We start from the raw sequence: 62645 nt of genomic DNA on the forward strand, positions 1-62645 counted from the left end.
GTTGATAGTGGGGGATTCAGTGATGGTAATGCCATTGAATATCAAGGGGCGAAAGTTGGATTCTCTCTTGTTGGAGATGGTCATTGCCTGACACTTGTGTGGTGTGAATGTTCCTGGCCACTTGTCAGCCCAAGCCTGGATATTGTCCACATCTTGCCTGCATTTGGACATGGACTGCTTCAGTATCTCAGGAGTCACAAATGGTGCTGAACATTGCGCAATCATCATCGAACATCCTCACTTCTAGCGCTTCTCGCCGGATGTCACGCTGGGTGGGCCTTAATTGGCCCGCCCATGTAAAATGGTGGTGGGGCCCGCTTCTTCAGCGGGGATCGTCTCCCTGCCCGCTGGGGATTGTGTCGGGCCCGTCCGCCCAACAGGCAGAAAATTCTGCCCAAAAAATCGCCATTAGCACATTGCTGCTGTGGGATCTTGCTATGTGCAAACTGGCTCTCTGTGCTTCCTACATTAAAAGTACTTAATTGGCTGTAAAGCTCGTCGGGACATCCTGAGGTCACGAAAGACGCTACTTAGGATCTTTAATATCCATTGGAACCACTGGAATGGTCGTGGTGGGGTTTCAGTTTACACGTATCATCCAAAAGATGGAGTGAGAACACAGCTTTAAGAAAGAAACGGTTTCCAGCTGCTGTAAACGTGTGTGTGTGTTGAACAGGGCGAAGGAGAGTTCAGCAGTGAAAGGGTCAGTCGGCCTATAGTTTATGAGAGAAAGCAAAGGGTGAATTCAGTCAGCATCAAGCTGAGAAAACCTCCTGTCCCATTGTGCATTCAAGCCCCTGTCCTTCCCAACCCACTCTCCCAAGGCAACAGCCGAGAGCTTAAAATATCAAAGGTGCAGATGGTTGCTACGGCAACGCAGCAATGACGCATTTACCACGCTCCCCAATCCCCCCAAGGAGAATTCGCAATTTATAATCGGACGCTGCTGAGTATCTTTTCATCGCATTCCATTTGTTCGACTCCATTCACGGCCACATCAATATTAGCATACAGAAGGAATCAGTCAAGCGAGGCAAAAAAAAATTCCCTGCATCTGCACTTCTTAATCATTTCCATTAGATTAAAACCAAAGAGGTGTGCAGCAGTATTTTAAACACGCTGTTGAAAAATCATTATATAAATGCAGCAAATACCCAATTTCTTTCCGTCTGAACAATTTTAAAACGTATTATTGGCTTGGCATTTTTCTCTCTCTCAGCTTTTATGGCTGAGAGATTCCTGGATAATTAATCAATGGGATAATTAATGACCTTCCCGATAGTGTTTTACAGCCTACTACCAATGCACTAAAGCTGAAAGCCTTCGTTTTGTTGCTTCTAAACTGACAGAAATAAAATATACTGCATTTACTACCCCAGATGTTTGTAACCATTCATCACATTTACTGATTTTCTTCTTTAATTTACAATTCTTTTAAACTCTCCCCAAACTGTCCTTGGATAGGGTTCCCTGTGTTGCCAGCCAAGAGCTCCCCTCCCTCCCTGCTGTACTTCATCCGAGCGGCTATTTTTCACACGTGGCAATGCACAGGCTGTTTGCCCAGGGTGGGCGTGCATCACAGCTGAGCCCATCATTGCCTGACATCCGCACACTCTCCAAATGGGGGTCAATGGAGAGTGATCAGGGACTGACAGATTTTGCCCCTCTCGAACCTTGGAATGCAGAGGCCAATCGTACAGCCGCACTGAGAATGCGGCTACAACCGGGATCAGCTTTGACCAGGGAGCAAGACTCGGAATTGCATCCTTCAACCTCACAGCAGACCCTGATGGTCATTTTGACTTTGTTTCAATAGGGTAAATCGGGGTGACAGAGAATCGAGAAGTCATCGACTTGAAACGTTAACCCTGTTTCTCTCCATAGATGCTGCCTGACCTGCAGAGTATTTCCAGCATTTTCTATTTTTATTTCAGATTTCCAGCTTTTGTCTCTTTCCCCTTGTATATTACTCCAAGTAATTAAGAATGCTATCCTTTATTATGAGAGGAATTGAACATAAAAGTAAGGATGATGTGTGTCAGTTATACAGGGCATCGATGAGACCGCACCTCAAATACTGTGTGTAGTTCTGGTTTCCTTATTTAAGGAAAGATGTAAATGCATTAAAGGTGGTTCAAAGGAGGTTTACTAGATTGATACCTGGAATGAGCAGTTTGGCTTATGAGGAAAGGTTGGACAGACTGGAATTTAGAAGAGTGAAGGTGACTTGATTGAAGTGTACAAGGTCCTGAATGTCCTTGACAAGGTGGATGCCAAAAGGATATTTCCTCTTGTGGGTGAGTCCAAAACTAGGGGGGCACTGTTTTAAAATTAGGGGCTGCCCTTTTAGGACAGAGATGAGGAGAAATTTTTTCTGAGGGTTGTGCGACCTTGGAATTCTCTGCCTCAGAAGGCGGTGGAGGCGGGGTCATTGAATATTTTTAAGACGGGGTAGATAGACTCTTGTTAGACAAGGGAATCAAAGGTTATGGGACTTAGATGGGAATGTGGAAATCAAAACACAAGAGGATCAGCCATGATCTTATTGAATGGCGGAGCAGGTTTGAGGGGATGAATGGTCTACTCCTGTTCCTATTTTTTATGTTCTTATGTGCGGAGGAGCCCTGCAATTAGTTATGTTTTTCAAAAATTGAACATTGCTGTGATGAAGCAACTACAATTCTTAAAGAATTTTCTGGGGAAAAAATTGCATTTTAAGCTGAAAAAGGCCGGATGGAAAATGCTGCAATAAACTGCAGTCTTGTCAATTCCAAGAGAGCCAGTTCTGCTTACTCAAGCACTTTTGAACAGTTGAACATCTGAATTAACAGAGCGTCATTGAACTTGTGCAAGGAGTTTACAAAAATCTATGTACTTAATTAATTTTTTTTAATGACAGTAAATTGCTTATATGAATCATATGCCTTTTGCTTCATGAATAACAGCTTGCATGAACAAATGTATTAACATTTTACATCTTCAGTGTTTACATAGTTACATAGTATTTACAGCACAGAAACAGGCCATTTGGCCCAACTGGTTTGTGATGGTGTTTATGTTCCACATGATCTTCCTCTAAGCCTTCATCTAACCCCATTCTTTTCCCCCTGATTTGTTTATCTAGCATCTTTTTTATTCGTTCATGGGATGTGGGTGTCGAATGCTGAGCCAGCATTTAATGCCCATCCCTAAGGTGGCAGTGAGCCACGTTCTTGAACTGCTGCAGTCCATGTGGTGTAGGTACACCCACAGTGCTGCTCAGAAGAGAGTTCCAGTGACAGTGAAGGAATAACGATATATTTCCAAGTTAGGATGGTGTATGACTTGGAGGAGAACTTGCAGGTGGTGGTGTTCCCATGTGTCTGCTGCCCTTGTCCTTCTAGGTGGTAAAGGTTGCGGATTTGGAAGGTGCTTGTCAAAGGAGCCTTGGTGCGGTGCATCTTGTAGATGGCAGCACTGTGCATCTGTGGTGGAGGGAGTGAATGTCTAAGATGGTGGATGGAGTGTCAATCAAGCTGGCTGCTTTGTCTTGGATGGTGTTGAGCTGCTTGAGCGTTGCTGGAGCTGCGCTCATCCAGGCAAGTGGAGAGCATTCCATCACACTCTTGACTTGTGCCTTGGGGAGTCAGGAGGTGAATTACTCTTCTGCTTACATTTCAAGTGAATTTCCTATCATCAATTTCTCTTATGTATGGAGAGGAAATTCCATTGGATTACTGGTGCACTCCCCCCACCACCCCATTTGACTGCTCATGGCTGGGGCAGCAGGAGGCCAGTACAATTTATCTTCGCTCCAGAGGCTAACAAATCATAAATCCACCAAGATCCCTGCTTCTTAGTTTATCAGTTGCTGGCAATAAGCAGATGGCAGGCAGAGTGGTAATGGCTGGGTTGGGGAGCCATTCAAATTTAGGGGGTGAAAGAACAAAGAGCCAGAATTTCCATGTGGAGCCCTAAGAAATACTTCAGTTGCTTGTGATCCATATGGAAAATCTTTTTTGTGAAAGAAAATTACTTTTTAAAAATGCATGGTACCAAGGCATTGATGACTGACCAGCTAGTATCTGTTCAGTAGATCACTAAGAATTTTAAGCATCACCTTTCTCCGTCCACGTATCTGTTTTAATTGGGGTCGGATTAAAATCAGGAGTGCTGTTTATGCTCCCCATGAGCAGTAGTCCTAATTTAATTTTGCTCTCTTCACTTCCCTTTCCTACAACCACCTATCTAGCCGATTCTTAAATTGCAAAACATTGCTAAATATTTACAGCACAGACATTTGCCCCAACAGGCCCATATTTATGCTCCACACAAGCCTCCTCCGACCTTCTTCTCTAACCCCATCAAAACTCCTTCTAAAGTTAGCATTGCTTCAATCACTAAGTCCGGTAGTGTGATCCAAACACTCTCAATCTTTTGTGTAAAAACCATTCCTCAAACACTGGAACAGTATATTTCTACCTTCCTCGTCCCATCCCTTCATAATTTTAAACACTTCCATCAAACCACCTCAAATTCCTAACCCCTGGATTCAGCCCCAATTTATCAAGTCTTCCTTCATATCTGTATTTCTCATGCCAGGCAGAATCTTATTCTGTGCTCTACCCTCCCTATAGCCTTGATATCCTCACTATAAAGTGGAGCCCAAAATTTCACACTGCACTCCAACTGTGTTCTTACTATGGTTTTATGTAGATTAACTGTTACATCTTGATTCTAAAATCTCCTGGCATAAAATCTAGTATTTCATTTGTTTTTTTTATGGTTTTATCTATTTGAGGTGCTGCTGTTAATATCTTGAGAACCTGAATCAACAAATCCATTGGCTCTTCTATATCATTCAGCTTTCCCTCATTCAAAGCAAAACTATTTTTTTAAAATCAATCATACCACCTCACATTTGCTATCATTAAATTGTGTTTTCCGCTCCTTCGACCATTGCACCATTTTACTAATATCCCCTTCTACTTCCCAGGTCATCAGAATTATTTATTATGCCTCCTTTTTTTAATATCTTCTGTAAATTTGGACAGTATTCATTCTAGCCTAAATCAAATCATTGATGTACACCGTAAACTGGAGTAATCGCAAAACAGAACCATATGATACATTGCTACCCATTCCCAACACTCTGAGAAACTGCTCTTGACTCTGTTTTCTCCTAACCAGTGCCTTACCCTTCCTCTAATTCCACATTCTAAACCTGCTTCAGTAGTCTCATGTACATGGGAGGTTTTCTAAAAGGCCTTATGTATCACTTCTACTTCATCCCCTCCCTACCTTCTCTGCCACTTCTTCAAAAAACTCTACCACATTTGCCAAGTAGGATCTTCCTCACAGAAATCAAATTTAGTTGATTCTTGTTGTTTTCTCTTCATCTGGATATTTTGTAATTGGCGGCAGGGGAGGGAGGTGGAGGGAAGGTGGTCATGAAGCAAAATGTTGCAAAGGCATTGGTGCTTTTTGGTGTCATCTGTCTTGCCCAGTAAGGTGTTGCCACATAAGGTCACAAAGCAACATTTCACCTGTCATAAGAACACAGAAACAGGAGGCCTGTCCCACAATTCAATAAGATCATGGCCGGTCTGTATTTTATCTCCAGTCAGAGGGTGGCAAGTCAGTCATTGCTGCTCTGCGAAAGCAACCTTGAAAATTGTGCAGCAACATACAGCTGAACTGTGAAATGAGCAGAGGAAGGATCTGTAGTGACATAGAGTGTTTTTTTTATTCCTTCATGGGCGTCACTGGCTAGGCCAGCATTTTTATTGCTTGTCCCTAATTGCCCTTGCAAAGTTGGTGGTGAGCTGCCTCGAGCCGCTGCAGTCCATGTGGTGTAGGTACACCCACAGTGCTGTTAGAGAGGGAGTTCCAGGATTTTGACCCAGTGACAGTGAAGGAACGGCAGCATAGTGGAGTGGTTTAGGGAGGGAATTCCAGAGCTTAGAGCCCAGGCCACTGAAGGCAGGGCCATCAATGGTGGAACAATTGAAATCGGGGATGCTCAAGAGGTCAGAATTGGAGCAGCACAGAGATCTCTGATAATTGTAGGGCTGGCGCTTACAGAGAAAGGGAAGAATTAGGTCATTGGAGGATTTGGAACAAGGATAGGTATTTTAAAATTGAGGCATTGCTGGACTGGAAACCAATATATGACAGTGAGTGCAGCGGTGATACATGAACAGGAGTTGGTTTGAGTTAGAAGATGAGCAGATATCTTGGAAATGCAGACTGAATCTGGAGTTGGTGCTTTGCGTAACGCTTATAGAAAGCAGCGTGAGAATCCCAGAAGGAAGAGGGCACCCTGGGATGGCTTTATGGAAAAATGAAGCCCAGAACAAACTTGCACTTTGATACCATTTCTTTGAGTTTTGTGTGTAGCAAGAAGCTTCTACATGTCTAAACCCTTTGGCCTCCATTGAAAACAAAGTCAACTTTCCATAGTTTTGCATCTCTAGACAAATTTCACCTAAAACAGACAGTAAACAGAGGGACTCACTCCCAATTATTAAAATATTTTCTAACAAGCCCCTCTCTTGAACAAGGTTCAATAAAGGTCAGTGCATTAAACGCAGAGCTTCTTTTGTTTGTTTTGTAGATTTATTGCTTTATTCAGAAACCTGCCTGAACTCACCTGGTGCCCAGCACTAGCCTGGGTAACTGTGGTTCTACCTGCAGGTGCCACTCTCAGCGCTGCTCCTATGCCCTCCCCTAGGTGAGACAGCCTGCCCACTCTGCACTGCACATGTGGCTACCACATTCAGCTCCAGCCTGCCACTCGCACCAAGCCCTCCTCCAGCTGCTGCTGCTTTTTCGCTTACTTGTCTGATCCACATTCCCAATGGGAACACTGATTGCTCCCCCCTCCCCCCTCCCCCCTCCCCCCCACACTGTGGTTATCAATCAAAACAAACTGTTAGCCCACCCTTGGATCTCTCTATTGAAGGATATAGGAGATTCCACTCGATCTGATTGCAGAGCAAGTTGCAGCTTAAATTGACGCTTATGATTGAGGCAGAGGAATAATTACTGAATCAACTAATTATTTAACAATTGTTTCAGGATTTTGCACTCTGTCACCCTTCTGCCCCCGACAACAGAACTCTGGACCATCGCCTGTCCCACCCGCCCAAAAGGCCAACTGTAGGAGCATTACCCTGCTTCACTCCGGTGTCCATTCACCCGGTTTACAGCACAAAAGTTTAACGTGGAGGTGAAGCCAAAATGCGCCGTTTGAAAGCTGTATTAAACTGTGCTGGAGGTTAATTGTTGGAGGTTCCTGAGCTGGAGGTTTATGTGATGGAGGTTACTGTCCTCTTTTATTTGTACCTTCAGAAATTATGTTAACTTTCAGGTTCTTCATTCAACAAATTCTTCCCCCCCCCCCCCCCCAAAAAAAGTCCAAATTGAAAAAAAGTGCTTGACAAGGCAAGACAGAAACCTGTCCTTTGGATATTGTTGAAAACAATTATTTTATGAATTTGACCTCTGTTACCTCTGAGATGGTATTCACACAAGGAAAATAAAAGGATATTCTTACTCAGAAAGAATGAGAATAGGACATATCGACCGTAAATTGCAGCATACAAGTTGACATGGTGTATAAGACAACCCCACTTTTCCGGCTCCACAGAAAATCATGTTTTTGCACATACTTTGCATATAAGTTGAACCCTCCTTTCAGCAATAGCATGCTACACCTGATTAGCAGTCAGCCTCAATTTCAACCCACGAATGCTTGTTTTACTTACTGAGAACTTATAATTGGGCTTAAAGGATCAAACAGGTGATATGGGCTGTGTTGCCAAGGTGTGCAGGAGTTTAAGACATACCCACACTTTGTGTCGGAAGCAGCTGGCATTTAAAATGGTGACCACCACACTCTCACTGGCGTTTCACTTTTATACTTGTATAAGTTAACCCCGATTTTGAGGGGATTTTTTGAGGCTAGGAAGGTCGACTTATATGCCAACATCTACCGTAATTATGATTGAGTCACACTCTAGAATCTAGCTTGAGATAGTTCTAGACTTTCTACAGAACAACACTGGGGAATCTCAGGATAAATATTAGAGCTAAAGCATCACAGGATAGATCTCCTGATCAATAAGGTTCAGGGGCATTTGCTTAACCTTCCTCTATGTTTGATTGTTAGATCTGAACAGAACACTTACAGGACTGTGTCATGAGTGTGTATTCGTACTTGAATATTGTCAGTGGGAATTCTGCCCCTTTATTTAGATACCAGTAACACAACCCAGTGAAATATTTATCATTTTCACCCGTTTTCTATCCTTTCCCCTGACTATGCTGGGGTACGTTTCCACAGCCTCTGACACCATCTGATACCTTGCACAAGTTGCCAAGTGGGTGAGCATCCTGTGAACTATTCAATCACTTGTGGGAATCACCATCAAATCTAATTCTGTCCTTAATTGACACATGGGCTATTTAACGAAAAATGTATGTGCAGACCATCGGAGGTGTTGGGGGGCATGGTCAACTGGGTTCCCTGGTGCAGTGAATGATATTTTTCCTTCAACCAAGACCGTCAAAAGCAAGTTAATTGACCATTTGATTCATGTTCTAATTTTGAGATGTTGCTGTGCACAGAAGTGGCTGTCATCTTTGCACACATGCTATCAGTGACTGCACATGAAAAGCAATTCAGTGGTTGTGAAGTTCTTAAAAAGAATATAAAAAGGAAGACTGACATTTACATAATACCTTTAACAACCTAACAACCTCAGAACATCCTAAAACACATCACGGCCACTAGGCGGAATGGGCTCTTTCAATGCCTTAAATTTTTCTATGTTTTAAGAACTTTTTTGAAATGTAGCCAGTGTTGTAATGCAGGAAACACCAACTGCCCACAGCAAGCTCCCACAAACAGCGGTGTGATAACAACCAGACATCAGTTTTTGTGATAAAAAGCAAAATACTGTGGATGCTGGAAATTTGAAACAAAAACTGAAAATGCTGGAAAAGCTCAGCAGGTCTGATAGCATCACTGGAGAGAAGAACAGAGTTAATGTTTCGAGTCTGTATGACCCTTCTTCAGAGGGTCGCTTGGAAAAAGGGTCATACCGACTCGAAACGTTAACTCTATTTTCCTCTCCACAAATGCTATTAGACCTGTTGAGTTTTTCCAGCATTTTCTGTTTTTGTCTCAGTTTTTGTGATTCTGACTGATGGATAAATATTGGCCAGGACACCAGGGATAACACCCTGCCTCTCCTTTTTTGGTAGTTTAAGCTGTGGCTCAGTTGGTAGTAACCTTGCTTCTGAGTCAGGAGATTGTGGGTTCAATCCCACACCAGGACTGGAATACATAATCCAAACTGATATTCCCAGTGCAGTACTGAGGGTGCACTGTTCTGATGGAGGTGCTGTATCTTGGATGAGACATTAAATCAAAACCTCATCTGCTCTCTCAGATGGATGGAAAAGATCCCAAAGCACTGTTTGAAATTCTTGGGAGATCCTAATGATGTGCAAATTCTTTATTTCTTTGCAATTTTCAGCAAGGCAGACTAATCTGAGGTTAAATGTAACATACCATTGCCTCACCAGCTGAGATTACCCAACCCTGAAGAAGGCAATGGCTAAATCCTGGAACCTCTCTGCCCTGCCATGGGTCATTTCCATTCAAAGCAGAGCACCTACCCATTTAGCCTCCTGGTTCATCATAATTAATCATGTTGTGTAGTGCAGTTTAATCGTCTCCTGTTCACACAAAACAACAGCAGCCATATTGCCAGCATTTTATTTGAAAAACACATTCAGCAAACATGTTACAGAAAGGAGACATGGCAGTTCACATAGTAAAGGAAGACTATCTTCTACAATAAATGGTAAGTTTCATAAAAAATATTATCCTGTGTAATTCTAGCCTGTTGAAGCTGCATTGTCCCTTCATGCATTGGAATAAATAGATGTCATGATGCAAACATTTACACTACTGTGGTGAACACTTCGGTGTCCCATGGCCTGAACTCTATTGCACTGCATGTAATTCAGATAACTGGTCAGCCTGCAAGGTTCAATCTCGCTGGCATTCCAATTTCACATGCGCTTTAAGGAAAGCCTGTGCTCACTATTGTGTTGAACTATGTTATGTAAGTTAACTGGCTCTCAGTATTATGAGAAGTTGATACGTACTCTTAGTCTGAAATTATGTGTAAATTCTCCTTGCATGATTCCACAGGGCAAATGGTTATCGAACAGTCTGCTTGAATGAGTGAAAGATGGAAAACTGGGGTAACTTTTGTTAAGTTCCTACTGAGAATAGGAAGTAAATCAATAAATGTTCTGGAGTCAACTGGAAGTAGATAGGAAGTTTCCAAAATATCCATGAGTAAATCATATTTAGTTCTAGTATTCCAACTTTGCAATGGGAATTAAAAAATCTAGGTCATGAAGTTCTCCGCATACTAGAGATGACTTTTGGCAATCTAAGTACAGTTCCTTTTCTGAGCACAATGTTGCCTTTGATTCTACAGCCTCAGCTCTGAAAAGCCTGGGACTGTGTGTGTGGAGAGTGAATTCCTTTCATCTGAAAGATTGCTGTGTTTTGATGTATATGCTGAGGTTACACCATCAGGGCACAATTCCCAGTGTGAGAATATCTGGTGACAGTACTGCTATCAAGATGCCAAATGATTTACTGATCCATCCAGGAAAATTGGAAGGACATTTATGATGGTACATGCAATAATAATTCAACACAAGCACCAAAATATCAAGTACATGAGCACTGTGTGTAGATAAGATAAATATTTTGTGTAATGCAGTTATATATATAGGGATATTCTCAGAGCCCAATAATGGCATTGCTTAAGGTGCAGAGAATTCAGCAAAATTTACCTGTAAATCAACTTCTTGCAACAGAATACAGCATAATCAGATAAGCTTTGTGTATATTGGTACATGTTTGGTGGTTCTGTTGCTATATAGCTCACGAAGTTATGCTTAAATATAGGACAGTAAATGGTGCATTATCAAAAAAAAAGTATAATTAAGATGCTACATCTTTTAGCCTTTTCTCTATCCTAATTTAAATTGTAACTGATGATTTTTTTTAGTCAAGCAAACAGTGGCCTGTTTAAAGAGCTTTGATATGTACTGTGAGCTGTGCCCCAGTGCATTCTTCTGACTCCACAAATTCCTGAGCAGACAAGTGCTTAATTCTGGACATATACAGAGAGTTTTTTTTTAGTGTAGGAACGGCAGGAAGTCAAACCAAACTGGGGTGTCTAGTGCAAAATATCAGTGGATTAAATAGTAAAAGCTCTCTTACCACTATCTCTGCCCCTCACTAGGCACTTGTACCATGCTTTAGATCTGTGGGGTATTTGGTGCAGGGTTTGCATGTTGCTTGGCTTGTTCCCATCGGCCCAATATTGTGCTTCTATTGTCATTGTCCTTATCTGGGTAACTCCCAGTTACCACAATTAGATTTGAAGTGAAGAGTAGCTAACAATTTATTTAAATGAGGTTGAATATAGTTAGATAACTCTTAAAGCGGGATAGCATGACAACTGTGTAACTACTATTGAATGGCTACAGTTATTATACTCGTTTGTGGCTATTTATACCACAGGCCATAAAGTCTACTGACATTACAGTGAGTGTGCTTTTTACATATTTTAAGTTTAAAAAGTTAATACATTCAGTAAATTACATTATGATGAAGGGGCATGGGTGAATAGCCACAGAGACCCAGAATACATAAACTAACCATACCTACCAGGGTCATATATGCAACCACCATCCTATGGTAGAACTACATAATGCAAGGGGATACTTGGAAGAATGGATACTCAAAAGAACTCCTATATCAAGACCATTGAGAAGTGAGTCCAGTGTGACCAGCTAAAGTTCATTTGCTGTGACTGACTCACATACCTTTGCCCTTGATTAATTTATTTGTAATTTATATGCAGAATGTTTTAAGAAGTTTTATTGCCTTAACTGTAAATAACTAGAAAGTGCAATACATGAAGCAAATGAAATCTGATATTGGTGAGGTACAGATTTCTAGTAAGCTTATAGAGGACAGGATGTAGTGTTAGGATGCAACAGAGGATGGTGCAGCGTTGATGGTCTTCCTTAGATTTGTTCTAATAGGCTTACTCAGATAAGCAAAGACACCCATTTGACTGGAGTAGAGTCTACATGATGCTGCATTTTCCCTTTAATTTCTCTGTTCTCTTCTGCTGTTTGGATTTCTTCCCATCGATATTCAGGCTCATGGATCTACGCTTTTCCAAATTAAGCAGTTCCTGGAAAAGCTCCTTGACGTTGTGATTCATCTTGGCTGAGGTTTCCATGAAGGCACACTTCCATTCCTTGGCCAAGGCTTCACCTACCTTGCTGTCCACCTCCTTAACTGTTTCGTCACACTTGTTCCCCACCAACATGACTGGGATGTTCTCGATATTGCCTTTGATCTGAAGGATCTGTTGATAGATGGGTTTTAGCTCCTCTAGGGACTGTTGGCTGCAGATTGAGTAGACCAAGATGAAAGCGTGTCCTTTGGAAATGGAGAGGCGCTGCATGGCTGGGAATTGGTGGGACCCTGTGGTGTCAGTGATCTGAAGGGTGCAGACACTTTTATCACAGCTGATTACCTGCCTGTAGGTGTCTTCAATAGTGGGAATATAAGTCTCACGGAATGTTCCCTTGACAAAACGTAGCACCAGGGAGCTTTTTCCAACACCCCCAGCCCCAAACACCACCACATTATAATCATTACTCTGTTCAGGCATTTTCTCAGGGTCTTCTTACCTACAAATAAATAATAATAAAACAATAATCTAACAGATATTACCAATAACCAATTTTAATTAAAAATTTGGATCATCATACCATTTTCCAATGATATAGTTATCTGCTTTAATTTGATTACATTGTGTTAATAGCGGCCTCTGGGTTTTCTTTTATTATATAGAAAACCATGAACAAATAGTTAAGTTGCAGTAATGAGCAAAGGAGAGATATTAAGTTCTGTTTCTGACATGCAAGTCAGGAAAATCCACCTGTTAGCATTGATGCAACTCATTAATGTCCAAATCATCAGTGGAAACATACTCACTACTCAAATAACTTTCGAAAAGAAAAATGATTCTAGATGGAGTCAATTTTGTTCCATTTTGTTATGTGGGTCTTCTCACTGGAACAAAAGGTTAATTCTTAGTGGTCAGTCAGTCGGTAACCAGAGGATATAAATTTTAAGAACATCAACAAGAGAATGAAGGGAGTGGTTAGGTGCCAGCTCAGTGGTAGCATTCTCATCTCTGAGACAGAGGTTGTGGGTTCAAGCTCCACTTCAAAGATTTGAGCATAAAATATAGGCTGACACTCTTGGGCAGGACTGAGGGGGGTGCCAAAAGACTATTCTGAATAAGTGCAGTGGAGTTTTCCTCAGTGTCCTGCCAACATTAATCTCTTAACCCAACATAATTAAGACAGATTATCTGGTCATTATTGCAGTATTATTTGTGGGACCTTGCTACGTGCAAATTGGCTGATGCATTTGCTAGGTTATAACAGTGTCTATACTCCAAAAGTACTTCCTTGGTTGTAAAACGCTTTGGGATAACCTGAGGTCATAAAAGGTGCTACATGAATGCAAGATTTTTTATATAGAGAGTTTGTAGGCTATGATATCAGAAACTGTGGTGGAAGGAGAATCCATATTAACTTTTAGAAAAAAATTAACAAATATTTGAAAGATATTTTGATAGGGTATGTAGAAAAGGCAGTAGTCTCACATTTAAATATTTAGGGAGCAGGATTCACCACTCTCTGCACTCTGAACATTTACTTTTCTTGCAATTTATACAGAGCTCCATCAGGCATGCACAGATCATTTTTCTAGGCAGGACTATTAGAGTACCAGAGAGATTTGGAGCCAAACAATGTGAAAGTAGTTCTGCCTGTTCAAAACCCAAACTGCAGTTACCAGTTTCACATCAGTAGCTGCAGTATAAATGCATTGTAAGTTGTCAGACTTGTCCTGGATTTGTTTGCAGATTCAGTTCCCTGGCAGTGGGAAAGCTGATGTGTCATAACGACTACTGATTTTTCTCAGGCTTCCATCTCCTACCAATTTCTTAGTCTATATTTTCCCAGGTTGACTGTGTTACCATTGTATTCATGTTCCTTCCATTTCTAAACTCTCTGTAATATAGCCCCCTTCTGTCTTAGGTTTCTTTAAGAATTAGATTTACTAATAAATTAGAAGTTGCATTTCTTCCATGAGAGGGCCCTTGGTTGACTGTTGGTGTCCACCATGTTTTCTGTAGTTTTTGTTTTCTCTCAGTAACCAGTAGGATTGTTTTGTGTTACACATGTTGTTGCGTAGTCACTGTAGTTATACCTTATCATTATGGCCATACTTGGAAAAATTGTTTTTTTCATACAGTTAGCCCTCATAAAAAAATATTTTTTCTTCCTGCCTGTAGTGATTCTATCCCTAGTTCTTTAAAACAGTGACTACATTTCAAAAAAGTACTTTGTTGGCTGTAAAGTGCTTTGAGACATCCAGTGGTGGTGAAAAGTACTATATAAATGCAAGTCTTTCCTTCTTTCTAACTCCACCTCTCCAAGTAACTGTTTGCCAAGCTACTTAAAGTCAAGAACAAACCTCCTCTCTAAATTACAACCTCAGCAACTGACTCCATTCTAATCCTATCTCTTCTGTCTTTCAATCAGGACTTACACTGGAATTTGTTCTCACTACACAGATAGAAAAAAATGTTCTTTAACAAACTCTGTAAAAGATTCTATCATTTAGCGTAATAAGCTTTTGAGATGTCAATAGCTATTTCTGAATTAATAGCTTCGCCATGGAAAAACACTATGAAGTCCTGTGCCTCGCTTTAGATGTTCTAATTCCCTTAATCAAATAGACCATATACTAAGTATGAAGTTAATGTAAGCATTTCTCTGTTTCAGTTGTCCTCATTTAATCATTTGATCATTTTACCTTGGTTTTATCTTAGGTGTCTAGAATTTAATACCTTAAATTGAACAAAAATCTCACAATGAGCTTTATCATTCCATCAGGACACAGTTAGTTTTGACCACATTCTTAAATGATATTGTTAGTGCTTCTATGTAAAATGTTAACAGTTCCTTCTGTTCAATTTTCCAAAAGCCTTGCTGCTTAGGGAAATTACCTTGAACCTGATTCCTTGGTGTAAGCTGGTCTTTGTTTTCCAGCTGAATATATCTCACACATCTCTTACTCTTATCAGCTTACTCTTGTCATGGTCAACACATTAATACATCCTCAGGTATTCTTGACACACTTTTACAAGACTCAAATTAGGTATTACAAACATTTTTTCATGGATATCCTTAAATAAGACCTCAAATTTAACATGGTTGTCAATGCACTGCAATAAAGTTTCCCATTAGGAATAAAAATCTAGATTACAAATTCAAACAGTCATGCCAATACCTAAAGACACTAGCTCACATTGCAACATGACAGCTTGGAGCTTTAAGCTGTTGCTTTATCACTATTACAGTATTCATTGACAGTAACTTTGGAGAGGGAACATTCATATGTCAGTGATTAGACAGTGCTTTATGTGTGAATTGCTACAAAAAGGTTTTGTATGGTAGCATTCTAGCCAAGACACATGATGCAATTAGGAAGCACCAATGTTTTTTCAATCTGTGCTTCAATAAGCAGTCAGTGCATATTTAAAGATTGGAAGTTCGAGATGAAGAGTGCTCCAAATGGTGGTCTTCAAAAGAACCGTTGTTCAGTTGAACTGAAATTTTATCTTTCATTTGAGGATTTGCATTCCAATTACTTTCTAAGAAGTTATTTGAATGGCAATCTACAGTTGTAATCAAGAGAATGCAATTAATTCATTCATAAACTTTGAGAAAAGTATTTTTTGGTGTGCTGGCAATATAAGTTCTCACCTTTCCAGCATTTGTGGAAGAAAAATAATGAAGCCACTGTAATTCAACTCTTGAAAAGAAACTCAGTCTTGTTAGAAATAAAATTAATCACATCCAATGTAACAGGATACAGAACCCAGTGGAGTGAGATCTGTCTCAAAGAGACTTCATTTTGACAAATCAACTATCTATTGCTATCTCAGTTGACAAAAATAGATTCATGAATCAGACTAGAAACAATGCTATAAGACAACATGACCTTAAAACTAACTGAAGATGGCGCAAAGTTGATTGTCTTAGACAAGTTCCATTAACAACATTTAGAGAAGCATAGTATGCAAACAAAGGATTTTAAGGTTAAAAAAGCAGACCGAATCATGCCTTAGTGTCACATGCATTTATAGTCACATGCAGATATTTATCATACAATCTTAACATACTGATCCATGTTACTGTCCTGAAGTGCGTCCTCCTTAGAAAATACTTTGCCCCATAACTTCAGGGCCTCTCTCCAACCTTGTCCAATTTGAAATCAATAAGATGGTTTTCTGGAGAGATTTGTTCCAGAACTGGCCATCACACTGTCTCTCGCTATGGATGTGACCTGAAGTGGGGGAAAGGGGAAGGATAGACTCATGAAATGAAAGTCTTTCTTTCATTGTGGAATTGGACAATCTGAACCCAATTCCTAATGATCCATAGCTCAAATTCACCCACAAACGGGAAGTAAACAGACAACTTTGTTCAGCTGTAAAAGGCGGAGGAGATAGGAAAATCTTGTCGTAAAGAAGTGAAGCTCTAGGATTTTGAGGGGAGGGTGGAGTAGGAGGTATAGCAAGATTTTTTTATGTCAGTTGCTTTTGTTACGCTTGATGCCAGTGTGTTTGCTGCTACTAAAAGTCTAAAATGGAAGAATATTAAATTCCCCAGTACAGGCATAATACTAATAAGTACACACCTGCTGGCAACTCTTATTTTCATAAGCACGAACGTTCAAATCCTTGCCAAAAATAGGGTAAGAGGTTTTGCAGCACATGTTCCTGAAAATTTGGAAAAATTGACACAATGCACACACAAATGTACAACTTTCAAATACAGAACAAATTGTTTTTCCAAATGCTTTTACGTCTTGGGCACATTCTTACGTGGCACTGAGACAGTTATGTTCTAATTTTTGAACTTACTTGGACCTTCTCAGAAGATTGTTTCTGTGTATATATTAGTAGTAAGACATACAAAACGTTTTAACTTCTGTGACTAAACATTTTCACCACCTTGCGAGTGTTGTTGCTATAGGCCAAGGATTGCCAAGGATTGCAGGGAAACTATGCTGCAGTGTAAGAGGCGACGACTCTGAACTTTTAGGTCTAACCTACAGAGTTCAGATGGATTTAAAGTTATTGCCGACAAGAATTTCACTCTCCCTCACAATGCAGGGTACAAGCATGAACTCTACTTGTTCAGATCAAACACAAAGAAGTCCTCTGTTTTAACTGATGAATATATTAAGAAATCTTAGCCCATGATCTTTGTTCTGTTTTCGTTACCTTTAGTCTGTTGCTAATAATCTGGTAAATTCTCTTAGATCCCTGGAATAAAGAATGGATGTTAGGAACCCCCCACCACCCCCTTTACTTATACCCACCTCCTGTGCAAACAAAAATGCAGTCTATTTGATTAATTATAACTTATTTAAAAGCCACCTAATTAAGGAAGTTGTGGTTTCCCCATTTCACCTTCAGGCTGCTGTAAGTGCTTATTAATAAACTCGACCCTGTTGGTTTCATTCATCTCCTCCAAAATGAATCCTTCTGAACATTCAACTCATTCGATAAATGCATTGAGTGTAATTTGAACCGAGAGCGGTGGCCGTGGCTCAAATGGCTTGAAAAATGTTGACACCCACAGGCAGCATTTGATTTTTCAGCTTATCCAATTTCCAACTCTTTTGAAATCATCGAGGCACACCAGGCCATGTCCGACCTTAAGCTAAATGCTACCTCTCCTCTGGTAAGCAGAATGTATTCGGAGTTAAACTGATTGCCCTTTATGTATTGTGTAATAAATATTTTCCCATTTTTCAGATGGTTTTAAAATCTCACTGTAAAAAATCTACGATGCCCGTTCAACCCCTGGTTTCAATTCTTAAGCAATCGAAAACTGATTGAACTATAAGCTTTGAGATTCCCAGAACTACCTGAATTCACCTTTTTCAGCCCTTGAACCTGAAGACATCGATGACTTCTAGGCTTCCTTCTCACTTACACACACAAACACACACACACACACTATCCTTCGCACACTTGCACGCTATGCCTGGAACACACACGCGCGGTACTTACACATTTACACACTGTGATATGAACTCTCAACAATTGTCCAACGCTACCTCTTGTACGCTTACATACCCACAATTACACACAATTTTGCCATTTATTATGATTTACGCACAGGCAAAGACTGACAGTTCCACGCGCAGACTAATCTTTCCACACGTTTGCATTGATGGATTAAAACACTCATTTGCACAAACGTGTACATGTGGTTTAAGCGATGGAAGATTTACATTCCCCTCCCCCTTAACGTTTTATTCTCTCTCCGCACTTTAAACACCAACTCATAATGATCCACTTTCTTTTAATCCTACCTTTCCAGGCTCCTATTAGAAAAATTGCGGGCTCCCACCCTGGCGTCCCGCTCTGAGCAGCTTCCGTTCAGCAATCACACATTATTTCTTATGAATGCATTGCACACATTTTCGGAAATTCTGTGTCAGCAGCGCGACACATAGAAGGAGAAAGTGCATCTGCACTGCACATCAACAAGACGACAGTTACCTTTAGTGTATAGTGTGCCTGTGCAGCGCGACGTTGTCCAGATCCAGTCAGTGTGTTGTCTTGGCTTGTGTGTGTGTCTCTCTCTCTCTCCTTCACATTCTCGTTCGCTTCTTTCAGCACCACAAGAGCGCGGACAGCTCCCGGACTCAGCACATTCCACCACCTCCTGCAACTGAAGTAATTTATATATTTTTACACGTACATATATATATATATATATATATATATATAGACAAACGGTAATTCCTCACAATCAGAGCGCCGTGTATATTTATCCTCTCATGTGTCTGACCCTAGTTTGTAATGATTATAAACATAATTCTACAGTAAAACAGGAAACTGCTGATATTTACAGTTGCCTCATGAATGCAAGGCAATCAGTTCTCTCTCCACAACGCCAACCCCCAACCCCCCCCCCCTCCCCCACACACACACACCAGTCTCCATTCATCCATGAATTTTATCGCATTAGACACGGTTCGTTTCCTTCGTATGTGAAGATAGACCCAGCAGCATGCACAAACCACTTGCTTTTCTTCCCTCTCTCTCTCTCCCGTGCACCGGCCCACAGCATCGTGTCGTGAGCGAGGGGTCGTTGCAACTAACGGGAAGGAGAGGTAGGCAGGCCGAGAGAGATTTGAAGCTGTGACCGACTGCAGATTCTCTTTCATTTGATTGAGGGAGGTCCTGGGGGGAAGAGCTTTTCAGAACCTCGGTGGTAATGAAACATTTTGTCAGCTTCTGGGACCTTTCACCTGGGAACAAAGGTCCAGCTCTCCCCTGGAGGTTTTCGTTCTAAACTCAAAACACTTTCCCCATTCAATTTGATTCATCGTAGTAACTTCTCCAGCCTTTAAACTCCGAGCAGTGACTACCTTTATCCCCGATAACTCCCAAAGATGGGATCTCCTCACTCCAAAATAAAAAAACCACTCGGTAGCACTTCGTTCCAATTTGCCTATTTTTAAACCCCCACATGCACAATTTTCTTCAGCCAATTCAGTTTAAAAATGACATCGTTTGATGCCAGCGTATCGCTTCAAATTCCCCGGCCCATTATTTAAAACAAATTGAAGCTTCCTTCAACATTTTTAGCGACTCGCTCATGCGTTCGTATATCACCTCAGCCACAATGTCCAGGTTTACATGGCCCTACCTCAAATTAAATACAGCTTTTACCACTCAAGGAGCCTTCTTATGGCTCCACTAATCACATTCTCCAACTCTAAATAGAATTACCTCTTGCAGACCCAAAATCAAGTCCAGAAGTAAGTCGAATGATGGTCGTTTCTTGATGAAACACGTGCAGTGCAAGAGTTCATAAAGCCGTTCCGATATTATATGTAGAACGATCGTTACGTGGGGGTGTGTTCTAATGGCTGGGCTCAGGTCACTTGACAAACCACCACGAATAATACCTATGGGTGTAATTTTATTGTTATTTCATTACCAGCTGATTCATAAATTGCTTAAGCCAAGTGAAGGTTCTCAGTGAAGGTTACAAAATACCTTATTAAGAATTTGGATACAGCAAAAATATATGGAAACAAATCTTTCCTGTAATTGCTGTTTGATTATAACATTTTTTATTCATTCATGGGATGTGGGCGTCGCTGGCTGGGCCAGCATTAATTGTCCAAACCAATTGCCCTTGAGAAGGTGGTGGTGAAATGCCTTCTTGAACTGCTGCAGTCCATATGGTGTAGGTACACTCACAGTGCTGTTATGGAGGGAGTTCCAGGATTTTGACCCAGCCACAGTGAAGGAAAAGCAATATATTTCCAAGTCAGGATAGTGAGTGACTTGGAGAGGAACTTCCAGGTTGTGGTGTTCCTATGTGTCTGCTGCCCTTGTCCTTCTAGATATAATGGTTGTGAGTTTGGAAGGTGCTGTCTAAGGAGCCTTGGTGAATTCCTGCAGTACACCTTTGAGATGGTACACACTGCTGCTACTGTGCATCAGTGGTGGAGCGAGTGAATATTTGTAGATGGGGTGTCAAACAAGCGGGCTGCTTTGTCCTGGATGGTGTTGAGCTTCTTGACTGCATTCAACCAGGCAAGTGGAGAGTATTCCATCATACTCCTGACTTGTGCCTAGTAGGTGGTGGACAGGCTTTGGGGAATCAGGAGGTGAGTTACTTGCCACTGGATTCCTAGCCTCTGACCTACTCTCGTAGCCACATTGTACATTATATCCATAAAATAAACGTATATTATACATAGAAAAATGTGGTAGTGAGTGAAATAAAAATGGAAAATACAGGAAATACTCAGCAGGTGAGGCAGCAGCTGTGGAGAGAGAAACAGAGTTAACTTTTAGAATTTCTTCACTGTCAGAGATGCCATCTTTCAGATGAGATGTTAAGCCGAAGCCCTTGCAGCCCATTCTTGTTGTCATAAAAGATCCCATGACACTACGTGAAGAACAGAGGAGGTGTCCTGGCCAACATTTATCCTTCAAACAACATCATGAAAAAACAAATTACTTGGCCATTATCACGTTGCTGTTTGTGGGACTTTGCTGTTTTTGCAAATTAGCTGCTACTTTTCCTATTTTCCAACAGTGACCACACTTCACAAGTGTTTTTTTGGCTGAAAAGTGCTAAAGGTGAAAGGTGTTAAAGCAATGCAAATCTTTCTTTCTTTATTATGACTGAAGCTCTAGCTATAGTATTTCTATCCCAGTGTCAGAGGGCTTGGGTTCAAGTCAGGCCTCCCTCCAGACCACCCTGGTAAGTGGAGACTAGTAATAGACTGACATACAGTGGGAATGCACTTGATGGATGCAACTACAACCCCAGGCCACCTTGCAGAGGATAATCCAAAAATGAAAAACTATGAGGAAAGTATCATAAATTAATTTAGCCACCCCTCCCTAATTAGGAGGACTTGTGGGCTCAGTAAGTAGTGACCCTACCTCTGAGCCAGAAGCTCAGGGTTCAAGTCCAACTCGAGGACTTGCTGGCCATGGAAGGAACAGTCATGATGCATTTTAAATTGAAAATCTGTAAATCTGCAGTAGAACCCTGCCCCGAAGGCAGAACAATAGGCAGATGGATCTGAGATGTCCCGATGGGTAGAAATGCTATAAATTGCAACTTCCAATCCATGCATTGGTGTCAGTGCTGGCTCAGTTGATTGGCACTCTCACCTCTATGTCCAGAAGGTTGTGGGTTCAAGTCCCACTCCAGGATTTGAGATCAAAGCTGATACTCCCATGCAATACCGAGGGAGTGTTGTACTATTAGAGGTGCTGTCTTTCAGTTCAGGTGCTCAACTGAGGACCTGTTTAACTCTTAGGTCAATGTAAAAGATTCCATGGCACTATTTCAAAGAAGAGTCAGCCTCACTGTCCTACTTGATATCTATCCCTCAATCAAAATCAGGTAATCTGGGCATTTGCTGCATGCAAATTGGCTGCCATCTTTTCTACAATAGTGACTTTGCTTCAAAATGACTTCATTGGCTGTAAAATGCTTTGGGGTGTTGTGAAAAGTGCAAGACTTCCTTTCCACTTCTTCAATAATGTTTTCAAACTTTTATTCCAGATAGCTTTCACTTTCTTCCTTCCATTTTAAATTTTTTTCAGCTGATTTTCAACAGGGTTCCTTGTATGTTTTTAAATTTGTGGGTGTTCACAAATGATCTTCACAATGCACCACTGATTGCCCTTCCCTCGTTGCTCTGAAAAGGTTTCTTCTCTGTGAACCGCTGTAGTCGTGTGCTGATTGTGATAGACAAGGATTCCTGCGAGTTGACCCATCATGAAGGAATGGCAATATATGTCTAAGTCTGGGCAATATGTGACTTGGGAAGGGATGGGGAGGGGAATATGGAGGGGATGGCGTTCCCATGATGCCACTGCTCATCCTCATGTGGAGGCTGAAGTTATAGGATTCTTTGCATGGTTAGCTGTTATCCTTCCCTGCCCCTTTAAAGCCATTGTTCAGAGCTCCCTTTAGGGAATGATCTGATTCAAGGAGAGGGTTGTTGTTGGGGTTGTTGCTAGGCTGTCTAGACTGGCAGCTGCTGAGTTCCTCACTCTGTTATCTCACCATTTTCAGGTTATCTCAAGAACGGAGGAAAAACAGCAAGAAGTAGCTGTTTATGTTTGTTCAGTTGTTTTATAGAATGTGTGACATCTGGTGTGTGCGTGTGTAATGCTTGGAGTGTGATAGAAGCTCTCAAAACTCTTATATACATAGATTTATTCCCAGCCTCTTTGTTTCATTGGCTTCAAACGTGTTTCCTTTTGAGTTTATTAGAAAAGGCATTAGGGAATTAATTAAGCTGCTATAAGGCCCATTAAGATTAGCAGAGAATAGAGTAGTCCTTGACCATAACTTCAGGCAAATAGTAGAGATGCATTTAAGGGGAAGTTGGGTAAACACATGAGGGAGGAAAGAGTAGTAGGTTATGTTGATAGAGTTAGATGAAATAGGGTGAGAAGAGGCTGGTGCGGAGGTTAAGCACCAATCAGTTCAGCTGAACAGTCTGTTTCTATTCTGTAAATACTATGCAAATCAATGGAAAGAGTGAGTGCAATTTAAAAATCAGTCCTGCCAAACTTAAACAAAAGCAAAATACTGAGGATGCTGGAAATCTGAAACAAAAACATAAATGCTGGAAATACTCAGCAGGTCTGGCAGCATCTGTGACGAGACAAAAAGGGTTAACTTTCCTTGTCCACTCCCTTTGGTCAGGTACCATCATCCCTTTTCTTATTTAATCTCTCCTGCCTTCCACCCTATCACAGACCTAAACCTTTTGTGCTTTTTCCTCACATCCACACCCCTTTTACTTGCTCAAAACTTATTACATTTCTAACTTTTCCCAGTTCTGATGAAAGATCGCAGACCTCAAACATTCTCTCTCCACAGATGCTGCCAGACCAGCTGAGTATTTCCTGAATTTTCTGTTTTTATTGCCAAATTTATAGGTGGAGGGAGTAAAGTTTAGTCCAGACTTTGTTTCTCATAGTCACTTTATAATAAAAACCCCTGAGAGCCAATAAAACTTAAAATAGATACAATTACCCAAAGCATCTTCTATATTCTGGTATTTAGGATAAAGATGAACAAATATCAAATTACATTGTGACTCAACTTATGGGCAGAGGAAGAAATTTCTTGAGGACACAATCAGTGTTTGCATGCTAATATCCCACTGTGCGATTTTAAGACTATAGGTCAAAAGTGCTTGGGCCTGGGAGGGTAGAACATGGTTTACTCCTGGGTGGAGAGCCTAGAATTTGGAGCTGGACCCACTTTTGCTGGATCCCCATTGCTTCTTCCCAGATGAAGGGGAGTTCCAGTGGTTGTAGGTGGCTGTTTTGTAACTCATCTCATACCTCACAGAAAGCATCCGTAACAGCCTTCGGGGATAGAGTGCCAATGCACCACTCAGATATTCCTGCACACCTCAGCCAGTGGAGTGGAAACTGAAGGAACAACATAACTTATCCTCCACCCCTGCCCATTTATGCTAATGACACTTCCCTGGGATCTGGTCCAATCTCAATGCAGGAGCAGAGTTGCAGTCAAAAGAAAAATGAATAGAAAGAAGGCACTGTTATTTCCATTAAGCCTTTTCTGATTGAGGTTGACAATTTAGTGGCAATTAGAGCTCAAATGTGTGCAGTTATTACACTGTGGAATCATACCTATCAGAAACTTAATTAAGATGGTCAAACTCATTTCATTTAGAAGTATTAGAGATATGAGACTTTCAGTCCAGCAGTCTTCATTGGATTTTAACCCAAATCCCCAAGTTTAAAGAAGATTGCTGTAAACAGAGCAGCCCACACCAGGCAAGACAAAATGAAAAGAGGTATAAATGAAAGGCAGAGCATGAACAGTGTAAGCTGCAAACTGGCAGATAAGGTGAGTGAAGTGACACAAAATCTAGATCTGGAAGAAAAGTTCACGGCTGCACTCTTCCTCAGCCACCTTGGGCTGCAAATGACAATGATATACCAAAAGCACGAGATAGAATGGAAAGCACTTGCATTTATATAGGGTCCTTTATGTCCTTAAGACATCCCAAAGTGATGACTTTCTTTGAAGTGCAGCCCTAAATTATGCAGCAGCTAATTTGTGTACAGCAAGATCCCGCACAGAGCAAACGAGATTAATGATCTGTTTTTGGTGGTACAGTTTTTAAGGGGATGCAGGAACAGAGAGATCTAAGGATGTTCAAACGCAAGTCTCTGAATGTGCAAGATAAGTTGAAAAGGCTAGTAGAAAGATCTATGATTTAAAACCAGAGGCCTGTACTATAAAAGTAAGGAAGTTAGTCTAAACCTTTAAAAAACACTGGTTAAGTCCAAACTGAAATACTGTGGCCAATTCTGAGCACTACGCTTTAGGAAGGATGTCAAGACCTTGAGCAGGAAGCAGAAGAGAATGTTACCAGGGATAAGGGACTTCAGTTATGTGGAGAGGCCAGAGAAACTGGAGTTGATCTCCTTAGAGCAGAGAAGATTAAGATTTGATAGAAATATTCAAAACTTTGAAGGGTTTTGATAGAGTAAATAAGGAGGATTCATTCCTAATGAAAGGTCAGTTACCAGTGACTCAAATTTAAGATAATTGGTACAAGAACCAGAGGTGACATAAGGATTTTTTTTATCCAGTGAGTTGCCATAATCTGGAATGCGCTGCCTGAAAGGGGGTGAAATCAAATTCAATAATAACTTTCAAAAGAGAATGGGATAAAAACTGGAAGGGGAAAATTTTGACAGGGCTATGTGGAAAGAGCAGGATAAATTAGATGGCCCTTTCAAAGAGCCAGCACTGGGCCAATAGGCTGAATGGCTATATCATTCTTTTATTCCATAATTATTGGCCAGGACACTAGGAGAATTTCCTGCTCTTCTTCAAACAGAGTAATTTATATCTTGAAAAGGTAGACAGGACCTCAGTTTAATATTTAATCCAAAAAACTGCACTTCTAATAATGCAGCATTTCTTAGTATTTCATTGGGATGTCAGTATAGATTATATGCTCAAGATCTTAGGGAAACAGAACGAAGTTAGCACTTGAAAGCTGATAGATATCTGAATGGAGATTTGGTTCATTCCTAGCATATCCATCTAGAAACTACAATCTAGCAAACTACAGTCCCACCCATTATCGCATCAAACTTTATATTAAAAGATTTTATTATTTTTACCATCACTATGCTACCACCCCATCTGTTGAAAACTCTGTGCGAAGAATTCTCAGACATCCATTGAAAATTTGCATTTTCCTAGCTTGAACTTGTGACTCCCTGTCATGCTGTCACAATTTAATTTGAAACAATGTTCAGATTTACTTTATTAATATTGCTTACTATCCTACTTAGCTATCGGTCCCATCTTTCAAGGCTTAAAAATCCCAAGTTTCGCGGTTCTTTCTCAAATCTCTGTTCCAAGGCTGTGGATCAGTTTTGTGGATGCTGTCTGCAGAATCTCTTGGGTTGTGAGATATCACTCACGTTTTACAAACAACAAGTAATTAACAGCTCTCACCAAATAGGTAAACAAGCTGCATATATTTTGGCCAGCAGCATCATCATTGCTCTGAAGAAGAGTCACAAGGATTCAAAATGTTAACTCTGTGTTTGTCTCTCCACAGATGCTGTTAGACCTACTGAGTTTTTCCAATATTTTCTGTTTTTGTTTCAGATTTCCAGCCTCCACATTATTTCGCTTTTATCATCGTAGATTGTCTTGGCTTTTGATGTAGGAACAAAAGCCACATTTAATCCACATTACCATAAGTTTCAACAAGAAAAACTTACATTTATATAGCACCTTTCAAACCTAAGGATGCCCCAAAGTGCTTCACAGCCGATGAAGTACTTTTGTACTGTAGTCACTGCTGTAAGAAGACTATGGGTTTAGATGGTGGTGTAGTGGTAATGTCACTAGACTAGTAATCCAAAGGCCCAGACTAATGCTTTGGGGACATAGGTTCTTCCATGGCAGCTGGTGGAATCAGAATTCAATTAATAAAATCTGGAGTTAAAAGCTAGTCTCAGTCAATGGTCGTAAAAACACATCTGGTTCACTAACATCCATTTAGGGGTGGAAATCTGCCAACCTTACCAGGTCTGGTCTATATGTGACTCCAGACCCACAGCAATGTGGTTGACTCTTAACTGCCCTCTGAAATAGCCTAGCAAACCACTCAGTTCAAAAGCAACTAGGGATCTCCAACAAACACTGGCCTTGCCAGTGACACCCACATCCCATGAAAGAATAAAAAAAATGTAGGGGATGCAGCAGCCAATTTGTGTGCAAGGTCCCACAGACAACATGACAGGGAGTCACAAGTTCAAACTAGGAAATGCAAATTTTCGATGGATGTCTGAGAATTCGTCACACAAAGAATATTTAACAGATGGGTGGTGGAATAGAGATGGTAAAAATAACAATATCTTTTAAGAAAAAGTTTGATGCTATAATGGTTGGGACTGTAGATTGTAGTTGATTCTAGATTGATAATGACTGATAATCTGCTTTTAGAGTGTTATTGAGGGATAAATATTAATCAGGACACAGGGGGGGAAACTCCTCAGATTTTCATCAAAAAAGTGCCACGGGATCTTTCTTTGGTAGAGAAAACCTTGCGCTTCCTGAAACATAGAAACTAGGAGCAGGAGTAGGCTATTCGGCCCTTCAATCATGCTCCACCATTCATTATGATCATGGCTGATCATCCAACTCAATAGCCTGCTCCCGCTTTCTCTCCATATCCTTTGATCCCTTTCGCCCCAAGAGCTATATCTAACTCCTCCTTGAAAACATACAATGTTTTAGTCTCAACTTCTTTCTGTGATAGTGAATTCCACAGGCTCACCACTCTCTGGGTGAAGAAATTTCTCCTCATCTCAGTCCTAAATGGTCCACTCTGTATCCTTAGATTGTGACCCCTGGTTTTGAACCCTCCCACCATTGGGAACATCCTTCCTGCATCTACCCTGCCTAGACCTGTTAGAATTTTATAGGTTTCCATGAGATTCCCCCTCATTCTTCTGAACTCCAGCAAATATAATCCTAACCGACTCAATCTTCCCTCATATGTCAGTTCCACCATCCCAGAAATCAATCGGGTAAACCTTCGCTGCACTTCCTCTATAGCAAGTACATTCTTCCTCAGATAAGGAGATCAAAACTGCACACAATATTCCAGGTGTGGTCTCACCAAGGCCCTGTACAATTGCAGCAAGACATCCCTGTTCCTGTACTCAAATCCTCTGGCTACGAAGGCCAACATACCATTTGCTTTCTTTACCGCCTGCTGCACCTGCATGCTTACCTTCAGCAATTGGCGTATGAGGACACCCAGATCTTGTTGCACATTCCCCTCTCTCAATTTATAGCCATTCAGATAATAATCTGCCTTCCTGTTTTTGCTACCAAAGTGGATAACCTCACATTTATCCACATTATACTGTATCAGCCATGCACTTGCCCATTCACTCAGCTTGTCCAAATCACACTGAATAACCCTCGGTTTTCCTACTACAGTGACCAGACTTTAAGATAATGTTCTCATCCTGCCAAATGTCAATCCCTGGCCTGAGGGGCAAAGGCAACTTATTACTGATTATATCAGTTGATAAAGTTGTAAATTTGGTCACCATAATTACAACATGGTCAAAGGCAGAGGGCTGCTGTTGGACTCCAGAGAAATGAGACAGAAATTTATAAGGGAGAACTTACCTTTAATCATTTTTTTAATACTTAGCAAACTTCCAATATCATATGAGTCTGAAAGGGTGAGATTCAGTGGAAATTGAGAAAGGAAAAAAGACAGACATTCACAACAATTTCATTTCCCAGCTCAGGCATTTGAGGATTGAATTTCAAAGAAAGCTTATGTATTCTAACTTGCTTCAAACAGCAGAGGGAAGCCTCGAGAGAGAGAGAGAAAGGGTGACTCTGTATTTTGATGAACACTACAGAAGAAATACGATGAAAGCCTTCGATGTGATGATTAAATTAGCTGCATACTTCTGACCTAGATGGAGTTGAGGTTGATAAATTAGATTGTGCTTAGGGTAATAGCTGTTAATTCTGGTGTTATCCTTTTTGTGCAGGGGGCACACACAGCACAAAGATTAGTTTCAATTTCAGCTGCAGTTTATTTTGTGTTTAATTAAGGACAGTGGATTAGGGTTCAATGTCATTAGAAATTAATTTTTTAAAGCACCAGTTGACAAGGTAGATAAAGGGACGATATCAGGTCTGGACAGACAATGCGGCACACTGGGTAGTTCACGGTAATGATAAACCAATGAGGTAAGGGGTTCTACAAACATGCACTCACGAATAAATTTAGTTTATGTATGGCCTCTCACCTTCTCCCTATATCGTCACTAAACCAGTGTGTACACTCCTCATATCCTCAATGACTTCGGGACTTAAGTCAATAACTAATGGGAGAAAGGGGCTCCATGAGTATCCTCAATATCAACCATGGTACAGCCCATGGAATTGAAAAAAACAGCTGGCATCAACAATGGTTACCATGCAACTAGCATGTTATTGTAAAAATCTAACTGGTTCACTAACATCCTTGCAGGTAGAAAGTCTGCTGTCCTTACCTAGTCTGACCTATAATAGAGTCCAGACCCAAACCAATGTGGTTGACTCTGAAATGGCCTACCAGTCACTCAGTTGTACAGAAATGGACAATAAATGCTGGTCTTGCCAGCGACAACCACATCCCACAAATGAATAAACAAAAGATCTTCCCTCTACCAGTTTATAATTCTCATGTTTAGATCCACTGGAAACTCCTAGTATAATAAATCAGACGTGCCAGCCTAGAGCAGGAGGTGGACAACATCCAGGCTTGAGCTGACAAGTGATAGTTTTAACACCTAAGTGCCAGGCAATGATTATTTCCAAGAAGAAAAAGCCTGACCTTCAGCAGAACCACCATTGCTGCCACCATCAGCATCTTGGACACCACCAATTTCTTTTTGGAAAGAACGCCAGAAAACCACAAAGCTGCCCGATGGTCAGCAGCAGCAACTAAGTTTTTTTATTTCATGGGTGTGGGTGTCATTGACTAGGTGAGCATTTATTGCTCACCCCTAACTGCCCTTGCTCAGAGGGCATTTAAAAGTCAATGATATTGCTGTGGTAAAGGGCAAACCTGGTATGGGTGGCAGCTTTCCTTTCCTAAAAGGCATTTTTACAATAATTTTGTGGTCACCATTGGTCTTTTAATTCCAGATTTTTCTAATGAATTCAAAGTTCACCATCTGCTGTGGTGGGATTCAAACCCAGGTTGCTGGAATACTAGTGCAGTGACAATACCACTATGCCACCATCTCCTCTGTGTTCCTCAGTGTTCCTGGTTGAAAAATGGCAAGTGAAAAAATCTCTAATTATTTTAGAGCAAATTGAATGCTGTGTGTGGAGGAAGCAGGTGGGGGAAGGTATGGGGAGGGTGGGGGGGTGCAGTGATGGGAGGTTGGGAGGGGTTTGGGGAGTGGGGTGGAGGAGATTTGGGGATGGGGTGGGTGTGTCACTTTTAAGGTTTGGTACTATAAAATTAAATACTGTACACTTCTCACAATTTTATTTTGAATTTAAACCAGCATATCAATATTTTGGAGGTTACCACTGACCAGAAACTGAACTGGACTAGCCATATAAATACTGTGGCTACAAGAGCAGGTCAGAGGCTAGGAATCGTGTGACAAGTAACTCACTTCCTGACTCCTCAAAGCCTGTCCACCATCTACAAGGTACAAGTCAGGAGTGTGATGGAATACTCCCCACTTGCCTGGATGAGTGCGGCTCCAACAAGATTCAAGAAGCTTGACAGCATCCAGGACAATGCAGACCGCTTGATTCAAACCCCATCCACAAACATTCACTCCCTCCACAACCGACACAAAGTAGCAACAGTATGTACCACCTACAAGATGCACTGCAGGAACTCACCAAGCCTCCCTACACAGCACCTTCCAAATCCACGACAGCTATCACCTAGAAGGACAAGGGCAGCAGACACATAGGAACACCACCACCTGGAAGTTCCCCTCCAAGTCACTCACCATCCTGACTTGGAAATATATCGCCGTTCCTTCACTGTTACTGGGTTAATGGAACTCCCTCCCTAATAGCACTGTGAGTGTACCTACACCACATGAACTGTATCGGTTCAAGAAGGCCGCTCCCCACCACCTTCTCAAGGGCATTTAGGGATGGGCAATAAATGCTGGCCCTGTCAGCGATGCCCACATCCCTTAAATGAATAAAAAATATATAGCAGTCTAAACTTTCATCATGCCCTAAAGAAGACATAATTCTGATGACATGCTGTGTTGCTGTACCAGAGGCTTGAGAATCTTGGGCCTCATCAAAATAATTGTAAGAAGCTAAAAACCAGGAATGCTGAAAAACAAGATTTTGACTCATTATTATCTGTTGTATTATTCTTGCAAAGTCAGGGAATTAAATCCCTATTTATCATTAAGAGATTACTTAAAGAAAGGTTTTAGAAATCTCTACTCCATCTTAGGTCCACCCCAACCTACACCATCCCATTTAAAATCTAGCTCAAGGTGGTCACACTGTGGGACTGAAATTTCTCTGTGAGGAGGATTCTTGATCATCCATTGTAACTTTGGCAAAACATTCCATTGCAATCCCAGACAAACAGCATAATGGGTTTTTACCATAAAGTGCCTTTATAGAAACCTCTATGACTTAAGTGCTTCTAGTAATGACTTCTCTCAGGATACTGTTATCAGACTCTTATCTTTGCTGTTGGAATTTCTTATTTATTAATTACATTTTTCCATTTTAAGCTGTAAATTCACAGCGAACACCGTCATTTGTACGATAGCTTCTGGGAAAGGGAAACAATCCAGTTCTTGAATAAAAATGGTACTGAATTTTTGTACCATATGTCATGCTTCTCTGAAAAATTCAGATCAACAATTCAATCTACAATCTGTTGATAGATATTAATTGACAAATCCTGGGGATAGTGTCATTGGCGTAAGAGAGGCAGATGCCATTTATGGTATATTGTGTGTTGACGTCAGAGAAGTCAGAATGTTACAGTTGTGTTATCTGCAGCATTGAATTGTTTTGTAAATGTAGTGATTTCTTTGTAGCCACTTTCCTAATCAACATCAGTTGATTGCTCTGTAATTAATCATCCTTGGAGAATCAGAAATGGGCCTCCAATTTCACCACTGTTACAGGTCCCTCTGCCTACTGAATGCAGGTGTAATGAAATAAAGATAAAACCTACATTTATACAATATCTTTCACAATGTCTCAAATGTTTTTATAACCAATTAAATACTTTTGAGTTGTGGTCACTGGCATATTGTAGGCAATGTTATCAATCCTGAAGGAGCAGGCTTGAGGGGCCAAATGGCTTACTCCTGTTCCTATTACGTATGTTCGTATGTCATTCTGGATGGATGAGATGATCTGGGCTGATGGCCTTTGTCATCCATAATTATCTTGACAACAGAGGGTACAATCATGGCTGGAGTTCTGTTTATTTTGTTGCGAATAGAAGTTTACTGTGAACAGACTTTTTGAGGTGAAATTGGCAAGACAGGAGTGAATAATGGACACATGGTGAATCAGAACCTGTTTTACACTGCTTTTGATTCTCAAGAGTCTTTTCCATTAACTTCAGGCTCATTCTTTTGTCTATTTACATATTATCCCACTCTATCTTGGTGCTTTTGTGAATTTTTTGAGGAATGAAATATCGTGATAAAGTTATGTTGCATAGTATATATTGAAAATATATTACAGTGAGAAGTAGCAATCAGCAGAGTTTTCAGACTTACTGATCAAGAAAATAAATTGTGGACCAGTCTTTGTTTTTTGGCCTCTTAAAAGTTGTGTCACACAGAGACACCTGAGGTATCTTCTCACTGACAGTGAAGACCTATGTTGTTCAATCATTCCACTTTGTTGCTCAGGAGACATTTGATCTTTCTACCCTGAGATTACTGATCAAATAGAATCCAATTACAACCCTAAGAAATAATTATATTGACTAATTTGATGCACCCAGCCAGGAGAGTCTTCTAACTCTTTTTCAGAATGGAAAAGATCTCGTGCGGTTCATCTGAGTTGCAAGTATTGAATCTTTCCCCCAAATATGAATTTGCTGTCACTGTGTTCATATGGTCCAATGTGCAGAATATGTTAATGAGGATTGAGGAAGTCACCAAAATCAATGTTATCGTCTGCACAGTTTAATAAATAACTAAACAGATATTTTCCTGTCAAATTACCAATATCGCACGATGCTGTTACTCTCTGGTTTGTTTAATAGTTATGGTGGGATCACCAATAGGGAGCACACAAACTAACACCGCATTATATCTTTGCTGCTCTTAATATTAATGACCTATGCTGCATATAATTGGATGATATTTGTAAACACATGCCAAAAATGGGCATTATCATGTTACTAGAATCTTTTTATAATTGGTGAATTGACTGGTGAGTCTTGAAAGGGGAAATAATATCATGCACGATTGAGGGGGAAGGTTAAATTTGGGGATGGGGAAAAATAAGGGTCCTGAAAAGAAAAGCACCAGGGCTTATGATTTCTTTCCCTGGCCCTGGTAGAGGTCACGGGTTTCGCAAGTGCTGTTGAAGAATTTAACCCCTACTTGATTAACTCATCTTAGCTGTAGTCTTGTCATCTGTGCTACGGTCTGGGCCTTCACCTTCAGTCCCCTCAGTTTAAAAAAAAAGCTTAATGGTTCTCAGGAACTCAAGATAAGGCTTCAGTAGAACTGTGCAGTATTTTTCACAGTAAAAATATTCCATGATGATTCACAGGAGCGTTAGCAAAGAACATTTTGATACTGAGTTACACCAAGATATATTAGGACAGCTGACCTAAAGCTTGGTCCAGGAGGTAGGGTTTAAGGAGCAACTTAAAGGAGGCGAGGTAGAGGGGTCCAAGAGCTTAGGACCTAGAGGGCTAAAGGCCAATGGTGGCAAGGGTCGAATTGGGGTGAACAGCACAATTGGGAAGTACAGAATGGAAGGAACTGGGCAACTGGAATCCAACACAAATATAGCATGTGGAAGTCACAGCAAGTTAAATCTTTAAGACTATGAAGTAATGGTTAAGCCAATTTGAAAAAGTGCTCAATTATAGAAGAAAGTGAAGAATGGAAGCATGAGTTGCACAGTTTTGAAGTCCTAGGGAATAATGAAGGATGAGAGAGGTTGATGAGAGTGATGGATGTGTATTTTCTCCATCTGTAGACCAGGTTCTGCTTGTCAGAATGTGTTCAGCTGAAAACATTTGTAAAGCCAGAAGTTGTAAAACCTAGTGACTGGACTCTTACTGGCTGCTGGGGAGTCTTTAGCCAGGAAGACCTAGAAGTAGGCTTCAGGGTATTGGACGAACGTTCAGGAGGATAAATCAGGCTCTATGTTGTGGTCACATGCCAAGAAGTATAACACACTATTTTCTCTCACACATCTTAAGACGAAGAAGAGATAGCAGACAGGCTTGTTGCTGCTATTTCTCTTTAACATTGGATTCACAACTGCTGCTAGTAGATGGACACAGGCATTCAAAATTACAGGGAAGAGATGAGTGACAGTCAATCTTTATATTGAACGATAAACCAAAAAATATTCAAATATTGAAATTACGACAGGACAATAATTTTTCAACTGTTTCACATTTTAATTGGAAATTATACTCAACACTATTTTAGTGAAGGGTTAACCCGCTTACCACTTGGGTTGCCAACTTCAGTTGGTTTCATAACATAATTTAATGCAGTGCTCCCAAACTTTTCCCCTATATGACCCCAATTTAATGCCCCAGACTTCACGTGACCCCAGAGTGACGATTTGGTGTACTAGAGTTGTTGAGTGGAAGGGGTGGGGTAGGGAATAGTCTTCAGCTGTTGCGCAGGGGCAGGTGGAGTTTTCAGCTGCTGAGTAGGGGTTTGGGGAGGTTTTCATTTGCTGAGCAGGGGGTTGGGGGATGGGCTTCACCTCCTGAGGAGGGAGTAGGGTGAAGTGAGTGTGGTGGGAGGTGTTTAAATTGCAGTCTACCTTTCCACAGGCTTTTTTGCAGCAGCAGTCAGGCCTCAAAGATCTGTTTGTTAGGCTACACTTACCAATAGAAAAAAAATGCAAGGATTTGCAGTGGTTAGAGCTCAATCTGAGCTCCACAAGCGCCATTGGTGTCTCAGGGCTCTTGGTCCCAAAATCTCAACTCCCAACAAGTTTGGGAAGCCCTGATCTACTGCCTCCAGCTGTCCTGCCTCCAACTCCTTCCACTGGTCACCAGACACTTCCATCCTCACATGGCCCTGCCTTCCCACACCATTTGGTAAGCGAACAGATTCTGCTGTGCCCAATTCTTGATCAACAGTCACACAGCCACTTATCCCCCATCTCCAATATTTTTGGAGAAAGCATGAACACCTTTTTGAAAAGGAAACAAACGTGTAGTTTCCTTACTGCTGCTATGATTATTTTTCTGCTGAATTGCCTGCAGCAGTGTCCAAATTAATACTTAATTCTTGAAGACTCCAGATTAATCTTGCAGGGCTGGCCACTCTACCTGGCAGTTCTGCTGAAATAGCGAATGGAGTAATTTTGGACAGTATTTGGCCCTTGTTCACTAGGATCCCACAGCACAGTTCCAGACAGGACATTATTTTTTAGTGCAGTCGATTGCTCAGAATATTCTATCATTTCACTGCATCAGGTGGCTTTAGTAGCAGGGTGATTACCACATCTGATTTTTACCACCCTTGCTATGATCAAGGTGCCAGGTGACTGCTTAACATTTGCTCACTATGACAAAAAGGAATCAGGGAACTTAACATGATAAGGATGGTGCAAGCTCACCCCCTACAATTCCCATGGTATCTACTTGTAAACGATTATAAACAATCTGCGATTATGAACAGCATCACCAAATACTACGACACAGTGGGGAAAGAAGAGAATAGCTTCCCTGGAGATTCCTGCAGGTCACCAGGAGCAGAACCACTGACTCATTCTTAGTTCAACCCAGCAATTAACATCTGCAATAGCTCATTACAGCTAGAAACAAATGCATCCCTATGATTTAATCAGAGGCTGCTCATCACTTCAAAACAATTCAATTGGGAGGAGGAGCTCAGTAGTTAATATGTAATAAAAATGAACTGTAATTATTCATTTTTAGTTCTGAAGGATTACGTTAAAATGGCCAGTACATCATATTTTGATTCATAGCTTTGATAATGACGTCATTGGCAACCTGGTGGCTGTAAATTCTTTAGTTCACCGCCTTCATTCTCATAATTATCAATGAGCATTGCTACCAGCCATTAGGGAAAAGTTTTAAGAAACTGAATGTTTAACTGTATGGCCATGGTTCAGTGGATAGCTCCCTTATCTCTAAGTTAATAGGCTGTGGGTTCAAGTCCCACTCCAGAAACTAGAGTATAAAATCTATGTTGAAAATGCAGTCATAAGGGACTGCTGCAGCATTGGAGGTGTTTTGGATGAAACGTTAAACTAAAGCCCCACCTGCCACTCCCAGGTGAACATAAAAGACAAAAGGTCACTAATTTGAAATGTTAACTGTTTCCGTCAGTACAAATGCTTTCTGATCTGCTGAGTATTTCCAGCACTTTCTATTTTTATTTCAGATTTCCAGCATCCAAGATAACTTCCTTTTGAATCTGTTTTAGTAATGCTCTTCCTCAAATAGGATCTTTTGTGTTCACCTTAGAGGGCAAACAGGACCTCAGTTTACAGTCTCATATAAAAGTGAGAGAAGCTCAATTTAGAATCAAATATCTTGAGAAAAGTCAGGTGCAGCATGAGGCAGTAGCCGGGGGAGAGGATGGAATTGGTAGTGAGAGAAGGGAGTTTGTAACGGGGTTCAATAACAATGGCTTTGGTCTTCCCAAAATTTAATTGGAGGAAATTTCGATTCATGCAGGATGGGATGTTGGCAAGCAACCTACTATTCAGTTCCAATAAGTGTTTTGCATCCAGAAATGATAACCAGTCTAATTTCTTCCTACAGATACAGACAAACTTGCAGTGCATTCCTTCCACGTTCTGTATTTAATATATTTCAATTTGGGGGTTCAAAGCAAGAGATAGGTTTAAAAAAAAAATCAATGGGAGACACCCTGGGGTACTCACTGTGCAGCATCTTCCAGACAATGTCACTAGCAAAGGTTTGAGAAACAACTATCCCTACCTTTCCTCTTGGACTATTGTATAGCATTCAACAACTCAAGAAAAATGAAATACTATTGCTTCATTGAAGATGTTGAAGAAGATATTGCATCTTTTGGGCTTTGACCATCAGTTTAGAAACATCAATTGGAATAAGCTCCCTTCAAAAATACATAATCTAGGAAACAGCTTTTCCCTCCAGACATTGTGTTGTATCCTGCAGCTCTTTGTAGATAATATAAATATAGTTGGTGTGATGGATTGGATGGGATGCCCAGAGCGGAACTTAGTCCTTTAGTCCAGATAGGCCAAGGGTTTGATCCACTGGTCCAGTTAGCCGAACTCAGCAGGAAGAGGATCACTGTTGGCCTCATCTCCACTGCCTAGCAAAGGGGCTACAAAAGAGTGAGGCAGAATCCCCATTTCAGATCACCATCCAGTGATTTCTTTTGGAAAATGCAGACTCTTTTACGGATGGATAAGCTAACAGAAGGCAAAAGAGTCTAATAGTCTTCTTCATCTGTAACTGTCCTGTAATCAGCTGAGGGCAGCAACAGACTCGGCTATGATGGATGGCATGATTGAACAGTTTGTCAACACTACCTAAGCTTGCACAAGAGATTCAACCAGGATTCAGAGGAGAGAGGCCAGCAGCTGTGGAACAGGAGCCTGCCATGAGTCAATTAATGAAGGAAATGAGGATCGGGTTAGAGGCTGACTCCCCAAAGCCTGTCCACCATTTACAAGGAACACGTCAGGAGATTGATGGAATACCTCCATTTGCCTGGATGAGTGAGGCTCCAACAACACTCAAGAAGCTCAACACCTTCCGGGACAAAGTAGTCCACTTGATTGCTATCCCATCCAACAATTTAAACATTCACTTCCTCCACCACCAATGCACAATGGCAGTAGTGTCTCCACCTACAAGATGCACTACAGCAACTCCCCAAAGCTCATTCGACAGTACCTTCCAAACCTGTGACCTCTACCACCATGAAGGACAAGGGCAACAGATGCATGGGAACACCACCACCTGCTAGTTCCCCTCCAAATCACACAACACCCTGACTTGGAACTATATCGCCTACATTGTTGCTGGATCAAAATCCTGGAATCCCTTCCTGACAGCACTGTGGGTGTCCCTACGTGAGATGGATGGCAGCAGTTCAACGCAGCAGCTCACCACCACCTTCTCAAGGGCAATTAGAGATGGGCAACAACGGATGGCCTAGCCATATCCCATGAATGAATAAAAAAAAAAGGACAAAAAAAAAACTGCAAGGAAAAAGGCACTCCTCACTGATGCATCCATTTTATACCATAGAGAAGATCTGAATATTAAATATGTCTGAGCCCATGGTGGAAGCTCACCCAAACAAATAAACGAATTAAACCAAATTTGAAAACATGAACTTAATGATATCTGGAATTTTTAAAAATTATTTGCAATATACTTCACAGTTCTCAATTTAAAGTTAGTTTTTCTACAAAACAATATGTTATGTTACATAATACATTCAGAGTACAATACACAAAGAGGTGATGCTTTCTCACACAAAGTCTGCTGCAATGACGGGTCTCTTTCATTCCATTTTCAAGTGCTGCTGAGCGCCTGTTTTTGGAAAAATTCTTAGTCTGACAATCAGGAGCTGCATAATGGTAGCTTTATCCCAAGGCAGCAGATCTCTCACCAATTTCCATGCCTCCCTAGCCCAGCTCCCCAAACACTTATTTAAAAAAAACTAACATCATTTGCCAGAAAATAAAAAAAACCTTACAATCATTTGAAGTTTTCCCCATCCCTTAGATCAGGTGTACTCCAGTTTGTTGAGAGTCACATAATTTGCACAAAAACCTCGCGATGATTTGTGAAACTATAATTTTCCCTTTCCCTCTTTCTCTGCCTGCACTTTTTTCTCTGCTACGCTAAATCCCAGGGCCGCAGAGAAGGACATCCATGAATGGTTACCTGTAACTCTCAAGTTGTATTATGACAACCAATCTTAGATCTACTTTAGGGACTTGGACTGGCCATTTTGCCCATCTTATTCCTACCTCAGACCCATATTGTTTCACTAGCCAGTAGTTTTATTCTATCAAAAGGTGAAGCTGCTTCTGTTTAAGTTAGTGTTTAGCCTGCGTCATCTTCAACTTATAACCTCGTTCTCTTAATTTGGTTTCACTCAAAATACCTGCTCCCTACATCCAACAAGTGGAGCTGTGGACATTAGTTTGATGTTGTATTTTGTCAGCTATAAAGAGACAATTCAGGCTGGATCAAGTGGAAAAGTAACAGGCCTCTTAGTCACTAGAAGTTCAGTAAAATGTAATAACAGATGCATAAAATTTTCATAAACTGTGAAATTATAGATTTTGTCCTTCCAAACTGGGCAATGGCTAGAGAATTTTCAACGATACATTTCACTGAACAGGCAGCAGGGCTGGTGGTTGCAGGTCAGTTGCTGATGAAGGTAGAGCAAAGTAAGGAGATTGATTAAGAATATCCCATGAGAAATCTATTGGCACACTGTTAAAACATAATATGCGATTTTTCCTGCAGATTTTTGGCATCAAAGTAAACCCAGTGACAACACCACCTGGGAAGGAATGTGGCACGACCATCTGGAACAAAAGCAAAATACTGTGGGCGTTGGAAACCTGAATTAAAACAGAAAATACTGGAAATATTCAGCAGAATCTGTGGAGAGAAAAACAGTTAACATTTCAGATCTGTGACTTGTCATCAGATCTGGGCTCAGTTCAAACGAAAGTTAACTTTTAGTTCCATAACCTATGTTTCTCTCTCAACAGATGGTGCCAAGCCCACTGGGTATTTCCAGCATTTACTCTTCTTATGTTACGGTCATCCGGAAGCCTGGTTGTGACCTGATGAAACTGAGAACAGGTCAGTATGAATAACAGGCAGGCTTGGTGTACAACTCCCATTAGAGGATAATTGGATGCTGGGCTAGTGCATGATATTGGGAGCACTCTCAACTGAGAGCAGCACGAAAGGCAAAAAAAAAGTGGAGGGGGAAGAACAAAATAAACACTTTTGAAAACCACAAGCTCAGTTTAAAGAGACCAGGGGTTTGATTTTTTTCTGTATATTCATTTTAGTGCAACCATTAACCTGTTTGTTAAAACAGTAGCCACAGGTACGAATTTCTTAACCATTGTAAGCAGGGGTGGAGGTGGTGCTGCTGCTGCTTTTAGGTCAGGAGACGTGGAAAAACATGTTTCCATCAGGTCTGCCAAATTTAATGGCAGGAGCCAATTAGCACTTTTTGTCTCTATTTCCCATTTGCAACAAAGAGTGGAGGTGTGAGATCAGAGGCTGCAGAGAGCTGGAAATCAGTAGGGTCAGAGGGTTCTGGAGAGAGCTGCTGGTTTTCCTGAGACTTGGCCATGGTTAAATTTAAGATGGTGGTTAAGCATGAGGCATGCAGTCTCATTATAATATTTAAATTGTTAACCTGCTACCTGGAAGTGATTGGTTACCTACCACACCCCCCCCTCCCCCTCCCTCTGCATAATTTACCACCCTCCCACTCCATTATAAGCAGGAAGCTGGCAGATTAACCTTGGGTTTCAGATATTTTACATTTTGGCATCCCAGCTGACCCAAGCCCACCAGTTTTTGGGGGTTTTGTGGCTCCATTAGTGATCCAAATCAGCAGAGATGGGGATTGAACCCAGGACCAGACTTATCTATGATGATCAGGGTCTTTCATTTACCCATTAGATGATTAGGAAAGCAGATGGAATTATTCTACACCCTCTGCATGGTGGCATACTCAGTTCATCTCGCATTGTTACAAAGTTTTTTTATTATTCATTCACAGGATGTGGGTTTCACTGGCTGGGCCAGCATTTATTACCCATCCCCAGTTGCTCTTGAGAAGATGGTGGTGAGCTGCCTTCTTGAACAGCTGCAGCTCGTGTCGGTACACCCACAGTACTGTTGGGAAGGGAATTCCAGGATTTTAACCCAGCAACAGTGCAGGAACAGCGATACATTTCCAAGTCAGGATGGTGAGTGACTTGGAGGGGAACTTCCAGGTTGTGGTGTTCCCATCGATCTGCTGCCCTTGTCCTTCTAGATGGTAATGGTCGTGGATCTGGAAGGTGCTGTCGAAGGAGCCTTGGTAAATTCCTGCAGTGCATCTTGTAGATGGTACAACTGCTGCCACTGTATGTCCGTGATGTAGGGAGTGAATGTTTATGTATGTGGTGCCAATCAAGCGGGCCACTTTGTCCTGAATGGTGTCAAGCTTCTTGACTGTTGTGGGAGCTGCACTCACCCAGGCAAGTGGAGATTATACCATCACACTCCTGACTGGTGCCTTGTAGATGGTGGACAGGCTTTAGGGAATCAGGAAGTGAGTTACTTGTCGCACGATTCCTAGCCTCTGACCTGCTCTTGTAGTTCAGTTTTTGGTCAATGGTAACCCCCAGGATGTTGATAGTGGGGGATTCAGTGATGGTGATGCCATTGAACATCAAGGAGCAATGGTTGGATTCTCTCTTGTTTGGAGATGGTCATTGCCTGACACTTGTGTGGCACGAATGTTGCATTTAAACACCCTGCCAAGCTAAATTAGGACCCAAACCTCTAAGAAAAGCAGACTGATGGTTTTACACAGACCAGCAGAATGGGTGTCAACATGCAGCCAAGAAGGTGCACCTCAACTCAAATACAATCTACAACAGCACAAGCCCAAAAAACAGCATTATGTCATACTAAATAAATACCAGCTTTCATACAATTCCGTTAGAGTACTGAACTTAACCAAATAAATAACCCAATATCATAGTTCTTCTTTAGGCATGAAGATGCTGCCAAGCCTCTATTAAAAGAAAAAATGCACACTGCAAATATGTGAAAAACAAACAGTTTACAATAAGTGTTCCCTGATGGTATTGCAGAAAAAAAATCTTGCGTTGACAAACGCTTTATTACGTCTCAAATGCCTTGAAGTGCTTCATGAATGATTTATTTTAAACTGCAAGATTGTTTTGTAAATATATTTTAATATTGTTTGAAGGGTAGGTTAACATTTCTGCAGCAACTTAAGAAAAATAGCTTCTCTAATTGAATTGATTTAGCAAGCATTACTAATGAAACGACTCATTGCTCCCCACTTCCACCTCATACTTGTTAGCGCATTCCACTTAAAATTCGACTAGGTTTCCATAATCGTAAAACATGTTCTACAAAAGAAGCTAGTGAGCAAACTACATTATATGTTTACAGTAATTTAGTCTCAGCCATCTATGTCAAAGAGTTTCATATTTACTTAGGTGAGACTCGGGTGATTGCAAGCTGCATATAATTTTGGTTTCTCTTCCTTCCAGTCCCCATGGAATAATAGTCTACTGACACATACTATCTAGACTCACAAAGGAAGGCAATTCACTTCAGTGAGGTATAAATTGGGACAGCCTGTGGGATCCTTGCAAGAGTTGGTGCCTTCAGGAGAGAAAAAGGAGGAAATAGAATACATCAGGATGAAAGTTTCTCAGGCTCAAGATGATGGAGGAAATGGAGACATCTATAGATCCCTTACAGAGCTGTCTCAGGAACTCATAAACAACAACAAACTGCTCCTATTCACCATGATGAAGTGTTATTCAGGCAACAGCTCTTAGCCCAAGAGGGCAATCACACTCCACAAATCTTCTGCCAATCCCATCCACAGGAAACAGTGTCCTTCCTGAGCTTTTCAAAGCACACACACGGAATTCCTGGCATGTCTGACAGGACTATTTCCTATACAGCTCCCACTGCTTAGAAAAGGAAAAATCATCAGTAGTTATCTTGTAAGACTGCTAGTGCATGTTTTCATAGGCACTGGATACATTCCAGTACCTTATCCTGAAAAGGTTGTCCTTTGTTTAAGTGCTTCCACGGTGTGCTATACTATCCCTTGGTGGTAGTGTTGGTGGCATCGCAGTACAGCAGAATTCGATTCTGTCCTTATCTGATGTGCAAATTTTCAGTACGGAGACACTAGAATGCCATCAAGGGCAAAATTTGATGATCAGCTTTGTGCTGATTTTTCCTCATCAGTCCTGTGGCACTGAAATTGATTATAGGCCTCAGGCTAGGGGAGAATAGTTAACACAGCATAATAAAATACCATCAAGCTGCATTAACAAGCAGAACTGTTTCTGATGCTCAGCAAGGTTAGTCACTACATCACATAAGGGGAGCTGATTTAACAAAAGTATTTTAATCAAGGGCTGAAAGTTAATTCTTTCGCACTGCTGTATTCGGTGTCTTCTTCCATTCAAGCTTTCCTCAGTGACAGCACTGACACTGGCTGTTTAAATGAGAGATAGTGTTCAAACACAGCCAGGTTAAAAGTAGGAAATTATGTTCTTTGCTTTTATCCAGCCCAACCTGCTAACTTTTCTCCATCTAAATGCCATGACACAATTTTGCAGTCACCAGCAAAACAGTACCTTATCTTCTTCAAGCTTGAGGCTTATTGAGTGAGTGTCAGCAGGCTACAAACCATAGGAGAGAAGGAAAATCATAGTCTGACCCAATCCTGCCCTCGCATGGCTTCCACAAAGGAAGTGTTTTCTAATAGGCGACCAGCAACAGTAGTTGGAAACATGGTGAATTTTCCCCTCCTTAGTGCTGGCCATGGGTCACAACTTTACCACCAGCCTGACTGACATTTGTGAACTCAACACAAGAATATGGGACCCTCCTGCTAGTGGCACAGTGGGAAAAATAAATAATTCCTGTCAATTTTCTTAATTTTGACACTGGCACTCCCCTTTAGTATGAAGGAACAGTAGAGAAATATATTGCATCACAAGATCCTATTCTATCAAAAACACAACCCTGAAGAAATTTGATTAATGCTTATAAATAAATTTCCTACAGAAATGCCGCTGCTGTCCAGAAGGAATTCAATGCGTAAGCTTTAAAAGCCTAGGCAATAACTTAGACCTTATACAGTAGACACGTACATAGACATATTCAGTGGTGTTGTCAATTGAGTCTCAGAAAAGTATGATAGGTGTCTGAACTGAACAGTTGTAAGTCAGCAGTGATAGCCCATCTCAAGAGAAACCAGAGATGCATAATATTAGGTTGACATAATGATGGAAGCAATTTCAGTTGAATTAAGAATAACACGAGATATACTAGCACATTATTATAGTGCAATGGTTTAAGATTGTCTTTTAAAAAAAATTCCTATTGCTTACTGATGCTCAATAAACCCAGTGCCAAACCAGTACAGCATACTTGGAGCAAACATAAATCCAGTTAGATATTTACAGTAACACTGGCTATTGTACTACTACCCACAGGCATAATGATAGATCACAGTTTTAATATTTTCTAATCTGAGTAATAATCAAACACCCTGTCTAACCTGGTCATGTGCCTTAGTTGTAGTTAAAGCTGAACCAAGGCACAATGTTACCATTTTAGAAAGACAAACCCAGCCAGCAGTGCATAGCCCAGGATCAGAGAAAGTACTTTCAGAAGGCGGTCGTGCTTGTCTTCAAACTCCTTCACCAGAATTTCAAAGAAAGTGACAAATAGAAAGGTTCCAGCCGCAAAACCCTGCAGCAGGGCAGATGCGATGTGACTGCCAAAGCTGTCAGCACTCTGGATGCCCATCCCGATGCCTATCCCAACTGGTATCATTGCGCTGACCATCAGGGCCAACTTTAGTGCGTCTTTCATTGGTAGGCCACCTTTTGCCATGCTTACTCCCAGCGCCACGGCAGCCAGTGTTTCGTGAACCGCCACTCCAATGAACAGGTTGATGACCTTTGCTCCTTTCTCCTGCAAGCCTAGAGCCAAGCCCTCGAAAACGGAGTGGGCGGACAATGCAAACACCAGATTGAGCAAGCGCAAAGGGCTGGAGCGGGGCAGATCGGACATGTTCAAGGAATGGCTGTGTGAATGGGAGCTGCAGCTGTACAGATTGCTTTGACCTCTCCCTGGTGAAATGAAGGGGCTCTCGTACTCGGAATCACTGCCACCCTCTGACCCCGCGTTGAATGTCTCCAGGTCAATGAAAGATGGCTTCTCCTTTCGAAATGTCAGAATCAATTGCTCGACAAAGATCGTCAGAAAAAATCCTACCATCATCATTGTCTCACCCAGCGGATAGTCAGTCGATATGTTTCCACTTTTAAGAACCTCTTGAACCTGCAACAGGAAGTTAACAATCTGTAGGACAAAGTTTTGAATTAAGCAGTGAACAGAGTGATGAACAAGACTAGTGAACCTTTCTCCACAAGAAACCCTGAAATGTTTGTGGCTCATTTCACACCTTGCAACTAATATTTACGGTGACTTTTTTTTAGAAAAAAATCTAGTTGGAAACTCCACTTCTATGTTTTAATAAAGGGAACCAAGGCTCTCTTGGTGATTTCCTTGAAGTCAGAGTATAATTCAAACAGAATTTCAGATTTGATGCCATGCCTTTGCTGATCTGAGCAAGTAACAGTAAAGATGATATAGTTTGTTTTCATGCAACTAGATGAGGAAAAAGGAAATTAAAAGTCATCCAGTTTTCACACTTCTGATTTCTAATTTTCTAATTAGCGATCCCCAGTTGAAATTGACATTGTACTTGGGAAAGGGATTGTGGGGTGGGGTGCAGGGGGAGGGGAATACTCTTGGGGTATCTGGCAAGAGCAGGCACTCTCTGGGCATACGCATCAATAACAGCCACCACTGGAGGGCTGTTAGGACAAGTTAACTGTACCCCAGCAAGAGTTGCACATTCAGGACTGGAGCAGTCGAGGTTGAGGAATCCTGTTAGCCAGTTTTTCAGCCCATGTATAGTGGATACTGAGCATTTTGAACTGTTTTGGTTTCTGTGCTCAGTGTCAATTCTTTTAGTCATCTTGTTTTCCTCAGGACACTAAGTGAGGGCATTCAGCAAGAGATCCCAAAGGATCTGTTAGTTTTTCAAGGCAAGTTACATCATGCCCCTTGTGAATAACAATGTGACATAAATGATACTGGTGTTTCCTTCCGAAAATAATAGCCTAAAGTGATACGATGTACATTTCTAGAAGATGAAATCAATATAAAATCTGCACTCCTTCCGAGCTGCATTCTATCTACTTTATTTCAAAAGAAATTTTAAAAAGTCTTGCTTAGACAGCACCTTTCACAGAATGTGCCAAAACATTTCACAACCAATGAAGTACTTTTTGAAATGTAACAATGTTCCCTCTTAGCTGCAATGTCGCACAGCAACCTAAAAGGCCCCATGCACAATTTGGCATCTTTAAATTGCCACATGTATGGATGTACAAAAAATATTTAAAGGGGTAATGCACTTATAAATAGCCGGTGCACCAGGAAAAAAAATTAGAGGGAACATCGTGCAACCTTTGTTATAATTTAAGATAGGGAGTAGCCAATTTGTGCACAACAAGCTCCCACAAACAGCAATGTGGTAATGAAATAGAAGAAAAGTTGCATCTATTCAGCACCTTTACAGCCAATGAAATACCTTTTTGAAGTGCAGTCACTACTGTAAAGTAGGGTCAGATGGTCTGATTTTGTGATGTTGATTGAGGGATAAATATTGGCCAAGACACCAAGTTTAACTCCCCGGCTCTTCTGTGAAACTGTGCCACAGGATCTTTTACATCCACCTAAGGGCAGACGGGGTCTCGGTTTAATGTCACGTGAGAAAGGTAGCACCTCCGACAGAGCAGCATCCCCTCAACACTGCACTGTAGTATCAGCATAGATTTCTTACACACAAGCCAGAGTGGAACCTGAACCCACAGCTTTCTGACCCTGAGGTACGACTGTCACCAACTGAACCTTAGCTGACCATAGGTACTGGGAGACTGGTTGGTGCTGTGCCTTGGCACACTGCTCCTGCACTTTCGCAGCCTAGCTTCCAATCCAGCCCCAATTAATGGGATGCAATTTTTACTCTCCCTGAGTGAATGGGAGGAGTAAGTGAATGAGTTACATATTCTCAAATCAGTTCTAACTTGCTGCAAATTCACAGAGTGCAACTGATCTTCCATAAAATTTACAGCACTTAAACAGGCCATTTGGCCTGACAGCTCTATGTTGCATGTGAACCTTCTTCCACCCTCCTTCACCTAACACTATCAGCATATCCTTCCATTCCTTTCCCCTTCATTTGTTTGTTTAGATTCTATTGTATTTACCTCAACTGCTCCTTGTGGTAGCAAGTTCCACATTCTAACCACTCTCTAGACTGCATGTGTATTTTAGACTGTTACCACAATGTCAGCCTCACTCAGAGAAACCAAATGGACGACTGACGATGGAAGTGATAAAAGCAAATGTGTGGATATTAAAGTATGTTTTCTTTTATTCATTCATGGGATGTGGACATTGCTGGTAAGGCAAGCATTTATTGCCCATCCCTGACTGCCCTTGAGAAGGTGATGGTGAGCTGCCTTAATGCGCTGACTTCAGCAGCTCAAGAAGTATGCTGCTACAGTGCCATTAGGTAGCGATTTCCAGGGTTTTGATCCAGTGATGATGAAGAAATGGTGTTATTGTTCCAAGTTAGGATGGTGCAAGACCTGGAGGGGAACTTGCAGGTGGTGCTCCATATGCCTCTCCTTGTCCTTCTAGGTGGTACAGGTTGCAAGTTTGAGAGGTTATGACTCAGGAGCACTCAAATGTGCACCAAAAATGTACTAGATATCCTCTATTCCAAGCACTTACAACCCCTGATGGGCATTATTATCTCATCTCATTTAGAACCATCATAACAGAAGACACCCTTCATAGCACAGGAAATATATCAATATCCGGGAATAGAAAAGATGCATTTCAATCCATCTGGTCATCTTCAGAGTTCACAGACAGAATACACAGGTCACTATTAACATTCCTCAATTAATTTTCCTGCTAAATGCCTGATCAACATTCTCTCTTTAACAAATACAATCCCTGTTTACAAAGCAACTGAAATTCACCAGTAGCTAGCAAATAATACCACACATGGGCAAAGGATGTGCTGTTTTACAACAACAACTTATGATTTTACAGCACTGTTAACTTAATGAGCAGCTTCACAAGAGCGCTACCAGGCAAACTTTGAGATCAGCAGGGAACAATGGCAGAAAAAAAATTAAGCCACATAAAACTGAATGTAGGTGTGCGTTCCTTTAAGGCTAGGTGCAATTTCTCTGTGAGTTTACTTAGAGTTTGTTTAATGCAGTTTTGTTTAATGGATTGATCAATGTAGTAGCCATTGTGGAACCTGTACATTTTTGGAAAAGTTGAGCTGAAACATAGTACAATATCAACGTGCATTTACATAGTGCCTTTAACATGGTAAAACAATCCAAGGTACTTCATATCAAACAAAATTTGTGCCACATAAGGAGATATTAGAGCAGATGGCCTAAACTGGTCAAAGGGGTTGATTTTAAGGGGTATCTTAAAGGAAGGGAGAGAGATAGGAAGGCATAGGGGGAATTCCAGATCTTAGGACCCAGGCAGCTGAAGGAACAGCCGCCAATGGTGCAGCAATGAAAATCAGGGATGCATGAGGCCAGAATTGGAGGAGCGCAGAGGTAACATGGATTGTAGGGCCAGAGGAGATTACAGAGGTAGGGAATGGTCGGGGTTGGGGGGGGGGGGGGGGGGGTTGTTGGTGGAGTCCATGGAGGGGTTTGAAAATAGGGATGAGAATTTTAAAATACAGGATGCTATCAGGTGGGCAAATGTAAGTCAGCGTGTACAGTGATAAGTAAATGGTGAATAATATTTTAAGATTACTGTACATCAGCAAGAAAGAATGGAGTGCAGGATGTAAAATGTGTAAATGAAAGCCCATGTAGCTTCCAAACAGGGAGCAATGTAGAGTAAAAACACTTAATTAGAAAAGGGGAATTTTCAGTAGGATGAGAACACATCTGACCTAGCTAAACTGGAATCAAATGTTGGCAGGCAAAACTGCAACAGAACAATGGATTGCTTTAAAGGCAAGGTGGTTTGGGTACAATCAGGGTACATTCCCTAGGCGAAAAGCTGGGTAAAACAAAACCAGAGCTCCCTAGATGACGAAGAGAAAGAGAGTAAAATGAAGCAGAAAAAGGGTACTTTTGACAGATGCCAGGATGATAATAGAAGTGAGAACTAGGCTGAATATAGAAAGTTCAGAGGGGAAGTGAAAAATTAAATGAAAGGCTAAGAGAAAGTATGTAAAAAGACTGGCAGCTAACATAAAAGTGATTCAAAAGTTTTCTATTGGCATATAGATAGTAAAAGGGTGCTAAGTGGAGGGATGGCACCCGTTAGAAACAAACAAAGGGGTTTACGCCAGGAAGCAGAGCGCATGACTGAGGTACTAAATGAGTACTTTGCATCAGTCTTTACCAAAGGAGAAGATGCTGCCTAAGTTATAGTAAAAGAGAAGATAGTTGAGACACAGGATAGGCTAAAAATTGATGAGGAGGAGATTATAGAAAGGCTGCCTCTTTTAGACTTGATAAGTTACCAGGACCGGATGCCACACATCCAAAGATACTGAGGGAGATTTGGGAGGAAATTCTGGAGGTACTGACCATAATCTTCCCAACTTCCTTAAATGTGGGATTTGGTGCCAGAGGACCAGAGAATTGCAAATGTTACAACTTAGTTCAAAAAATGACGTAAGGACAAACACAGCAACTGTAGGCTAGTTAGTTTAACCTTGGTAGTAAGAAAACTTTTAGAAATGATAATCTGGGACAAAATTAACTATCACTTGGATAAGTGTAGATTAATTAAGGAAAATCAGCACTGATTCATTGAAGGCAAATCATGTTCAACTGACTTGATTGAGTTTTATAAATGAAGTAACAGGGAAGATTGATGAGGATAATGCGGTTGAGGTGATGTACATGGACTTCCAAAGGCATTTGATCAAGAGTCACATAATAGGCTTGCCAGCAAAGTTGAATAATGGAGTAAAAAGGTTGGTGGCAGTATAGATACAAAGTTGGCTGAGTGACAGAGCAATAGTGAATAGTTGCTTTTCAAGCTGGAGAAAGATATACTACGGGGTTCCCCAGAGGTTAGTACTAGGACCGCTGCTTTTCTCGATATATATTAATGACCCAGACATGTGGCAGATGAAATTTAATGCAGAGAAGTGTGAAGTGATACACTTGGTTATGAAGAAGGCAATATAAAATAAGAGAGATAGGTGCGCAGGAACAGAGAGACCTGAGGATATATGTGCACAAATTATTGAAGGTGACAAGGCAGAATGAGAAAGTGGTTCATAAATCATATGGGATCCTGAACTTTGTAAGTAGAACCATAGAGTACAAAAGCAATGAAGTTATGATGAACCTTTATAAAATGCTAGTTCGGCCTCAACTGGAGCACTGTGCCAATTCTGGAAATCACGCTTTAGGAAGAGCATGAAGGCTTTAGAAGAAGTGCAGAAAAAAAATTACAAAAATAGTTCCAGGAATGAGGGACTTCAGTTATGTGGACAGATTGGAGAAGCTAGGGCTGTTCTCCTTAGGGACAAGAAGGTTAAGATTTTAAAAAGATATTTAAAATTATGAGGGGTCTGGACAGAGAGAAACTGTTCCCTTTGGCAGAAAGATCGAGAACCAGAGGATACTAATATAATGTGAATGGCTGCTCTTTCAGAGAGTGAGCACAAGCAAGAAGGATCAAATGGCCTGCTTCTGTGTTGTAACCATTTTATGATTCTAAACAAAGCAATCCATTTATTACTCATGTGTTTAGGCTCATTTGGAATTTCACATCACCAAACTCACACAAAGGAGAACACCAAACATGTGTAAAGAAAACAGTTTTGCTTCACTGATATTGTGTCCAAGATGTAAACAAGCACCAGTCCAATCTTCCAATTTTACAGGTGAACCATAATATTACAGCAGGCTTTCTGATAGTTCAAGCTACTTGCAGGATTCCTCAAAGTTTAACTCAATGAATTTTGACCTGCAAAAGACCCTGACCAACACTTAACACATTTTGCTCCTGCCCCAAGGGATTGCTCATCAAAGACAATTAACAGACAGACAGAGTCCTCACCTTTTCCCTTACAACTGGCAACAAAGCATTGAAGCAGGTGGCCAGAAATACTCCACCACCAAACGAACTGCCAAGTGAGAGCACCTTCTTGGACCTGTACGCTTTCTCATGGTCGATTTGGATCATTCGAACAGGCAGCAGCGAGCCCAACATCATCAGGATGAAAACCCCGACCATGCAGAGGAATTTAGTCACCAAAACATTCATTTTCAAATCAGAGTTATGTGGTATCGGCTTTCAGGGGTGCTGGTTCAAACTCACACAGAAATGAAGATGCTTAACTTTTTTAAAGCAGATTCACTTGAACTGTTGAATTGACTTCTCTCATCTTTACTCTCCAAAAAACGGGCAGAACAGTCTCATTAAACACCCTCTCTGATGACCCGTGAATGTCTCCAAATTCATTGTAACTAAGGAGAGGAACAAAATAGTGACAACATCAGTTTCTTTCCTGACTGCAATTTTTAAACTTAAACTGGTAAAGTAACAAAGTTTCATTTAACATATTAGCTACTGACCTCTGGTGGGAGATCATGATTTCAGTCATGTCAATTGCATACAATAATTAATTTGGCAATTAAAAGTATATTCTGATGGATGAGGGTTTTTATATTGATTCAGTCACGGGGATTTGGATGTTGCTAGCAAGGCCAGCACTTATTGTCCATCTTTAACAGTCCTCCAGAAGGTGGTGGTGAGCTAGCTTCTTGACAACTGAGTAGCTTTCTCAGCCAGTTCACAGGGTAGTTAAGATTCAATCACTTTGTCATGGGTCTACACACACAGACTGGCTAAGGAGGGGTAGATTTCTTCCCTAAATGTACATTAGTGAACCAGATGTGTTTTTTTTTACAACAAAGTGGTAGTTTCATGGTCACCATTACTAATATTAGCTTTTTCTTCCAGATTTAATTAACCAAATTTAAATTCCTCAGCTGCCACTGGAAGATCTGAACTCATGGTTTCAGATCATTTGTCCAGATCTCTGGAATACTCACAGAGATAAAAACAAAAAAACTGCGGATGCTGGAAATCCAAAACAAAAACAGAATTACCTGGAAAAACTCAGCAGGTCTGGCAGCATCGGCGGAGAAGAAAAGAGTTGACGTTTCGAGTCCTCATGACCCTTCGACAGTTCTGTCGAAGGGTCATGAGGACTCGAAACGTCAACTCTTTTCTTCTCCGCCGATGCTGCCAGACCTGCTGAGTTTTTCCAGGTAATTCTGTTTTTCTCTGGATTACTCGTCTAGTTACATAAGCACTATGCTACCAGTCAGTCAGTTAGAGGGATAAGAAAAAGGTGACACACCCTACAAGCAAGAAAGAACTGAATAGCAAGTCCAGTCTGTAAAGTATTTATTAATCACCATACCAAAAATATTTACAATAAAATCCAACAAGACATGAAGCTCCCCATCCCAAAGTGTTTCCCCTCTTCTCTCTTGCTGGATGACTCAAAGTGACACATAATACCACTAGTGTCAACTAACCTTCAAGCAAAGTGACAATTTCTCCTGAGCTCACATCCAAATGGTAATCATCAATGGGCTATTCCACTTCATACAAACAAACAAATTAGGAGCAGGAGTAGGCTACCCGGCCCTTCAAGCCTGCTCCGCCATTCAATAAGATCATGGCTGATCTGACTGCAGTCTCAATCCCACATTCCTGCCTACCCCCGATAACCTTTCAGCCCCTTGTTAATCAAGAATCTATCTAGCTCTGCCTTAAAAATATTCAAAGACTCTGCTTCTACCACCTTTTGAGGAAGAGAGCTCCAAAGATTTACAACGCTCAGAGAAAAAAATTTCTCTTCATCTCTATCTTAAAACAGTGACCCCTAGTTCTAGATTCTCCCACAAGATGAAACATCCCCTCCACATCCACCCTGTCAAGACCCCTCAGGATCTTAAAGGTTTCAATTAAGCCGCCTCTTACTCTTCTAAGTACCAGTGGATACAAACCTAACATGTCCTGCCTTTCCTCATAGGACAACCCACCCATTCTTGGTATTAGTCTAGTAAACCTTCTCTGAACTGCTTCTAATGCATTCACATCTTTCTTTAAATAAGGAGACAATACTGTGCACAATACTCCAGATGTGGTCTCACTAGTGCCCCATACAACTGAAGCATAAGCTCCCTACTTTTGTATTTAAATCCCCTCACATTAAAGAAAACATTCTATTAGCTTTCCTAATTACCTGCTGTCCCTGCATACTAACCTTTTGTGAGTCGGGCATTAGGACACCCAGATCCCTCTGAATCTCAGAGCTCTGCAATCTCTCGCCATTTAGATAATATGTTTCTTTTTTATTCTTCCTGCCAAAATGAACAATTTCATATTTTCCCACATTACACTCCATTTGCCAGATCTTTACCCACTCACTTAACCTATCTATGTCACTTTTTAGCCTCCTTATGTGCTCCTCACAATTTTCTTTCCTACCTATCTTTGTGCCGTCAGCAAATTTAGCAACCATTCCTTCGGTCTCTTCATCCAAGTCATTTGTATAAATTGAAAAAAGTTGAGGCCCCAGCACTGATCCCTGAGGCTCACAACTCATCACATCTTGGAATCTAGGCAATTTTGGAAAGTTAAAACCAGTGCATCAACTGTCTCACTAACCATTTCTTTCAAGAGCTTTGAGTGAAGTCCATCCAGACCTGGGGATCGTCAGCTTGCAGCCCCTTCAATATGCTCACTTCCCTGGTTATTGTAATTTTCCTGAGTTCCTCCCTCCCTTCCATTTCCTGATTTACAGCAATTTCCAGGATGTTACTTGTGTCCTCTATAGAGAAGACTGAAGCAAAATACCAGTTTAATTCATCCGCCATCTCCCTACTTTCCATTATCAATCCTCCAGATACACTTTCTATAGGACCAACACTCACTTTGTTAACTGTTTTCCCACTTAAATATCTATAAAAACTCTTACTATCCACCTTTATATTTCTAGCTAGCTTTCTCCCATACTCAAATTTTTCCCTTCTTATTAATCTTTTTGTCATTCTTTGCTGTTTTTTATATTCTTTCCGATCTTCTGACCTGCCACTTATCTTTACATAACTATATGGTTTTTCTTTAAGCTTGATACTGTCTTTAACTTCTTTAGTTAACCATGGATGGTTCCCTTGGAACTTTTCTTTCTCATTGGAATGTATATATTCTGTGTATTCTGAAATATCCCATTAAATGTCTGCCACTGAACTGTTGACATATCCCTTAACCCCATTTGCTACTTCACTTTAGCTAGCTCTGCTTTCATGCTCTCATAATTGCCCTTATTTATGTTTAAAATACTAGTCTTGGAGGCACTTGTTTCTTCTTCAAAATGAATGTAAAACTCAATCATATTATGATCACTGCTACCTAAGGGTGCCTTCACTAGAAGGTTATCAATTAATCCTATCTTGTTGCTCAATACCAGGTCTAGTGTCGCCTGCTCTCTGGTTGGCTCCAGAACATGTTGTTCTAAGAAACTATCCTGAAAACATTCTATGAACTTCTCATCTACGCTACCTTTGCCCATCTGATTTTTTCAGTCTATAGGCAGATTAAAATCCCCCATGATTATTGCTGTACCTTCCTGACAAGCTCCCATTACCTCTTATACTCTATCCTACCATATAGTTACAATTAGGGGGCCTGTACACCACTCCCACTAGTGACTTCTTGCCTTCATCATTCTTCATTTCAAGCCAAATCGCTTCTACATCCTGGTTTCCTGGACTTAGGTCATCCCTCTCTAATGTGTTAATAACATCATTAATTAACAAAGCCACCCCTCCACCTTTTCCTAACTTCCTGTCCTTTCTAAATGTCACATACCCTTCAACATTCAGGTCCCAATCTGTCATCCTGCAGCCATGTCTCTGTAATGATTATCAGATCATACTTATTGATTTTTATTTGCGCTATCAGTTCATCTATTTTGTTTCAAATGCTACATGCATTTAGATGCACAGCCTTTAGTTTTGTTATTTTATTATTTACTCTTAGATTTGTACTCTCTGTCCCTTCCTGTCACAGTCTGTTCATTATTTCTCATTAATACCGGTCACTCTTGCCTTGTCTCTATTCTTGGTTTATCACATCCACCCAAATTTGATCCCATATTCAGTTTAAAACCCTCTCTACTTCCCTAGTTAAGCAGCTTGTGAGGAAACCAGCCCCAGCATGGTTCAGATGTAGACTGTCCCAACGGTACAGATCCCACTTTCCCCAATACTGGTGCCATTTCCCGACACACCGGAACCCACTTCTCCCACACCAATCTTTGAGCCATGCATTCATTTCTCTCATCTATTTGCCCTATGCCAATTTGCACGTTTCTCAGGTAGTAATCCATTACCTCTGAGGTTCTGCTTCTTAATTTGGTAGCTAGCTTGTCATACTGGCTATGCAGAATCTCCTTCTTCATCCTGCCTATATCGTTGGTACCTACAAAGGACCACGAGATCCTCCCTCTCCCACTGCAAGTTCCTCTTCAGCCCCAAGCAGATGTCCCAAACCCTGGCACTGGGCAGGCCACATACCGCCCAAACTCACGCTCTTTGCTACAGAGAACAGTGTCAATTCCCCTTACTATACTGTCCCCTACTACCACTACATTCCTTTTCACTCCTCCCACTTGGATGGCTTCCTGTACCACAGTGCTATGATCAGTTTGTACATCCACCCTGCAGCCCCCAATCTCATCCAAACAAACTGAGAGAACCTCAAACCTGTTGGACAATTGCAGAGGCTCACACTCCTGCCCTCTGGGTCCCCTTACCTGCCTCACTCGCAGTCATAACCTCCAGTCCCTGGTCACTGATCAAATCAGAAGATCTTATCCTAAGTGGTGTGACTGCCTCCTGCTATAAAGCATCCAGGTAATTTTCCCTCTCCCTGATGTGTCCAGAGTCTGCAGCTCAGCCTCCAGCACAAAGACTCTCTGAGTTGAAGTTCCTTAAGCCACAACCACTTACTGCAGATAAGTTTGCCCTGGATCACACTGTTATCCAGGAGCTCCCATATGCTGCAGCCTTGACACATCACCTGTCCTGCCATCCTTAATGTGTCTTAAATAATTACTTAACTACATTAATCACTTATTTATGTTGCTTTCTTATGTATTTTATTAATTTTGCCATCAATTTGTGTATTATTTTAAACCATAGGGATAGAATAGAACTTACCCACTTACCAGACACTCACCAAACAGCTAGCTCATTTCCCTATAGTAGAGCAAGAACCAATTTCTATGGGGTGAGAAAGATAGAAAGAGGAAACAAACAACTCCTTCTCCCCCTTTGCAGAACTCCTCTCTCACCAAACTCTAAGTCTTCACTTAGTCTACATTAAAGAACCCTGAATTTATAGTAAACTGAACTCAGTAAACTTCAGTGTACACAGGATGTGATATCAACAGATTTCTAGCTGTAACTGCTGCATAATAGTCAGAAATGGAAAACCTGGGAGATTGCTTTCCATTCCAATGCCAGGTGCACTGGGGACAATATTGTCATCATTCAATAAAAAAAAACTAATGAGAGTAGAGAAGCAGGACTTTTGAATTAACTACAATACTCAGTATTAAAGTGTATATAAAGTTGTACTGTAGTCTTTAACCCTTTGATAACTGATATATTATTTTCACACTAAAAGTAAACTTAAAATCTTGCATCAACATTAACAATATGATTTACCCAAATCTTTAGTGATTAATTTATGAGGAAAATCTTTTTGCATAGTAAATAATGATAGGAATCTCCATGACAATTAAGTTAGTGAACACATTGTCCAGTGTAGAATAATTTAGTAAGGTCCCAATTTTGACTTCTGGTCTCAATGCTACAGACTCTGGATTGTGAAACAATCTGGGGGTTATAACTGCTAATTGTTATTCAGTGAACCCCTCTGGGAATCAAGCATATAGGCACATTATAGCCCTCTCACAGTCAAACAGCCTGCCAGTGCTTACTATCCAGGCTCACACAAGTACAGCCATTGGAAATTAGACAATAGTCATGTGTTGAAATCCCATCATGTGTCATCAACAACAGAAGCACAGAAAAATGGAAACATAAATTTAAAAAATTAAAACGCATGAACTGGCTTATCACCCCATTCAGACATGGCAATGCCAATGAAAACAGAGAGTTCTAATACTTAGCTGAGGTACCTGCCATTGCCCAAAAAAACTCCCTCAATAATTTATACTTAGGAAGGTCCCTTTCCTCTGCCCATTCATACGTCAGCAATCCATGAGCCTAGTCTATCCAATGAGTAAGAGAAATAGGAGCAGGAGTAGGACTAGGCCATATGGCCCTTCAAGTTTGCTCCAACATTCAATAAGTTCACAACTGATTTTCTACCTCAACTTCATCTTACCGCACTACTCCTTAATTTCCAGCATTAAAAATCTATCAATCTCTTGTCTTGAATATACTCAAACTGGGGTTGAGAATTCCAAAGATTCACAACCCTTTGTGAAGGAATTACTCCTCATCTCAGTCCTAAATGGCCAACCCTCTATCCTGAGATATCCCCCCAGCATCTGCCCTGTCAGGCCCTTGAAGAGTTTGATATATTTTAATTAGAGCACCTCTCATCTAAACTCCACAGAGCATAGGCATAGTCTAGTCAATCTCTCCTCATAGGACAATCCCATCATCCCAAAAACCAGTCAAGTGAACCTTCATTGCACTTCCTCTAGGGAAAATACATTTTTTTAGGTAAGGGGATCAAGGTTCTACAACAATACACAAGAACACAAAAATTAGAAGCAGAGAAAGGTCATTCAGCCTTTCGAACCTGCTCTGCCAGTTAATGAGATAATGGCTGATCTGATTGTGTTCTCAACTCCACATTCCTGTCTGCACCACTGCACCCACCTAACCCCACCCCACCCCGAGCCTTGACTCCCTCGTCGATCAAAAATCTAACTGAGCCTTGGATATGTTCAGTGACCCAGCCTCCACTGCTCACTGTGGAAGACAATTCCACAGACTAATAACCATCTGAGAGGAAAGACATTGCCCTCATCTCCATCTTAAATGGGAGATCTAATTTTTAAAATTACTCCAACTGTGGTGTCATCAAGACCCTGTGTAATTGCAGTATAGCTTCTCGATTCTTATACTCCAACCCTTTAATATAGGCTAACATAACCATATTCTTTATATTTGCTTCTTGTATCTGCCTGTCAACATTCTGTGATTAAATCGAATATAACTAAAGGATTTTTGTTTTTGTTTTGGATTTCCAGCATCCGCAGTTTTTTGCTTTTATATAACTAAAGGACTCAGCCACCCACACACATTCAATACCTTCTATTCTGAGGGAGCTCCCTACATGCTGATGCCTCCCACAGCCAAACAGTCCCCAGCCAGCCCCTAACCCCCCCTCTCGCTGATCTCACCGAACAACCCCGGATGTATGCTGATTGGGCAGTGACTGGCACCGAAAGTCGGATCTCACAGGCGATTGCTCCGTTCACACGTCAATCACAGAGCCGGACCACACCCCCTTCCAACCCTGGGGCTTCCGGAAAAACAAGCTCCCCGCCCCCCCCACCCCAGTCATCCCTCCCGTTTATAAAATAATTAACGGCGTCAGATTTCAGTTTCGTATTAACTTAAACAGAAGCTTTAAAAACAAGAAGGATTAAGATTTCAGCTGCGAAATAATTAATCGTTACGCTGCCCGTCGTGTTTTTTTTACCTGCGGTCCTAAGCGCCTGGTAACAGTGAAATGTTTCCGACCGAGGAACACGAGGAATGATGAATAGTTCCGATGTGAATTCTTTGTCCCCACCCCATAGCAAAGGGAGATTTGAAAGATTACCCATGCGTGTGATTTTTGGGCCAGGATTTTTTTTAATCCTGTCATGGGATGTGGACATCGCTGACAAAGCCAGCATTTGTTGCCCACCCCTATCTGCCCTTGAACTGAGTGGCTTTCGAGGCCATTTCAGAGGACAGTTAAGAGTCAACTGCATTGCTGTGGGTCTGGAGTCACATGTAGGCCTGACTGGGTAAGGACGGCAGATTTCCTTCCCTAAAGGACATTAGTGAACCAGATGGTTTTCTTTACAACAATCTATGGTAGTTTCATGATCGTTATTCACAAGACTAATTTTTCATTCCAGATTTATTAATTGAATTTAAAATTTGCCAGCTGCCATGGATTTGACCCTTGTCCCAAAAGCTTTAGCTTAGACCTGCAGATTACTAGTCTAGTAACATGACCACAACACCATCATCTCCCTGATGGGGAACAGGGAATACTGTTGGAGGTGCTGTGCCTGGTTGGCATTTTTGGCACAACAAATAAAAGAACTGTATTCCATATTTTCCATCCTTACAGTCCATATTCAGTAGAACTAGAAGGAAGCCTAAGGTTCCCAAAAATAAAGTGCTGGAAATTTGAAAAAAAAAATGCTGGACATACTCAGTAGGTCAGTGAACATCTGTGGAGAGAAATCAGGTAGATGATGTTCAGATGAAAGCTCATCAACCTGAAAGGTTAACTCTGTTTCTCTCTACTTATGCTGTCTGACTTGCTGAGTATTTCCAGCATTTTCTGTTTTTATTGCCTAGCTCTGGTTGGACATATTCCTGGGGGTTTGATCATGTGACATTTTCTCTGTTTGAAATTGTCATTTTACTTACCTTAGTTTAGTGTCTTAAGCATTCCTAGAACGCAAGATAACTTTGTTATAGTGAATAAGAGTTTTTAAAAGGTTGGTTTTATCTGAGTAGAGATGTTTTTTTGCTGTAGGCATTTCTTTAGTGCACCCAGGGACAAAATGGCAAACCAACTTCATCATCAACCTGCATGAATCACAGAGAACTACTTTGTTGTAACCAACTGTTTTACAAATGTCTGATCCTATAAAGCATGTTTACATAATAAACAACCAGGTACTATAGAATAAGGTTATGTGACTGAACCAGTAATCCAGAGGCCTGGATTAATAATCTAGGGAACATGGGTTAAAATCCCAAGGCAGTTTGAAGACTTTTAAATTCAGTCTAAAAAATTTATGGAAAAAAAAGCTGATTTCAGCGAAGAAAACAATTGCCAAAATAGTCACTGGCTTCCCGTAAAAAAATAAGCTATTAGTTCACTAATGTAATTTCCATAAAAACAATTTGCATTTATATAGTGCTTCAACATGCCCCAGGTGCTAAACAGGATTGTTATCAAACAAAATCTGACAATGAACCATATAAAGGGATATAGGGCAGATGACCAAAAGCTTGGTCACAAATGTACGCTTTAAGGAGTGTAAGGAGGAAAGAGAAATAAGGGGGTGGAGAGGTTTAAGGAGGGAATTCTAGAGTTAGGACCTTGGCAGCTGAAGGCATGACTTCCAAAGGTGGAACAATGGCAGCAAACTGTCCTTTTCTAGTCTGCCCTATGTGTGACTCCAGTTCTACACCAATGTGGTTGACTCTAAACTGCTCTCTGAAGTGGTCTTTAAAATAAATCAGTTGTATTAAAACCCCTAGAGTTTGGTTTCAGGTGGCAACACACCACTTGTCACGGCAAGCAAGGATGAACAATAAATGCCAAACTTGCAAGCATTGGCCTCATCCAAATTATGAATTAAAACAAAGACTAGCTTTAAAATGTAAAAATCAGAGAGAAACATCCACAATGCTGTTAGGAAGTTTCAGGATTTTGACACAGCGACAGTGAAGGAATGGCCATATAGTTCCAAGTCGGGATGGCATGTGGATAGGAAGGGAACTTGCAGGTGGTGGTGTTCCCATGCATGTGCTGTCCTCATCCTTCTAGGTGGTAGAGGTTGTGGATCCATGGAGGCTTGGTGAGTTGCTGCAGTGCATCTTACAAATGGTACACACTGCTGCTGCTGTGTGTCAATGGTGGAGGGAGTGAATATTTAAAATGGAGTGGATGGGGTGGCAATCATGCAAGTTGCCTTGTCTTGGATGGTGTCAAACTTCTTTGGAGCTGACTCATCCAGGCAAATGGAGAGTATTCCACTTCACTCTTGACTTGTGCCTTATAGATGTTGGACAGGCTTTGGGAGTCAGGAGCTGAGTTATTTGCCACAGGATTCCCAGCCTCTGACCTGCTCTTTTAGCCACAGTATTTATATGGCTGGCACAGTTCAGTTTTTGGTCGATGGTAACCACCATCACTCCCCAACCCCCTCCCCAGTATGTCAATAGTGGGGAACTCAGTGATGGTAATGCCACTGAATGTCAAGGGGGTATGGTTAGATTTTCTGTTGTTGGAGATAATCATTGCCTGGCATTTGTGTGACTTATCAACCTAAGCCTGAACATTTTCCAGGTCTCGCACACGAACAGGAGAGAGACCACAGCCAGAGTGGGTATTCGGAATTTGGTGCAAAGCTGGTAAGTCTTTGTCTTTAATTTCTGTAAGTTCAGTAGTCTAGTTAAAAGGTTGGTAAGGTAGCTGACTCAGCTGATTGTGTGACATTTAACTGTCAATCACCTGAAGCCTGTTTAGGGCCTGAATAGGTGTTAATTACAATTTGAAGCTTAACTAGTGGTGAGTCAACTCAGCTCTACTTAAGAAAGGGACTATCTAGAAGCATGCTACAGTGTGCTTGCACACAAACAGGAGAGAGAGCACAGCCAGAGTGGGTATTTGGAATTTAGTGCAAAGCGGAAATTCAGTGGGGGACGAGGTGCTCTTTTCATTTTTTCCTTGCTAGCCAACTTCTTAAATCTTCAGAGCGTGCTGCAGCAGGAGAGGAGACAAGGGAAAGGAATCACTGGTAAGTAGTGGGTAAGGTATTTAACTACTTTAATCGCTTATAGTTTAAGATCTTTTTGTGGTTTACAGTTTGTATATTCTACAGTTACAAGGATCAGGAAAGAAGGTCCCTAGAGTAATTACTTAAAAGGTTTAATTTAAAGGGATAAGTCATGGCAGGAGAACTCAAAGCCGTGGTGTGCTCCTCATGGGAAGCCGGGGACATTTCCAGTGCCTATGACCAGTATGTGTGCAGGAAGTGTGTCCAGCAAGGCTGGATGGCCTCTACTTTAAAGCCAGGAGTATTACAGGTAAAACGGATGAGTTAAGGGTGAGGATTGACACATGGAATTGTGATATAGTAGCCATCCCTGAGATGTGGTTGAGGGAAGGGCAGGATTGGCAGCTCAACGTTCTGGGATATAGAATCTTCAGGCGAGACAGGGAGGAGGCGTTGCATTATTAGTTAAGGAGACAGTTACTGCAGTAAGGAGAGATGATATCTTGGAGGGGGCATCGAATGAAACTTTGTGTGTAGAGCTTAGGAATAAAAAAGGGGCAACCACATTATTAGGTGTTTATTATAGACCCCCAGATAGTCAGCAGGAATTTGAGGAGCAAATATGTGCACAATTTGTGGAGGCGTGTAAAAACAATAACATATTTATATTAGGTGATTTCAACTTTCCCAACATTAATTGGGATAGACATAGTGTTAAGGGCTTGGATGGAGTGGATTTCTTAATGTGTACAAAGAACAAAGAAAAGTACAGCACAGGAACAGGCCCTTCGGCCCTCCAAGCCTGGGCCGATCATATTGCCCGGCAACTAAAACATTTTGCACTTCCAGGGTCCATATCCCTCTATCCCC

General features: G+C 41.2%; 2 protein-coding genes across 10 annotated transcripts; both read right to left on the bottom strand.

The window, feature by feature from the left end:
* Positions 1 to 9750: 9750 nt before the first annotated feature.
* On the bottom strand, positions 9751 to 58383 carry LOC121286907 (GTP-binding protein Di-Ras2-like). The gene is made up of 4 exons (XM_041204156.1): positions 58348 to 58383; positions 20001 to 20179; positions 18762 to 18933; positions 9751 to 12789 (listed from the first exon to the last, which is right to left on the bottom strand). The coding sequence occupies exon 4, from the start codon at positions 12768 to 12770 to the stop codon at positions 12174 to 12176; it is 597 nt and encodes a 198-aa protein (XP_041060090.1). The 5' UTR covers positions 12771 to 12789; positions 18762 to 18933; positions 20001 to 20179; positions 58348 to 58383; the 3' UTR covers positions 9751 to 12173.
* LOC121286906 (zinc transporter ZIP3-like) lies at positions 41993 to 58776 on the bottom strand. 9 transcript variants are annotated; one of them, XM_041204149.1, is made up of 4 exons: positions 58348 to 58389; positions 53660 to 53834; positions 51032 to 51441; positions 41993 to 45184 (listed from the first exon to the last, which is right to left on the bottom strand). In XM_041204149.1, the coding sequence occupies exons 3-4, from the start codon at positions 51236 to 51238 to the stop codon at positions 44423 to 44425; spliced, it is 969 nt and encodes a 322-aa protein (XP_041060083.1). In that variant the 5' UTR covers positions 51239 to 51441; positions 53660 to 53834; positions 58348 to 58389; the 3' UTR covers positions 41993 to 44422. The 9 variants fall into 9 exon arrangements, with proteins under 9 accessions (XP_041060083.1, XP_041060080.1, XP_041060089.1 ...); XM_041204146.1 differs by lacking the exon at positions 58348 to 58389 and adding an exon at positions 56223 to 56439; XM_041204155.1 differs by lacking the exons at positions 53660 to 53834; positions 58348 to 58389 and adding an exon at positions 58742 to 58776 and having other exon boundaries at positions 41993 to 45163.
* Positions 58777 to 62645: the final 3869 nt, after the last annotated feature.

The sequence above is a fragment of the Carcharodon carcharias genome, chromosome 14 (assembly GCF_017639515.1).
Source record: "Carcharodon carcharias isolate sCarCar2 chromosome 14, sCarCar2.pri, whole genome shotgun sequence".
Lineage (NCBI taxonomy): Eukaryota > Metazoa > Chordata > Chondrichthyes > Lamniformes > Lamnidae > Carcharodon > Carcharodon carcharias.

Bases quoted from the DNA above. Each gene is read 5' to 3' on its own strand.
- LOC121286907 (XM_041204156.1), bottom strand. From the start codon at position 12,770: ATGCCTGAACAGAGTAATGATTATAATGTGGTGGTGTTTGGGGCTGGG.
- LOC121286906 (XM_041204147.1), bottom strand. From the start codon at position 51,238: ATGAATGTTTTGGTGACTAAATTCCTCTGCATGGTCGGGGTTTTCATC. The intron at 45,185-51,031 runs GTGAGGACTCTG...TTTGTCCTACAG, and splicing joins TGCCAGTTGTAAGGGAAAAG to ATTGTTAACTTCCTGTTGCA.